The following is a 72,089-nucleotide window of genomic DNA, read 5'->3' on the forward strand; positions in this document are numbered from 1 at the left end:
CTGAGGTTACATGAGGGAATTCTGCTAGCTATCCTGAACAGTGAAAAAGAATGGGAAGGACAGAAGGAATTACCTTGCATGTAGATGAGTTGCATCAGATCCCCTTTGAAAGAAAGAAAAATTTTTGACATTGTCTTCGTGAGAGTGGCTGCTCCCAGTTAGATCCCAGTTTCTAAACCATGTGAGCAACCTGCATGCAAAACTCTTGTTTTCAGTTACTTCTTTTGTTATTTTCTGGAACATATTATATATTCTCTAGACAAAAGGTCCAAGCATTGATGGCAGAATTTTTTCAGTTAAAAAATATGTTCTCAGGGCAGAATTGTTGTAATTAGATTAAGTGCTGGCAATATTTCCACAAAACAAGTTTGACAAAACACTTAAAGTAAACCAAGTGAAAATGGAGCACATCAGCAATTCAGAGAAACCAGAGAAGTTCTAAGCGGTGCACTGCTCTTTGCTGCCTGTCCACTTACTGGAGCGTTAGGGTTCTTTTTGTTTATTTTGTTTTACCTTGGCCTTTATTTAAGAGAAAGGAACTTGTGATCTTATGAGGAACGAGTATGGGAAGAGTCAGGTGCATGAGTCAACTGTTTCATAAGTGCTGATGAAAAGGCTAAGATTTGCGTCATCCTGAGCAAAACGTTTCACAAGGGGGTCAAGATTGCTGAAATGCCTCATCTTGTCAAGGACCCAGCCTGATGTAGTTAAAAGAAAATAAATACTTGTTACATGAAAATGACCATGAAATTAATTAAAAAAAAAAATCTTCAGAGATTGATAAACTTGTAGCTGGGAAGCCAAAAGCTATATTTACAAAGACCAACCCCCTCCAAAAAAAAAAAAAAAGATAGAAAACAGTTAAAGTTTACTCTGAAATTATATTCTCACATTGTCTTATATTGAAGAAAAAAAAAAAAAAAAAGAAACATATTAATGTGACCAAACAGCTAACAGAAAGATTTGTGCAGATTGGCACACATTTTGGCAATATATGTTTGTGACTGAACAAACACAAACACTATCATTTTTGTCAGTGATGGATTTCAAAATCTTTGTGGAGAATCTTGTATTACCCCTGTACACACCTCTGCCAACAGATCAATGATACCTTTTAAGATTTCCCATCTGGAAGTGTTTCTGCAAATATGTGTAGAATTAAGGGGGGGAGAAGGGGGGGACAATGAAAAAAAAATGAAAAAATAATAATAAATAAATAAAAAAGAACAATACTATAAATGCTATGATAATACTTTTGCTTAACATTATTTTGAAGAGGGCATCAACAGTGACAGTGGCTGCTAAGTGTTAAGGAAAAAAGATCATCTGAAATTATTTATAGAAATACATGTTTAGCCACTCCAGATAAATCTATACTGAGAAGGCTGAATCACAAATTCAGCGCCAAACTTTTTTCATATCCTCATTATTTGGATGTGAGTCTTCCCTGAATTGACAGCAAAGTAGTAAAAGATTGTACCCTTAGTCCATACCCTTGCACAAACTAAAGCATATACCAGCCTGCAGTGTACCAGAGTCAGACTTCACCCCTTTATCATGAACTCTTATTGATTTCTGCCACGCTGTCATGGGGCTGACACAAGGCAGACATATCAGCTGAGAAGTTTTGTCCAGAAGGCTCGAGGCTGGAAGCCTACACTTTCTTTTCAACTGTGGTTTCTTAGATGCTAAGTGAATAACAGTCTGTATCCTGATACGTGAATTCATAAAGCACATTAGGGATTTGTCTGTGTTTCAGGGTGCTTCCTTAAGGGAAGGGTACATGTACCCTGTTACAGAACTGCTCTGTACTTACTCGTCTCCACTGGCCAGTACAGAAGATACATGTGGAAGATGTATCAGCCATTCAGTGTTGACCTTTCTTGGACCTTGTTTGTGTGAAATTAAAGAAGTGAGGTGGACAACCAATGAAAATCATAGAATCATAGAATATCCCAAGTTGGAAGGGACCCATAAGGATCATCGAGTCCAACTCCTGGCACCACACAGATCTACCCAAAAATTCAGACTATATGACTAAGAGCACAGTCCAAATGCTTCTTAAACTCCAACAGGCTTGATGCCGTGACTACATCCCTGGGGAGCCTTTTCCATTGTGTGACAACCCTCTCAGCGAAGACCCTCTTCCTGATATCCAGCCTGAATCGCCCCTGCCGCAGCTTGACACCATTCACATGGGTCCTATCACTGGTCACTAAAGAGAATAGATCGGTGCCTGTCCCTCCACTCCCCCTGGTGAGGAAGCTGTAGATCACTATGAGGTCTTCCCTCAGCCTCCTCTTCTCCAGGCTGAACAGGCCTAGTGACCTCAGCCACTCCTCATACGTCTTCCCCTCTAGGCCAGTCACCATCTTAGTAGTCCTTCTCTGGACACCGTCCGGTAGTTTCATGTTCTTTTGTACTGTGGTGCCCAGAACTGCACACAGTACTCGAGGTGTGGCCGCACCAGCACAGAGTAGAGCGGGACAATCAATCACTTCCCTCAACCGACTAGCAATGCCATGCTTGATGCACCTCAGGATATGGTTGTCCCTCCTGGCTGCCAGGGCACACTGCTGGCTCATATTCAGACACTGCTGGCTCATATTCAAAACCATAAGTTTCTGTTAAAATCCTCCTGTGTCTATATTCTTCTATTTGGGATTAATGCCAGTCAGGTTCTTTGAGTTTATTGGTGTTAGCTTGCGAAAAAAAAAATAATAAAAAATAAAAATCTTTCTGTAGATACAACAATAAGGAAACTTCCAGACATATGGGAGTTTGAGTTATGACTGTTTTGTATTAACAATCTTTTTGGATTTAATGTGGTATTCCTCACTGGATTTGTCCTGTGCTGTGGAAGAAGTAAGATTTGGTGATCATACCAGGTCATTCTAACATTGGAAATTTGTATGCTGTTAAACTCTAACACCAGGCCATCTGCCATAATTCAGATTTTTAAAAGTTATGTAGGCAATGCAGTGTAATTGTGCTGACAGACTAGAGTCAATAAAAATCATCACATATATCAGAGATGCATATTTTAAGATGAAATTATTTGCATTCTGAAGGTGCCATTTTGTATCCTGTGATTGGAAAGGAACTTCTCTGAGTAGCTCAGACTGTTAGTAGCTTAGATTTTTAGAATTTAAGTGTATAATATTAATTGGGTTTAGCATGTTTTGGTTGAGTGAGAGCAGGTTCAGTATGGAATATTCTTATTATATCAATGTGTTGACACATCAGCAATCATTTCTCATTTAATTAATGAGAAAAAAAAAACACAATGTGAAATGTTTAGTTCACCTTTTTCCGAAAAATACCTGAGTTCAACAAGTCTCTTCAGTATGTGCCAAACTTCAGTTTAAATTTCACAGTGTTGCCTTCTAGGCAACCCTTTCCAAAGTGATATTGAGTGAAAGTTTCCTGGTTAAGGGAAATTCCCTTCATAGATATATCACTTGAATCTTTGTCTTTATGGTCCTATCTAGAGTATCAGTAAACTAGGACTCGGTAGGGAGGAAGCACATTAGGTCAGGAAGGAAAGGGATTACTGATGGTGTAGAGCACTGGCAGAATGCCTAAAGATGCCCCAGAAAACCTTTAGGTCTATATTGTGTGTTTTTTCTTGGTCTCCAAGGCAGCTAAACTCAGGTTGGCCCCGATCCAGAGCCATGCATACAGCACCAGTCCTGAGCTTTGTCTCTTGGAAAGATTCATTAGCAAAAGTATCTCTATGCTGTCAGCAACTACCTAGACTTTAGTTTGCATGAAGCTCACAAGATGTCTGTTCATATCTGTTCAGAGCATGGTGGGTATGCCTCAATGTACTTCTAATAAGCCAGGTAAATATTTTCCAAGTAGTCACAGGAGCAGTAAGCACTGCAATGCAAATTTGTGCTTAACATCGCATGTCGTTGGAATATCTTTCTGAGTTACCTTCTTAATATATTTACAGTGTAAGGAAATGTTAGAATCTTTATTTTTGTACATGGAAGAGGTACCAAGGTATCCTTACTCTTAGAAGGAGCACCTTACATTAGCTCAGTTCTACAAATTCTTGTGCATGTGTTTAACTTCTTTTATCTGAGTGGTCCATTTCCAGTACCATGGAACCACTCATACCTGAAGACTTTATTGAAGTTCAGAACAAGAGTTCAAAGTTCTCCTTTGAAAGCAGAATAAATTCTGAATCTCGTTGCAAATATTGATCTGTGACCTGTCAATCAGATGTACAAACTGATAAGACCACTGGAGAAGCATGGCTTTGACCAAGTAGGTAGACAGAGAAGGAAGTGTTTGGTACTGATTGTAACTCACCCAGGAGGCTTACCTCAAGGCAAAGCCTAAGGGCAAATGAAATATTCAAGAAGCCAGTATCAACAGCTTTCTGGAGATCTTTATTGATGTTAGATCACAGTTTGTGAGTGTGGAGCTGAAAAAGGCCACATCATTTGCACAAAATCTTCAATTTCTTGAAGTAAAATGTGGTTAGTATAGCTTAGACTAACCTATAAAATATAAATGAGAGTACATATACACTGAATGTCATTTAAAAAAAAAATCCAGCCATGTTGATTTTTCTCTTCTTACATTGTAGAACTTTAGAAATATTAATATTTTAATGCAATTTGTGAATGAATAAACCATACTGTGTCATTCATATGATCATAACTTTTCTTAATTAATTAAGAAAGTCTCTGGTATTTTTCCTAAGGAGGAACAGGAACTGTAGAAATGAATTTTGGGTTGGAGATAGTATCTGCTCTGTGGAGTTCATAGCTCTTGAGCCTTCTTACCTTCCAAAATTACTTATTTCCTTTTGCAACCCTTCTATTTAACCCTATTATTTAAAAATATTAGTGTAATTGAATATCCAGGACATCCTTTCCAGTCTGTGCCACATGCAAGAAATAGAAGTGCCTCAAAAGTTATTCTAGTGCAACGTATCTATATTTATAACGACAAGTTTTGATTTTTACGTTTGTTGGCTTGTTTTTGTCGTTTCTGAGCATGTTTGTAGGACTTTTTCATTGGGAGACCTCTTGGCAACCTATGGCTAGGAAAAATCAAGATCCATTTTCTCACCATCTTCATTCCTATGGCCAAAAGATGTCAGTAGTGAATTTACTAGTTTATCACCTGCTGTGTTGCCAAGACTCACTTTTCAGGGGAGTATATTTGTTTACAGAGCACACACAAAAGCATTTCATTGGAATAGATTGCTCACAATTAACATTCAAGCTAACACATTTTGAAGAAATGTCAGGAAAAGCTTCTGCAGTCTCTGCTAAGATACAGTTTTCTTGGATGTTTGTGTTCCATTCAGGTATTTAACTTATTATTATTATTATTATTTTTTTTTTGTCCACCCAACCAGTAATTTGGCTTCCCTTTCCCCATTTTCTTGGCGTGGCTTATTGGTTTTTGGACAATGGAGCAAAAACCACTTGTACTGCTTGAACATTCAACAGCCATGTCATGATCACGTTTTCACACACCTCTCCTTTGTTAATTATATCAACTAAATACATAGACCTCTTTTACACCTTATGTCTTTGGAATAAAAAGGGGTCTGACCATTGTGCATCCTTTCCACAACACATGCAAAGGAAGCTCAGGAACATCTAACGCCTTGAAAAATAAGGATGTTTTAATCCAAATAGTTCTGCTAAGAACTGCCTGGTTGTTATTACTGGAGGAAAGTTTTCTCTGGAGAATGTCATCTTGAGAGATTACATCTGTAAGAGTCATCACTAATAGGGCATCCATTTGACTTAGCATTATTTTCATTGATGCTTCATTCACTTCCTCTCTCTGTTCTTCCTTTATTATTAAATATTCATTTCACTTTGTCAGTCCCTAGCTTAATTTCTCAATTGGATGTTTTCTTCTGCTTTCTCATCTAGTCCTAATGCACACAGTTTAAAAAGAGTTGTGCATTACATACATATGATACAATTTCTTTTCTCCAGTTTCTGCTTCTCTCCCTTAGCCTGCCATCAGGTAACCTCCTTCAAGGGAATTTTTGTAAACTTTTTCTGTAGTTATAGTTATCTGTACTATAACAGGTGAACAGAATAAGATGCTTTTCATTTTGAAGTCCCAGTGCTTTTCTACCTAGACATTCTGCTGTGACATCTCTTCTCAACAGAAGGAGGGGTGAATTAGAGGACTGAGATCTAAATTATGTATTAGGGGGTGTGTGTGCAGAATATTTTGTAATATATATATACACACATATAATATGCATTATTTATACATTACATGCATACTGTACATAATAAAAATCATTAGAGTACAGTGTAGTGGAATAGATGAGACAAAACTAGAACAGAACAGAATTATTATGAATATAATGGTGCCTATTTTATGGCACTTAACATTATATGGTACCTAACACTTAACGATACCTATTAGATCAGATTTTTGTTCTGTTTCTTTTCAGTTCAGGCTAGAATTTGTGGGCCATGTAAGGGGGTGAAGTGTCCACCAAGGACAAAATAGAACAGAAGGCTGACCAGAATGCTCTGAAGTAATATTTGAAGCAGCTATTGACTTCACACCAGTCCTGTGAAAAATTATGTCCTGTTTACTCATAACTGAAATTAAGGACTTGAGGATTCTTCCTATGACTTCATCCCCTTTGCTTTGTGTACATCTGTTGGGACGGGAGTGAAAAGAGTAGTGAAAAAGTCCATTCTTTGCATAGAAAGGACAAACAGTAGTTTTAGTTTGATATTGCTAGTCAAGGTGAACAATACTCTTTCTATCATCTTAACTCCAATTTTTAACCAAGTAGCCAAGATAAATCTACTCATTGAATTGTCTATGATGTGAAGGATTAGTTTAGTTATGGAAATGTAACATTGTGTGTTATAGCTGTGTTCACTGGGGCCCTGCACAGTGATTTGGGCCAGCTGTAGTGAAAGCTTTTATCAATAAACATTTTATAATGGTTATGTTACCACTTACTATTTGGTTTGGAACCCAGAAACATTAATACCCCAAAACAAAACCAAAACAAAGAAAAACATTTAAGTTCCTTTTAAAATTCATAGTGGTGAGGTAAATGACAATCATCTGACATAAAGGGTTCTCTCCAATATATTCAGATTCTGCTGCTTTAACTCCTATTAAGTAATACCTTATTCAGTAACAGTTCTACAGATATGGAGGGGACAGCTCACAGAACAGGATATTATGTTCCCTGAGCAAAGCTGACAATACATCCTTGAGATACCAAATGTGACAGAATTCACTGAGGTACCTGTTAAGGGAGACACAAGTTTATAGCTTGCTGCACACATACTATTGTGTAGCAGGAGATTAACACTCCATATAAAATCACTACCAGCCATTCAGGTTAAAATAAATATAAGGTTGTGGAGATGAGTGCAGACTTGTTTCTTCAATGCGAAAATATTACCTCACTGCTTATAATTAGCAAGGTAGGGGAATATTTGGTTAATCTGGCACACATCTCTGTTTTTTATTTTATTTTATTTTATTTTTTTTTAAACAAATACCATTTGAGCTTTAAAATATATGTTTAATTTGTTTGCTTTATGTTGTGTATTATCTTAAGATCATGTAAAAAAGGCAACATGAAGTTGAAAATGTTCAAATCTCAAATGGAGAAATCATTAGAAATGAATGGGCTTTGTGAAGCAAAACCATTACCATGACATCCTGCAGGATACAAAAAACAGACTAATAGTAATTACAGTTCTGCAGGAAAAATCAATAAGTGTTTCTCATGACTTTCTGATCAAGACTGTAGCATGATATTAGCAACCCGTGAAACAATGGGGTACTCATTTAATCTTACTTAGAAGTATATAACAGTTATCAACTCAATCGTATTCTCTGTGCTTGCACAACTCTTTGGTCTCCTGCTGTGAATGTATCTGTGATGGAATCTGGGAGGAAGAATGTTGTTGTCATGCTAACTTGGACTATATGTTGAAGAGGAAAGGGAATGAAGTGGTGATGCACTTAAGCATTCAGAAGTAAAAAGAAAATATTAAATTTAAAGTTCCAGATGTATTTGTTACACTGCAGGATTTAATCCTTCTCTCCTGTTGTTGTATAAATGAATAACTCCCCTGACTTCATCAGAACAACACAACATGAATCTGTTACAGAATGAGTCAAGTATAAAGGGTAGACTAGATCTTGTTTTGCATTCTTGTTATTAATTAAAAAAATAAATAAGATTTTAATCACTGTTTTGTGGCTGAATTGTGGCTGTTCAGAACTGCTTTTCAGCTCCCAAAATGTTAATGCCCTAGGGACTTCACAGTTGCATATCAGATTGCAATTTTGTGCTTAACAATTCTCTTTGGGATTTATATGTCTTCACTTTACCCATAGAACTACTTTGTTATGGGAAACTGAGTTGCTTTCCAAAATGGACAGATAAAGAAGCACATTATAAAATTCAAATCCCTTTTAGGAATATTGTCCTGTGACTTATTTATAGTTCTATCATTTCATATCTGGCATGGCAATATAGAATATCATTTACTTATATTTCAGCCATCCCATTTACTAAATAAGTATATATTGCAAGCATTCATTAAACTACAAATATATGGTAACAATTCTAATTCTTCAAAGCACTGATTCACCTCAGCAGTCATGAGAAAGCTCATCTTGAATCATATGCTTAAACTGATATCTTCTGGATAAGACACTTAAAGTGGGAATTAACTTTAAGGAACTGCATATTTGTTTAGTTCAGTCAGGCCCTTTTTCTTCCTTGAGTCTTCCTCACACAAACACACTATGCCCAAATAAACTGCTTGGAAAATTTCAGGCAAGTGTTTCTTTGTGTCAAAACGAGGAAAACTTCAGTTCACAGGTCAGTTTGAGGAAAATTGTGATATGAAAAAGAAAATCCAATTGCTAACTGCTATAAATACTAGAAATTACAGTCAGGGAGTAAAACTCATTAGGGATTATTTAAGTTTCAATGCAATGAAAACACTGCAAGCTGCCATAAATTAAATGAGTTCGTTGCTTGTCGAGCCACCCTTACTTCAGATAAGTTCTGAAGCAACCAACAATTTTCGACACTGGTAAAAACTGTAAAAATGAGAAATCATGTATCAAAAGTTCAACTATTTCAACTATTAAAATAAAATAATATTGATGTTTTTAACATATCCACTGAAAACAACACCTTAAAGAAAAGATGCGCCAATTTAGACAAAGTTAAATGTGTTTAATTTCACTCATGTGCTTAACTGTTTCATGATATATCAAATGTTTTCTAAGACATGGCCTAAGTAAGGAACACCAGGTTTACCTATACTACTCTCATATGATTAGCTCTGAGTACAGCTTATTTCAGTCATTAAGATCTAACAAAAAGAGTATTTATATATGAGCTTAAGAAAAAGTATATCTGACAACCTTACTGGTGGAAAACCTGAAATTAAATACAGCTTTATCTTTTCAACCTACTGCATGACCCCATTACAAGAATAAATTAGAATAAACTATTGGCCAAAGTTTGCTTGCTGATGGCACTGTTAGTAATTTGCTTAGCTACAAATGCCTTCAAAATCACAGATTCTTCAAATAAGATACTCAGCATCACTAAATAAAATAGGCTTATTGCTTAGTGTCCCATTAAATTTTATATGTACCATAAAACAGATCTACTATGGATAGGAATGTTAATTTAATTATGCAATTGCCATTCAACTTTATATCTGGAAATAGATATCTACCAACTTTCACAAGTATTATTTTCATATCTGCTAAGTATCTGCACCTCCTACTGGCTTCATCAGAAATTGTGGGTGCCCACCACATCTGCAGGATTAAATTGTAAGAACCTGAGTAGATTGGAAACATCCACCTCACAGTTCAAAAATTGTAATATGGCATTATGCTAAAACATATTGATCTCCAGACCCAGAAATTTGTGAAGGTACCACATCATTATGGTCATAACTATCTGCATCCTCACACGTAGCCTGGCTTTGTACTACAATATACACACCAAACAAGCCATTGTGTTAATTACAATGCAATTCTAAGGTTGTAGATTTACTGGCCAGAAGGGACCATACTAATTTAATAATCTGACAACTTGTGTAATACAGACAATACATTTACCCAGAATATTCTGCATCAGACTCAAATTTCTTGTATGAGTTCAAGAGTAGCTTCTGGGAGGATGTTTAATAAAACTGATGTAAATAACTGCTAATTGTACCATTGTGTGTCATGACACTTCTAAACACATTCTGACTTGCATTCATGTCCACACCAATATTGTTGGACCCATGGACCAGTCATTACACTGTCTCTGCTAACCTATTACATATTGCTTTATTTACTTACAAACATCATTTAATTATTCCATGTATGATGCACAACCCAGTGCTAATGGCATTCTAGGATACACTGGTCTGATTACCTCCTCTATGTATTCAAGTTTCTCTTTGCAATTCAGTGAGGATTCATTTGCAAAAAAAACCAATATTCCTACCTTTCAGCTTTCCAGAGATTTGCTTTACACGTTTCAGGTGGATACACAGTCATCGTTAAATAGCAATTTAATACCCCCCCTTCTCGTAAATCTATTCTGCCTATTTTATAAACCAATCAATTCACCATGCAAAAATTGGTAGATACTAAATTTTCCATGTAATCAAATTTACATAATAAATGTTCTTGCTTTAAGCTTGTGTGCCTACTTCGCACACAAATAGAATAACATAGATTACTGGATCAGCTTTACCTGTGAAAAACAAATAAACTAAATGTTCTATATATATAAACCAATGCTTACACTGTAACAAATACTGTTAATAAAGTAATCTCTTGCCTAATTTACACTACTCACCACTTTCTGGCCTCACAATGAGGAAAAAAAAAAGGGGTGGGGTGGGGGGGGATTGGGATTAAAATTCTTTCATCAAAGCCAAAATCATTCTGAAGAGGAATCACTCAAAATTCAGTGATTGTATTCCTAAGGACCAAGTAATATAGGTTCACTGAATACTGAAAATCTGACAGTTCAGTTATTACTCAAAATTCAAAAATGTGTTTATGCAGTGGGAGGGTGAGCAATTTACAAAGGCAACAGGACTTGTCTCCCTAAATCCTGTATATGTTTTCTCTCTACATATCATTAAAATTCTCTTTGAGTTGAAGCTACTGTGCTGCACTGCACTAAGGTTTTCAGCCACAGTTACAAACTTTTTCATCATACCATTCTACTTCCTATATCAATGTGTAAACTTCTGGATTTGGGAGTATTTTCCAGCTCCTGAGTCTTGCTATGGGTGACTCTTATCTCCCTTCTGGGTCCAAAATTCTGGGATACAGCATTTTCCTTTATCTTGCCAAAATTCTGGGATACAACATTTCCCTTTATCTTGCCAAACTTCTGTTCTCAATAGGAATGAAACTCATACGTGTGAGTTGGGAAAAACCACCAACAAATATGATAAACTCTGTTTGTCTCCCAATGCATATGTAGTCATTCATTGAGTAGAAGAGTTATTAGCCATGTAAGTCCAGTTGGTTCAAGTAGTTCATAGGACAGTACAGGTTGGAAGAGACCTTACGAGGTCTCTAGCTCAACTTGTTGCTCAGAGCAGGATAAGCTGCAAGGACAGCTGGATTACTCAGGACTTCATTCAATCAAGTCTTGAAAATCAGAGAATGGAGTCTGGCTTCTTGGGAATGTCCTCATCATGAAAAAGTTTCTACTTGTATCTGTTCATCCTTTTGTTGTTTCAGTTAATGCCTGGTGTCTCTTGCTCTCCAGCCATTCTCACTATGCATATTGGCAGCTCTCCTCGATTTGATGACATCTGCAAACTTGACAGGAGTAGACTCCATCCAATTTATCACTAATCAGGTGATTTTGTAGGTGTTGTGTGAAAGAATGAGACAGAAGTGTAACAAGTCCATCTTTTCCATTCTTTCTGTTCAGTAGTCACAAGTATAAAATGCTATCCAATGCCATAGGCAATAATGATATTCACAGCTGGCAGTACAATGTTTCAAGGACTGAATGCACAGGTGCCTGCAAGGTAGGCTATTGGAGTTTATCTTCTTTTTAAATACCATGATTGTTTTGTAGGAACTTCATTGAAATTTGAACCTAGTCAACCCTGAAACATAGTACCTAGGCACAACAGGATTTTAACACTTTTCCTTAGCTGGGGTCAACACATAATCGTATACAACTGTGATGAGAAAACCATTCTTATTGAAAAGTTTGAGTTGCTGTACAGCAATAAGAGTACCAATCCCTTAAAACATATTCGAATATACAGCTTTCTAGTCTTTGCTCATAATACATGGTCAAGTATAACAGCTGAAAACCTCACCCTCAGAGGTTAAAAGATTTTTCTGTAAGTGGGATTAATATTTTGCCTGATGAATAAGAAGGTTCATTTCAGCGATGTAGACAAAATCCACTTAGAGCATTACATTACTAAAGAAGTTTTTAATCTAGGGTTGGCATACCCCTTGCTCATCTTCTTTGCCTTTCAGAGACTTACGATACATGGGAAGCAGTTTGATGTTATTTTGAGAAAAGTATTCATCATGGCTTCTTTGTATCTGGTACCCAAATAATCAAGATTATTTGTTAGTTTATGCATCATTAACTTTGCATATACATTCAACTGATTGAGCCATATCACTCGTACTCTCTTCCTTAAGCCAAGCGTCACGCCTGTCCTGGATTTTGTTCAGAGTTAAATGAAGAGTCCCATGCTTACTTTCCAAAACAGGAAGATAATGCCAACGGTGGTACCATTGTTCTGCCTTGATTTGGGTATCTTATTAATGGCATTAAAGAATAAATTGCTTCTTGTGTGGGTGTGACCAGATAGAGAAATGTAAATCTCACTCTTTGTTTTAATTCCGAAGTAATTTATGTATACATCCAAAATTCTTGATTACTCTTGGTAATTATTATTATTCCCACTAGGACAGGCTGTGGCAAATAAGTATTCTAGAGATATCTAGTCATAAACATCTACTAGCTGATCAACATACACTTAATAACATCACCCTTGCACACAGAATTATTGACCGAACCCACAAGGATGAAAATGTTATCATCAGATTTAAAAGCATGCAGAGAATATGACACATCTTTTGTAAACTTATTGTAAATATCTGGCATGTGACAGAAGTTTTAGTGTTTTCAGGTCTAGTGGTACCTCAGGAGAAACATGTATGTGGAAATGGTTCATACAAGAAAACTTAGGACCTTGAGAGATCTGATAGCTGAAAGAATACTTATCCCCTACTAGATCAACTTCTGCAGTCCCCAAAGAAGAAGGTAGGGAAAAAAGAATAAAGTTCACAATCTGTCATTTACAAAACATTTCAGTACTTCAGACATATTGCTTACACTTGAGTATTACTATAAGCAACTCATATTACAGGAGCATCTGGAGGTTAACCAAGTAGGAGTTGCATTGTGCTAGACCCCATAAAGCAGAGTTCAGCACTGTCTGTTGTACTAAAAGACAGGATGCAACTGGTACATGCAACCTGCAGGCACAACAAATGAGAAAGTAAACAGGGGTTTTCAGTACAGAAGTTTATGGTGAAAAATTATGAATGGATCACTAGCTTAAACTAAGAGGAAATGAAAAGCAACAACAGTTAATGGCATTTTGTTTGTTTGTTCGTTTCATAATTCATACTTGGTAAGGAAAATATATTTAGACAATTATTCTTTATCATATCAAGTTAAAAATCAAGAGGTAAAGGTATTTGCAGAATGTTATAACTCTCCATCTCTAAAATGAGAATGACAGTAACATTGCTATACCTATACGCTGGAATAAATATTCACATTGCACTTTACAAAATACAGTTAGAATTTCTTTGCAATATTTTTCAAAAACTTCAAGTCAATTAAGCTATAAGAAATCTATCAGTCTAAATTATAATTCAGATAGAATGTCCACTGATTGACATCAATGCAAAGATTAAATTGGCTTCAGTAATAGCAGAACCATGTAGAGCAAACTTGATGTCAAATATTCTGTAGGTTGGAATATCATACACTGCGTGTTTTAGAAAATTGTTGTTGCATTTTTTTTTTCTTGTTGATGTTGCAGGATCAACAATCAGGTTTTTTTTTTTTTTTCCCTTCATACTAACCTTCCTATTACAACAGATAGTCTGAATGTTTTTTTGAGCATACCTGAATTATCAGTACTGAGATAAATAAAAACTTTTTAATTTAATTTTAAACCTAAAATTGCTATTCCTTTTTGGACCGGATCACAGACAACAACCACTCTTACCAATTCTGTATTTTCAATGCTGTCCTGACTTAATGTAAAACATGTTGAGATTTTGAAAGATGGAAGACAGAAGTACTGATATGTGCATATATTTGTACTGTTAAAATTTGACAATATTTTGGATAGAACATAGCTTGGATCTCTTTTACCAAATTTTCCCACTTTTATGCCTAATTAGGGGGTTTATGGCAATGGACCAAAATACTGAAGTTATACATTTTGGGACTTACACATTTTTTTTTACAAGAAGTTTCCAAATTCCTTTTGTAGAAAGGAAAGAGTCCTTAAATTGAAATCTGTCTATCCATACTGCTGTACTGTAGATGTTATTTCTGCAGTGTAGAAGAAGGTCATTACTAAAATTAGAAAGTGAACCCAGTATCCCACTATTTTATCTTCACTTAGAGAAACAGGTTTTACTGGATAGGAATTTCAGAGAGATAAAAGACCTTAATAGCTGGAGCTCTATCTTTTCCTATGTAAAGCATGATTACAGTGTACCAACATTAAGGATATTAGCTTAGAAAGTATTTTGAATATGTTGATTATAAAAAGGAACTATTAAAATACGTCCTATTTCTATTTTAACTAGATTGTTATTTCACAACTTGCTCTGAACAGGAACAGCATATTAGCAACCCTACATCCAGAGAAAAGCATATCAGTAATTGAATCTTAATACATCTTAGTTCTCTTTTTCAGAAACGGACCAATTGGTTATTTGAGCTATCAGAAGAACTGAATTGTGTTGGCTCATATATACCAGCAATAGTACCAAGGATTGCTTAGTCCCCTTCACTATTATCTGTGACAAAATAAATACATAAATACATAGATAGAAAGATATCAATGTAGATGGGTTAAAGGATGTTTTGAATGACACATCTCATGTAGATTTACATGCCTGTGATACAGATGATTAAATGTGAGCAAGTCATTAACTCTCTCATTCTAAGCAGAAAGGGACTGGTAATTTGCAGATATTCGTAGACATCTGCTGTATGATTAATCTTTATTTGGTGATGTCTGAGGGTACTATGACTTTTTCATCCTATTTGGGTGTAAAATATAATGGAAAGTTTTGCAAATAAATAAAATCTAGACTTATTCACTGAACATCAACTCAAAAGGTGACTAGGAGTTCCCTGTAACATACCGAGGAATAATAAATACTATTGCAGCAACGGAAAAATTCTCACACTATGTCAGGAAACCCAGAGCTTCAGAATACAGAGAAGCCTTTAAATTTATGTAATATAATTTTTAGTTTTATGTTGTCTGTGTACTTTTTGCTTCTGTGGCCATCATCTGCCTCGCTAAAACACATGTCCCATTAAAATTGAAAAGCTGAAAGGAGACAACCTAAGAATAATCATTACAAGGTTTTTGTTATTTATTTCTCCAAATATTATCCTGTGAAAGTAAAATTCATTTTAGTGTAGGAACTCTATGTTAATATAAAGATTAACAATAACTTCATTGAGTCTTGATCCTGCTGCATCAGACACGACCTTCATCTATCACAGCACTTAAATATGTGCTTAATTTTAAGTAAGCAAATAATATCCTTGAGTTTAGAGACACTGTTTAAACTCTTAAACAAGTTCGCATATCCTTTGTAGATTTGGACTTACACATTCAGAACACAGAATCTAAAGGATAAAACTGAGCAAAACCTTGTTAGTTTTCAATAAACTTAACCTTTGCTCTATCAGCTGCTGGTCTAGGTAATGGAATGATCGATAACTATTTAAAGTTTTAGCCAGGTTAATAATTACATAGAAACAAGTTGCAGATTAAGTGAAATGCCTGCCTGAGGTATATGTCTGCACTTTTCACACAGATAGAGATAAACCTTCAACTGTGACATTTAAATTAGTGAACTTAAGTTGAGAATAAACAGTTCTGTAAGTGGAAAGCTCTTCTAACACCCCTCCTCAAATACAACAGCAGTAAAGCTTATCTTATAAGCTTATTATACAGGCACTTTATTTTTTTCCACTTTACACCACTAGTAACAGGTTCTCCTTATGTAAATGGCCACTTAAAATTTCTTCTAAATTCCATTCAATAGCTTTCTATTTTCATTGTGGTGTCAGAATTTCTTCTATTTTCTTTCTCATGTCCATCCTTAAGAATGAAACTTACTGACTATTAACTTATTATATATTTTTAATTTCTGTGTTCTGTCCCACTTAGACCTCTTTATTATACAATAATGTGATTTCCTAGTTATTGCTGTCTTACCTTGTTTATGATTCTTTTACATTTTTTTTTTTTTGGAAGAGAGAAAATAACACGTCAACTAGAATCTATGGCATCATATTGAGAATATCTGTATGACATATTACTGTCCTCTATAGAATTCACAGCAAGACAGACAAAGAAATCTTAGGAAAAAAATATTATGAACAAAATTATGTTAGTTAATGTCACAACATGAATCTTCTCTAAGGAGAATATTTCATTCAGAACAATCTTCAGTTTATTCTATAGTGCCAGCCTTCTCCAGGATGTTGCAGTTGGGTATGCATTACTTTTATTTTCTGTTTATATGTTATGACAGTAGAGGTAACAAGTAAAACAGAAAAACAGAAACAAAGGCAAAACTTCGATCTCAGGCCTTTTAAGACAGCATGCACATTTACTGTTCGGCCTGCCCTGCATTCTTCGGGTAAATACTAAAATGGATGAGACACTAATTTATGGAATCAAGTGTTTAAAAGTTCTTCATCTTTTGGACACTATCAAAATGTAAATAGCAAGTAGTCATCCTTGAGTGAAAATCTGTTCAGGGATGAAATCCTTTCATATGCATGGCTATATTCTCTGAAAACTCTTGGAGAAAAAGGTGGTCAGACCAACTTTAAAAGAGTTGGGATGAGCGATAGCAGATTCAGGAAGAGAAGTGAAAAATAAAAATTGACACTTTCAGGGACACTACAATTATTTTATTCATGGAACATCTGGAAGTGTGTGCAGCATCAAGATCAAGATATTTATTTGAGAGATCAGTTTTGGCTCTCCACGTGTCACACTAACAAAAACGTTGTAGGATAACAGCAAAGGAAGAAGGTCAGTTGCAAAGTTTGAGATAGAATTATTTGCTTCCTCCTCTAGGATTACCTACGCTTGGCTGTGATTTTAATGGCTTAGTCTATATAGGTGAGAGCAAAGTAAATCCTTTTAAAACAATGTAGTGGTGAAACTTCAAGAAGTATACACACAGTATTTGTCTTCATCTGTTTTCTCTTATGGCTTTTACTGCAACTCAGGAAAACAGGTCTCATTATTTTTTACTTTCAACTGTAAATAAACCTAGAAAATCTATAGGCCTTGGGTAGGCAAGTCAGCTTTGCTGAAAAATCTCTTATTAGATCAATAGAGTTTTCCTGGTGATTTCAAGAGGAACAGACCTCTAATGGATTTTAACTTTTTTTTTGTTTGTTTTGTTTTTGTTTTTCTGATATAGTTTGCAGAATGCAAATGCTTTCCCTTAATTCTGAAATAATTTTTGAGTTTGTGGCATTTGACATTTTCTAATTTTAGCAAGAAAGCCCGTCTGCCTTTCCTGTATAAAATAAAAAATTAGAAGTCATTCTTCTCTGATGTTATTAACAGTTTCTATACCAAAACAGTGTAAGAACACTATCCTTTTTAAAAAAGCAGCATTTTTGTATGCACCCTGAAAATAAGAGTTTCAGATTCAAATATCCAGATTGTTTGATCTGAAGAAGACACGGAACCAAAAGTTCATGTCTGAAATTTACTGTAATTGTGTCAAAAAGAAAATGATATGAACTTTCTCTAAACTTTTCTTATGGGAACAGAAATTTCATTGAACAAATACTGATTAGAAGATCTTCCCAGTGAATTCAATTATTTAAAAAGAGTGGAGCAACTTCAATAATAGAAATTCCACGAACCAGAATATCCTGTAATTTAGTAATTTGGCCACTCTCTTACAAAATGATGTTCATTTCTCTCAGGCAAATGTTCGAGCACAGATAGGATTTGAACTTTGCTCACCTATTTACAAAATAAGATTTCTACATGTCCATTGAAAAATACTGATGAGAGTTCAAGTAAGATCATAGTTCAGGAATCTTCCATTTGAGTCTTATACCTGGTGCTATTATTGTAGCTAGAAGCATAAACTAGTCAAGTGGCCTCACTTTTTCAAGTCTCAGTTTCTTAGTTCACAAATCTGCGATAATCATGAGACACCACTGCAGAGGCGATATCACTGCATTTCATTCTACCACTCTAGTTCATTGATTTTTTAATATTTTTTTTAACCAATCGTATTTCTGCTGAGTGTATCAAACCCAGTACGCTATTTGTGGGCTTTCTACACTTTAACTGTTGTCATGTAAACTAGGCTAATCTGTCATCCCTCTGTGTAATGATCATTTATTTCCCTTACAAAATATCAGATCCTTGAAATTAAGAAAAACAAAAGACCGAGGCAGATAAAGCCCTCCTCCTGCCAACCCTTCCAGTTTAATCTTTTACTTAAACTTTGCATTCTATTTATTTATTTAGTATTGTCCAGGAGGAACCCCCAGGCACAAAAGCATGAGTGATGTACATTCAAGAAGCACAGATTCCTCATGTTTTGTTCCACTGGTTCATTTGCCGTCGTGTCACATACTCTCATCCAGATGGTTATAGGCATCCTGCCATGGTTTTCTTCTTCTTCAAGGCCTTGATAACTGAAAGAGTAAAAAATGCTTTAAGAGCCACGGGATTAGGATGCCTGCACTTCCCCCAAAAGACCAAAACCATTGGTTTGCTATCTGAACTCCTCTTCATGACACTTATAGCAAACACCGGATTAAAATTCTATACGCTGATAGTGACTCAGAAATATAATAAAAATACATCTTAAATTACTTTGTCTTAATTAGATATGTGATATTCACTGTCATTAACATATATATTTTATATAGCATTGTCCTGGTTACAGAGCTGTTACAGAGTTAATTTTCATAATAACTGGTAAGGTGCTGTGTTTTAGATTTAGGAAGAAAATAATGTTGATAACACACTGATGTTAAAACTCAACCTATGAGTTTTACTTTTTTTTTTTTTTTCCACTTCCATTTCTCTTCCCCATCCAACTGTGGGGGGAGTGAGTGAATGGCTGTGTGGTGCTTAAGTGCCTGCCGGGTTAAACCACAACAACCACATGTACAGAACTACAGTTCTTCCTTATCCAAATCTTTCTTGGCCATGGTGTATGAAGTGGCATAGTCCAGGGCTATTCCCAATATGCGGCTTTATGATTCTATGATTCTATGAATGTGGCCTCCCCATTATGGATCCTAAGTGTGTATGGTAGTATGAAAGACCATTTTGTGCCTAGTTGCCTTGGTGCAAGAGAACCATTGTCTTATTTTAATAGAGTAGCATAGACATAACCTCATCGTCTCATTAATTTCGGTAGGAATCTATGTAAATGTTTCATCAATAGATAATTTTTGCAGAACCAGAGCCTAAACTTTTCAAATATTTTCAGAAACTGTTCTTAACAAATTGTATAATTAATTCTTGTTACTACTCTTTAAATGCAGTATTTAATGAGCAGTATATAATTAGGTACATTTGTATATGAAGCAAGTTATTTTAAATAATTTATTCTGTGGAGGAAAGAAGACTGCACTAAATAATATATCTAGTGCAAAAAATGTTTACTCAGCCCTCGTGATAACCATTTCTCGTGCTTCAATACTTTATCCACACGCCAATACTGCTATGAACTGGAAGTGGTCCCATCACAGGTAATTAGATGGCCACTGACTCAGCTGAGTTTCTTTATCAGACTTCATTGGCATTTTGCAGCAATTTGTCTATCTCACAGCTGTAAAGGCAATGGTTTATACTCAGCATGTGCTGAGTTTAAGAACAAGTTATCAGTAAATTAGTCAAACTTAGTGTGAAGGTCAACAGCTTACTGTTACTTTTTCAATAGCTTTTATTTGTTCATCTCCTGCAATAGTTCTACCAAGTGTGCTACAGCTTCAGTGCCTACAACTGTGCAGTGCAATACCAAACTGATATTTGTCATAAAGGTCTTATAACAGTTTGTGTGTCTGGCCTAACTTGTCCAGGAAAAAATAAAAAAAAAAAGAGAGAGAGAATTAAAAATAAATTAATTAATCATGCAGTGAGCATCAGTTCTGTATTAGCCAAATAAAAAAATAAATAAATAAATAAATCACTTATAATACCATTACTAGCACAACATAAGCATTCTTCAAGAGATTACTGTTTAATTTAACCGCTGGTTCCTTCAGGTTTTCATAGAACCTGGTCATATGAATGATGTTTTAAAATTGCTTCAGTGGCTCAGTATGAATGTTGGTCTGAAACCTGAAGATTATCAGAAGGAAGGGAAAAATTTATTTCATAGGACCTCTCAATGAACTAGAATCTCAGGTGGTTTCTATGGTTATTTACCCTTTGTGTGAGCACACCAAAAATACTTTATAGCACATTTTGTTTTCATCTACTGTAAATCGATGTATTTTTACCTTTTTTTTTTTTTTTTTTAACCAAACATATCCATATGGTTTATGCTCCATTTCTGTTTCTGGAGATGAAATGACACATTTGTCTGTACTCAGATGCAAATATTATCTAAATTACTAATTAATACTGAAGCTTCTAGTGTGGTATTGGGAACATCCCTGACCAATTCATGTTATTTTACCAATCAGCATGACAGAAACTACATGTATTCCCAAGACATGCTTATGATTTTGGTAGGTGTCTCCATCATCTAGTCATCTTGTAGGTTTTCTGTTTTTAAGCTACTTTTTGTTACTTATTAATATCTCTTTGTAGAGCCTTTATGGACTGTCTCTTCACCTCACAGCCCACAGTCTACTCAGTGACTTCTCTGTCCCAATAAAACAAGTGCAAGGGATGGTGGCTGCACAATTTCCCACTTGAAAAGTCACCACTCTTGTGTCTATGAGAACTTTCCGACCAGATGCCCACCCTCAGGTCTTCAGCACTTCATGTTTTGTTTATTAAAATATGGACTCTTAAAACTTCTAAGTGTCTGTGATCATGCTAGGAAATAGTTGCTTCACAGAACTGTTGTTTTTGTCTGCACAGTTCAACAGATTTACAAAGCTGATGTAAATCTGCTGGTGCTTTGATGATAAAGCTGGTGTTTTGATGACTCTTGCCAACATGAGTGAAGTTTAAACCTCTCCTAACTTCTTTCTCTTATAGCAGAGTCAATAAAATGCGAATGTCTTGGGTTCTGAACTCTGATGGTTAAGGTGCAAATTTCCATTGCCCTTTTCTGAGGACGTTACTAATACAGAAACCTGAGAACAACATAAAATGCTGAGAGTAGATACATCACAACTCTAAATTCTGCAATATTTGTATGTCAGGGTGTTTAGATTTACAGCTGAGTCTCTAGAAATAAAGCAGAATAGAGTTTTGTTTAGAGAATGTCTTTTTAAGAATACGTGTGTAAAACCAAAGAAATCCAGTGAAATGGTTTTCATTTACAACAATCCAAAATATTGTCACTTCACAAGAAATACAATAGAAAACTGATTTAACTAATAATTATATCCTGCCAGGGACAGAATACTTTTAGGAACTAAACTTTTTAGTTTACTGCATACTTTTCTAGGTATAATTATTGTTTTATTAATGCTGCTCAAAATGATTGGCTAAACATTTTGTGCTTTTGGCATTTATCTTTAATTTGTTATGCTAAAAGTAATTTTGTATCTTCTGCTATGTATGCATTATACTTTACAGTTTCTGATGCTTTTAACATTGCTATTGTAGTTTATTACAAAGAATAAAGAATATAAAACACTTCCCAGAGTTGTATATAGTAATTAAAGTTTGTTCGGGAAGGTACAGACTTTCTGAGCATATCCACTGTGCAAGTGCACTGAGAAAATAGTGCAAGTGTCTCATTCTATCAGAAAACTATTTTTACAGAATTATTCTATTTTGTCCCCAATATCAGTATTAGAAAAGACAATGATGCAGCTCTTAGGAAAAAGTCTGATGCAAAATATTCCACTTCCCCGTAGAATTAATGTCATAACAAGCAATTTCCCATCACATTTTTGGCCAAGTTTCAAAATCAGTATGCCTTCCAGATAGTCTGCAAAACAGTGTAAACATAACATTTTGATCTGTTAAGAGTACTCACTATTGTCTAGACAGACAGTCCCAGGGCCTAGTCTTCCTTCACATAGCTAAGGAAAAAAGAAGAAAAGTGAAAGAGCTGAAAATATAGGCTTGGCTGTTCTGAAAACAGAACTAATTTTTCAAATTACTTTGATAAGTCTTGGATTTCAAGTTGTAGAGGCTACAAGTCCAGTGTTTCAGAGACAGAAGATATTAATTCTATACTTTTGAATAGTAACATTGGATTTATTCAATGGTCTTTGGTCTATAAGTAACAGAAATACTTAGTAATATCAATACTATTAGCTAGCTACAACATTAAATAGATCAGTTTCTTATCCATTGACCGTCTTTCAGAAGAAACTATCAAAACTCACCTGATTCATGCCCCTACCTGCCCTCTGCTTGGTCTTCCTTCCCTCTTGTCTTTCCACGTTCCTGTCTTCTCTCCTTCCTTCCCTCCTTCTTTCCTTCTTTCCTTTCTTTCTTTCCTCTCTCCTTTTTTCCCTCCTTTCTCATGTAGCTTTGCTTTGCTTCACTTAATTTTCATTTTCAGTCAGATTAGAATGAGCAAAGAAAAATCTGCAGTTGTGTTTCATTATTATTGTTATTATCGTCATTATTATTATTAATGTACGTGGATAATTTTGTTCAAGGAATAGTAAGTATATCACAACTCTACTCCAGAGTCTGTATCATCTCATTCTATTCAACTGAACATACTGATGTCCCAGTTATGATGAAGACTGCAGTCAGGCCAGATAACACCTATACTGGAGTTATTCTGCTATTAAAATGTTTAAAAGAGAATAAATAGTGGCATAATTTTAAAGCATTTCATGCCAGAGTAATAACAAAGATAAGTATTTCCACTCTCCAGTTGGTTTGGAATTTTATTTCTATAATCCAATCGTAATTTCATCTCTGATTCAAAATGGAACGGGCCAGATTTTTTGGTGGTGCAAACTGAGTTAGCTACTGTAAATATATGTTTTATTCAATTAAGATGTAAGACATCTTAAGAAATCAAACAATTAGTCAAAAGGAATAAAAATAAAGCAGTATTTTAGTGACATTTCTCCATTCGTTCATGTTTCATCTCTGCCAGTGTAGATTACTATGCAACAACATAGTTAACATATTGCATTTATAACCATATACTGAGTCTATTTCACAATCTGTTGCATACATTTAACAATATTTGGAAGCCATCCAAACTCTTATAAAAATTGATATATCTCTCATTAGCATTTTGAAGATGTCAGCCATTTTTATGCAGGGTAATAGAAAATAATCTGCCAAGGGTGTATGGCTGTGTGTCAGAACAAATATAATTAACATTGTGCCAGAAGAGCGTCCCCATGAGGGACTGAAGAAGTAGACCTTGTAGTCAATTACTGAAATTGGAAATGCTCTGTACGTCAGATTTGGGTGCATCGACAACTTGCACATAGAACTACCAGGAGCACAGTTTGTGAATGCTTGTGAAGAGATATATATTCACATCATTATCTGTGCCTTATTCGTGTTTGTTAAATGCCACATTTCCAAAAGAAATTAACATGCTCTAGTACTTCTACATAATAAACATATATTTAGCTAATAGTCATAGAAAGCAGGAAGAAACATTGCTGTTGTAGATGTTTAGCATTTTTGTTTATTAAAGGCCTAGGAGAGAGATAATGCACCTGAAAACAAACAAAAACAAAACAGGAAGGGAAGAGGAGAATGGTGTTATAAAAAAAAAAAAAAAAAAAAGTATTCCGGTATTTCACACAGTTATTTCAACCATTTCACACAGGGAAAGATAGCGCCAACACATTTCTTATATTTTTACTGTTATTCTTTTCTATCAACTACGTAGATTCTGCCTGATGACTAATGGCATTGAATATGAATTGATGAGATTCAAAATTGGTTCAAAATTTGTGCAGCAGAAAGTGTTTCAGTAAAGTCAGCTGTATTTGTTTGGAAATGACTAGTTTCAGACTTCTTTTCCTGAACACTTTTTCTACTAAAACTATCCACAATAGGAGTAGACAGGAGCCTGTCTGCTTACGACAATAAAAAGATCATAGAATCATAGAATCACTAGGGTTGGAAAAGATCTTCAAGATCATCTGGTCCAACCGTCACCCTACTACCAATGTCACTCACTAAACCATGTCCCTAAGCACCACGTCCAACCTTTCCTTGAACACCCCCAGGGACAGTGCTGCCACCACTTCCCTGAATAACCTGTTCCAATGCCTGACTACTCTAGCAGGATACAAGCTATGTGATGGCATTACAACAGTGTCAAGTGTGAATGAGTAAGTTCTGTTGGGAAGGAAGATTAGCAGTTCAAATTCGTTGACGGGATAACTAAAATTTCTCCAGTTTTAGTTACCTCAGAGTGGCCAGAGATAGTGGCTTAGATAGTATGTTTCTCCAAAATCACTTCATATAAGATAAGGATATAATCACTTCATATAAGATAAGGATAAGCTTACATGGGTTGTCTTCAGTACACAGTCAAGAGGATTTGCTTACATTATATAAAGCTTTAACCACTATGAAATTTCGACTTAACTGTTTTAAAGGAGCAACATACATTGTCTGCTGATTAGTATACTGTCCATCCATCACCTCAACCCTTGATTTGTGGCAGGACATATGGGTAGAGCTTCCAAACCAATCACTTGTCTGTCTGATAATCTGATATTTGGACATCACTCTTGTGAGTGATACATATGATTTTTTTATTTTTTTATTTTTATTTTTTATTTTTTTAGGTTGCAGAAACCTGCTACATCAAGGAGAGGTTTTGACTCCAGATTATGCTGGAGGGTCCAAGAAAAATTAGTTACTTGGTACAGATCTAAACAATGAGCTTGTTAGATAAGGATGAGCTACTTTTATGGTTACAGAAGCAAAAACAATTCTTGTCATTCCTTTCTTGCTGCCCCCCTCTTCCTCCTCCTGTCTCCGTTGATAATCTCTCTTTTGTCTGAACTCAGTGCCAAGTTTCAGTCGCACCCAGACACAGTGAATGCAAAGAGATTGTGCCTTCTGGGTTTGCTGGTTTTTTGAAAAAGAAACATTGATCTGTGTGCTATGTGTGCAGCGCAGATTTTCATTCTAATTGCCCAGGCAACCTCATGTACACACTGAACAAGACAGGTGACAGCAGAGAGATCTGCATAACTTCACATAAGATGGATAACGTACTTTGGACCTTTGGGCTTTTGAGCAATTGTCCAAGAATAGTCTGACCTATGTAGGATGAAGAGATTGGACTTCTTGTGCTATCTGATTCATTCATAATACAGTAGAAAGTACCCAATAATTGCTGTGTAAATATCATACACTGGGAGAGAAATGTTAAAAATATACAGAGAGCATAATGTATTTTTTGTAGCAGATTAAAAGTGCATGTAAATTGGATTGTGTCAGAAAAACAAGTCAAGGAAAGACAAAACTAATATGATTTTTTTTTTTTTAAATTCTATAAGTGTTTTAATACTTTTGACAGCATTGTAAGGCAAAATGTTTCGTGTACCTTAAAAATAGTTCATCAAAGAAAGCAGTTTTTTAAACGTTGCCATCTTCCTTTATACATGTTTCACCTATCACAAGAAAAACCACCTGCTAGCAAAAGACTATTCAATTTTCAGGCTGGTTTCTCTCTGGGGGCATTTAGGTCCCAGTCTCCAAACATGTTGTGGTTCTCTTTGACCCTGTGTACTTGAATTCCTCTCTGGTGAAAAAGCAAGGTGAAAAGACTGAAGTCTGAGTAAAGAGCTTTCAGGCAGCCTATGAAACAGTTTTGAAAATGGTCTCAGATAAAACAGTTTAGACCATCTTCTGTTATGACTGAATAGGAGTATATCTACAGGTACCTACTTGTAATACAAAACACACATGACCAAAAAAACACTCTCCAGAATATTCAGAGATATGAACCGCTGGTACAAAGGTAACAATGAACAGTGTCTATAACTTCTGGTAATAAGAAATTTCAATCATTACAGAAATTAACATATAAATTAGGTTTACATCTGGGAACCTAAACTCCCTATCACACTCTTTTCCTTTTAATTCTTGTTTTTGTTATTGGTGCTGCCCTTTTCATCACTATCCAGGTTTATTTTATTTATTATTATTATTAATTTTTTATTTTTAAATCTGATGTTTTCAATGACAGTGAAATGCAATTTGAACAGTGTAACTGTTATGGATATGCATAGAGACAGTAAGACTAGTTTTTAAAATAACTAACTTGTTCATAAGTGATGAGTAGAATTTGGAAGAAGCTTAGGGATAGAACTGGAAAAAATTCTATCCAAATTCTGTTTTCAAAGAAACAAAAAGCTTTTTTTTTTTTTTAATGTATATATTTTTCAGAGGTTCTTGCAAAAGTGTTTATTTATTTACTATGATTCAGGGTTTAAGAAAAGTTAAGGCTTAAGAATCACTTTGAATTAAGAGATTTTAATTTATAAAATATCCATTTTTATATTAAATTTACTCATATTTAAGTTAAAAGAGACATTTTACTATGCCTTTATCTTCATATCAAAAGACGGGAAGTCTTTGAAGTCCTTACTCATCTTATTTCAGTTCCTATTCCATTTAAGACATTACTCTTGTAAATCACTCAGACTGGCTCTCTGTGCTTTAGTTCTCCAGCTGTAGGAGCAGTCCCACCCTTGAAGGATTATTTTGAGGATAACTGCATTAAAGACAGTGGGGCTTGAGATGCAAATAGTTACAACTGAGAGAAAGAATTCAAATGTTTTTCAGTAGAAATAGTTGACTATGCTATCAGCATGCAAACCAGGGTTTACATATACAAAATACTATATGCATACACATATATGTATATATGTTCATACACATATATTTTGAGATGGAAAGTAGATATTTAAATTAGGCAGACAAAATGTCTAGCATATAAATGTGTACTAATCTTCTAAACGGCATTGGTTTATATTTTCCATCTAATTTTGATTTCACTTTTCCAAAACAAAGTATTTAAAACCTTAGCAAAACTGATAAAAGGCATTTTAGACAGATACAGTGTAAAGATCCTTGCAGGGTTATCAGCTTGTGAGAGCTCTGCCACCTGTAGCTTCCCAGCATTCCTTAGCTCTTTCCCACTGTTTAATTTTCCACTCTCCACTGGGCTGTTTTACATCCAGCTGTTAAGAGTTTGACCAGGTCCCATAACCCAGGCCATGTCAAGGTTTCAACAGGAACATGATAATGGAAACGGTGTGCTGGCAAGGCAAGTTTTTGCAAAGTTTTAAAAGAGATTTAAAGCTGTGGTTTTACTGTGGTACAAGCTACATCGGGGTGAGGCACAATAGGGAAACTTGTACTTGAGTCTATGAAAGGGATGCCAGGCAGTAATTTCCATTGTAGCCAAGATCTTAGAAAGCATATTGTTGAAAGAGATTCCAGAAGCAGTTAGACATATCTTCAACTGTTTTAAAAGAGTAAACAGCAACAACAACAAAATTAAAACATTTTCTACTCATTCCATGCCCAAATGTTTCCTATATGGGCTGGGAGCTGGAAATGTTTACATATTTTAAGCTCAAAATGGAAAGGTTGTATCGATTGAAAATCCATCAACTCATTCTGTGTGAATTTGCTGATGTTGGAGATTCTTTCTGTTGAACTTTTTGTGGGGGAAGATTTACTACAAAAGAGTCCCAAGACTGTAATCTGTTCTGTATAGTGGGTTTTCCCTTCTGTAACCACACAGACAATCAGCTGTTGTTTTTGAATATTTCTTCAGATCAGCCTTCAGTAGTTGTGATCCGGTTTGCAAAAATTTTTTCTCCCTTGTAATCAAAATTTAGGCAGTTCATTTTATTTTATTTTATTTTATTTTATTTTATTTTATTTTATTTTATTTTATTTTATTTTATTTTATTTTATTTATTTTATTTTATTTTATTTTATTTTATTTTATTTTATTTTATTTTATTTTATTTTATTTTATTTTATTTTATTTTATTTTTTTCCCAGTGGTGATAAAAACTAGAAAGCCAAACAAAGGTAGAAACAACCCCAAAACAGGTAAAGCACCCTCTAGGAAAGAGAACACTAAATTAGTTTCAGTGTTGAGATGGAAGTGGTAACAGTGTCTTTTATAAAGTTCCCATTACAAGATGCTGCATTCTGCCACCTATAATTTTGTCATATTTTAAATAATTGAGCTGACATTTCAAAAGCTGTTTGCTTTTCTTAGGCAGAATTACATTATTTTTATGTATATTTTAATTTAAGTCAGAATGATTTGGATATTTCTGAGAATGAAGCTTGAGAAAAATATATTGCTTTGTTCATATTAAACAAGAAATCTTCCCTTTCAAGGAAAGTAAAAGTTATCTGAAGGAAAAAGAAAAGAGCCTTTATATCAGGGATGTGCCTTTTGCCATCCTCAGGAAAAGCATTGATTTGTCTGTTTTAAGTCTGTCTAGAATTAACAGTTCAAAAGAGAAGAATCCAAAAAGCCATTAAATGCAACAGTTGCTTTTATCTACGCTCGGACTTGTTTGCTTACTACTTGCTAATTCAGTGTTTTTGCCAGTTTTTATAATCTTAGAGACTTTGGGGCTGGCAAATCTGCTGCCCAGAGCCTTCAGCACTATTTTATCTTAGAGAATGACCACGGACTAAGTCCATCACTTGGGGTATGGCTCTAACACACTCACACATAAACAAACACATGCTAATTCATGAATGCTTACCATGTATTGACACAACACCATGAAGGATCTCCAAGGCCAGTAATAAAACTTTATGAGTTTTTTGATGCTTTTTAAAATGTAATTATTGTCAGGATAAATGTACATTATATTGTACTGGCATCCTGATCTGGAGTTTTACATACCTTACATGTCTTATGGCAGAGGAATATTGTGTACTCCATAAATACGTCCACTTTTGCTCCCTTTTCTTTTACCTCTGCAATTTAGTAAGACTCTTCATCTTGTACCAGACTTTTAACCTTGTAAGTATATACTTTGGTGGATGGTACCTTGCCTACTACACGTTCTGTAGAGACCACTTTGCCTAATTCTCTAGAAAACCTGTATATGATCATACCTATGTGAACACACTATCAGGAATAAATACTGAGCCTACAACCACAGTCAGTGAACATACCCATCCTGCTGTCTGAATAACCTTCTCCTGGCATTCTCTCTATCTCTTCCCTAGTCAGTATAAGGAGTAATGCGAGGCAAGAGAAAGAAGGAGGGTTAGGATTCTAATAAAGGAGAAATATGGGAAACAATAACGTTGGAGAGGAGGAGTAACAGGATTGAGAGTTGGAAAATGTAATATTGGGCTAATCAAGCATGAGACTGTGTGCCTGAGGGAAACAAAGCTGTGTGAACTTTGCTGTGGAGAAGGAGACTGGAGTCTGTTGTGTGGGCGATTGGGTCCATGAGCTAGTGAAGAGACAAAGTATAGACTAGTCTGACAGGAATAGTAACATGAATCCAGGAAGAATATGCTTTGCTTGAAAAAAATGACCACGGATATTAGATAGCTTTCTGAGGCAATGAGTAAAATTGGAACATAGTACAACAGACTTGGAGCAGGAAAATTTGAAAAGCCTAAGTAGAAATAATGGACTAATTATTGCAGGAAATGACTGTAAATACAGTCTATGAAAAGGAGATGGCAGGAACAGGAGAACAGAAGAGATTTTTGTTGTTATGTTTTATTAGTTTCAAAAGGCACAGAGAGATAGCAAACCAGCTATGTTGGAACTAAGACAAAGTAGGGAGGAGAATGGGAGGGAAAAGAGCCCGGGATGGTGAAATGGTAATAGGATGACTAAATAGGACAATGCAAAACAACTCAACATTGAGGTGAATAGACATACCTGTTAGAATCCAGGATAGATCACTAGATTTTTTAAATACTAAATTTCTTCTATCAACAATTTTCTTTTTCTGTCAGCTGATAGAAATGTTTAATGTGGGAAACATTTGCATTTATTTCATATGCACAGAGAATAAAAACCTGTGATTCCTATCACTTAGTTATTCTTTCAGCTCAAGACCCTGACCCCTTCTCAGGATGCATGGGGAGGTACTGTGATGCCCTGAGATGGATTGTCTCTTCTTTCAGATTGAAGCTGAAAGAAAGTCACATATGCATGCACAGAAGATGTACACAAATACATATAAGCAAATAAGGAAAAATAAGTGAAAGAACAAATAATTCAGAAGTTACAAAATTCCAGGGCAATGTTATTAGGGTAATATTGATTCATCATTATTATTAGGTGTGTGCATTATGGTACAGCCTTCAATGATGTGATCATTTCCACAAGAATCCCGGCTCATTCAGCATATGAGAGGCATATTCAAAGGGTGAATCAGGTCTGAATTAAAAGAGGTTGTTTGAGACTAAAATGGAACATCAAAAGGAAAAGGGAGGATTTCCTTGTTGAGATCTTTGAATATGATTCTGAGTAATTTCATTCCTTCCCTCTCTCTTCATAAGGTATCTATGTGATGTTAAACAAGTCATGCAAACAAGATGTTTCTGAGGCCATCACTAATTGCACGTCCTCATGTCGTAAATGCCCAGCATGAGAAAAAGATCTATTAGAAATGTACTGCTTTCAGAACTGTAACTGAACTTACTGGAACCTGAACTTGAAAAACGTGAAGAGTTCTATCAGCTTCTCAGGAAAATTAAGGAAATGTCCCAAGTGGGCATCCTAAAGCACCATGGATACTCTGACATTAAAACGTTTAATCTCTTCCCTCCTCCCTTCTCTCCCATTTGAAAATTGAAGGTTGCAAAGCCCTTGATTAATAGAGGTGCTGCAGAGATTAATTTGGGAACTTTTGTGAAACAATCAAGATAATCTATAACATTGAATACCATAAGAAGTACTAATCATAAAAATAATATTCGCCTACATGTAGAATAGTGATTCTTGGAAGTAGATAAAACCTGGGACATCAGGCTTTTTCACTGATAGCTACATTTAACTAACCTAAAATACAATTTTAAACAAGTTCTCAAATAAATAACCATCTTCTGTCCTTTCCAGTGAGCAATAAAGGGCCTTTAAAAACAAGAGCACATAGTCATGTAATTAAAGTTAATGTCCTAATGTAAATATAGAAGAAGGTTGAATTCAAATTGCATAGTGAATGTTAAAGGTGTCGTTTTCTAAACTCTAAGCAATAGATGTTTTAGTATTAATAAAGTTCTAGCAGCATTGCATGTGCATTTAGGCATAGAAGAGGTATTTATAAACTACATGAGTGTGTATCTTATATATCCATAATACCTGTTTTTCCATTGGTCTTGTCATAACTCTTCTTCATTGCTTTTCTTTCTATCATTTTGCCAGTGAATTAGGGGAATTCAGAATTTAGCTGTGCTCTGAAAAATGAACCAGGTTCTCTCTTAATCTGAAATAAAGTATTTGAACCAGCAAGTCTCAGTATCTGTGAAATAAGGTAGAACAAGCTTATGAATCCACAACTGAAATAGAGTTTTCTAATGCGTGTTCAGTGTGTGGGATTCAGTAGTGTACACTTTTGAATTGTTTGTTTTTCCAGCCTCTACTCTTAAAGAGGGTACATTATATGTGGTGGCAACCACAAAGGCATGGCTGCTGCCAAGAAAACATATTACTAAAGTTTGGTAACGTAGCCTAATTGTTTTCCCTCCCGTCAAGTTACCCAGAAATACTTGCTCTTCTACAGTTCTGCAGTAACAGTTAGTTAGATGAAATGACCTGCCTTCAGGAGAATTACAGACACTCTCTGAGTTTCCATTACAGGAAAAGGCTTCCTTCTTTGGGAAATTATGTATCCTCCTTGGGCTTTGTATTTTTACAAATGGAGATTTCTATCAGGAACAAACATTTTATGGTGAAAAATGTTCTTGCCTTGTCGACATGTACATAACATTCTGTGTGGGATAGTTGCAGGACATGAAATGACTTGAGAGTTAGTAAAGCAATAAACTGCAATGGAGAATAAACAAAAACAACTGGAGTGTGTAGGACTTGCATCTTCCTGATCCTTACCCCTGATGTACAGGGGAAGAATGAATGGACAAAGGCTACCAAGTGTTCCTGTACAAAGTAATTAGTTTCCTTCCATATCAGGAGACGATGATTCTAAAAATGGGAAACAATTGATCTTTAGAGGAACTGCTCCATATTCTCCCTTTAGAGTTGCACACAGTGTTTTTTGTGCTCCCTCAGGACTTGGTGCTGGAGCTTCAGTTCATTTAAGCATAGGACTTCATTTCATTTAAGCTTAGGGCTGTGCTTAAAAGACACAATTTTGGGCCTTAAAAAATGTGAAGACATAGAACACTCAGAGGTAAGCAAAACAAATTTGCTTATCAGTCTCTGATGGAAAGCTGGCGATTGTTTTCTTACTTATCTCTAAGTAATGACTATTAAGCTAAATTTGATAGACGGGAAAATTCTGTTGTCTGAGAAAAAATAAAATAAAATTAGAAAGCCTGAGAATGAAATACAGTTTGTTATAATGAGTCTAATGAGTTGTAAATGACTGTTCTTCAGTTAGTAGTGTAATTTGGAAGGCCCGGTTTTGCTGATTCTATATATGGAAACTGATATATTGATTAACTCTGTTAAACTAATTGAAGAAAGCTAACAAAATAGAATCAAGGTTAAGGAATACTACAAGGGCGAGATAATAAAAATAATTTAAATATTTTATGTCGATTTAAAAGAAGTTCAACTAAATCTTTTTGGTAGATAGTTTTTTTGTTTGTTTGTTTGTTTTTAATCAGGATAAGTTGTACTTTAGCATAATTATTCTCACAATACGATAAAAATAAAACTGGTTAACAATCTGCTGTTGTCCTTCCCTAAAAGGTAAAATGAAGCATGAATTAAAATGAGTTTGGGATTACAAGGATTTTTTTATTTTATTTTATTTTTTTTTATTTATTTTATTTTATTTTATTTTATTTTATTTTATTATTTTATTTTATTTTATTTTATTTTATTTTATTTATTTTTTTTTTTTTTTGAGAAGGAATATGGAGCTTTACATGTCCTGTGAGTTGCACAGAAAAATGCTTATGGGGCTAGGACATAAGACCTATATCCACACTCAAGTGGAGGGGAGCTCCAGAAATTGTTCACAGGTAAGAGATGATACCACCTGTGCACAGCTTTTGTTGCTCTATTTTAAGGTGGTGCAGTGCCACCCCTCTTGGTTCTTTCAGACTTCCCCAAAACACCAGCACTCACCTCTGACGCATCATGTGGGTAAGCATGTGAGATGCATTTTGTCTGTCTTTGAGTTATATTCAGACTCCTGAGCTATTGCTTGGTATATAAAGTATATGAATGAGGTGGCAGAAGAGAACTACAATATGATGAAATCATAGGGAACTTGCACTTATAAAATGTGTGTTTCATGGCTCATGTTGAAGACATCGTACGTCCTCTTGATCCAATAATTTTCCTTACAAAGAACCTTGTAAAAACTCCTGAACCAGATAATATTTTCCATGAAGAAATGCATTATCTACAATAACTTCTTTTGTGAATTTTCAACTTTTTTTAGTGATTTTTTGAAATTTGGGTATGGCCATTTTTAATATATTATTAAAAAAAATAAAAAAAAATACACTGAATTACCTTGATTTTCCTAATTATGTCACAGAATCACAGAATCACAGAATTGTAGGGGTTGGAAGGGACCTCAAAAGATCATTGGGTCCAACCCCCCTGCCAAAGCAGGTTCCTTAGAGCAGGCTGCCCACGTAGGTGTCCAGACGGGCCTTGAATATTTCCAGAAAAGGAGACTCCACAACCTCCCTGGGCAGCCTGTTCCAGTGCTCCGTCACCTTCACTGTGAAGAAGTTCTTTCGCATGTTGGTGCGGAACTTCCTGTGCTCCATTTTGTGGCCATTGCTTCTTGTCCTGTCCCCACAAACCACTGAAAAGAGGTTGGCCAAATCCCTCTGTCTCCCACACTTCAGGTATTTATAAACATCGATAAGATCAAATTTGACGATCAAATGTCTGTAGTCTAGAGCTGTTAGAACAAAGTTTCTAAACCACTGCAATCCAAAGATCTCACCATTATATTTAATGCAGCAAACAAACAAAATCCAGAGCAATATAAATATCATTATCTGAATTGACTAGGAATCTGGCACAATTTGCAGCTGGGCTATTTATTTTGCTATTGACAAAGAGCAGCCATTGGAAAATCTTGATTGGAATTTTGTTGCAACATTATTATCACTATGAAAGTTGTATTTTGTTTGAGATGTAGCCAGATTTTATTTATTTATTTATTTATTTATGTCACCAGAACATTTATTTTAGCCTTTTACTTTTCTCTATTTGGAACACAAAGACTTTGGGATTATGGAAGCTTCATTTTATCATCAATTTGGTCCCACTGGTAAATTTATTTGCTGTAATTAATTTTCCTAAAAATTAAAAAAAAAGTCTCTGTAGTGTGGTTCCTGAAAGTGAGCTAAGGCCCTTTAATTAGGGAATAAATAAATAAATAAATGCTTATAGAGTACTGTTGAGGAGGAGAATCCAGAATGGCATTTGTCTTTTTCATTGGCCTGATAGTCAGAGTTCCAATTTGTCACTCAGTTTGTCAAGACCTATGGAAAATTCTAGACATATTTTTTTGAAGTTTGAGGTTATCATATATATATGTATATCACATGTACATATATCATATATCATATGTATATGTATATCATATATCATATGTATATGTACACACACACATTTATATATATATTCTGCCATAAAACACAGAATAAAGTAGAAACACTCTGGAATTATGTTGCAACTTCAGAATTGCATCATCTCTCTGAAATGAAAGAGGAATCCTGGAGCCTGTGTAAAATAAAATGTATAAAATTAGCTCCGAATTTTAGCAATTACTGAATGAATCCAAGTTTTCCTGGTAATCTATTCATTCAATCATTTAATATTTTTATAATAGAAATAATGTAACACAAGTCCCAAACCATGTGAAGTCACCAGTGAGTAGCACAGGAACATTCTGGGACTGTATAATAAAACATAGAAAGTACTGTTGAAAAAAACATACTTACATTATGCTTAGTGCTTCTGATAGCAGCCATTTCTCATTAGTAGATTACATTGGGCTGGATTCTCGATCCTTTTCATTATTTCTGTCAGAAAAAAAAGACTTTATATTGACACATCCTAAATTCAAAATGATTTTTCTCTACTGTACTTAGGGGGCCTAGATTCTCTGTTATCTTGCATGGTGTTATTGTTTATATAATTTCAAAGTGTATATGAAAAGTAGAATGCTTTTGTACGTTATACCCATTTACCACATACACAAAGTAGAAAATTAAGTCTGCACATATATATGAAGACAACTTATTTCTGTTAATAATACAAAGATCACAGTTATCTTTTTGTAATACAAGATTGTTTTTTTCCACCATTATAAAGAATACTGTTCTTTGACTTTATTTTATTTAGGAAATCTATTAAACCCAATGACATTACAATTAGAAACATAATTACTTCATACCGTGAAAATAGCTTTATTTTGCAGTGTTTATTCCAGCTCTCATAATAATTTATTTATTTACTAATTCTGCATGAAAAAGAACATAGTTGTCTTAATCTCCAGAGTACTATTCTGCACATTTCACAAGCCAAACTGGCCACATATTGAGCTACATCTGCTTTATGGCCTTTTAAAGGACATATATACATACAAACATTTTTGTGCAAATGATGTACTTCTAAGGACATAAAGTATAAAAAGATTTAGAAAAGAGTCTGAAGGCCCACTCATACCTACAAATCCAGTAATTATTAAAACAAGCAAACATAACAACAAACCTCTTGCAAAAAATATCTTGAGAAAATGGTTGAACACATTAATAGGGACTGTTCTAGTGTAATTTTCATTCCAGGGTTCAGGTATTAACAGAATATTGAAATAATTTGTGCTTCACAGACCCTGAGGACTACGATCTTGCACTTGTATTTTAACTATAGCAGTGTAATACTTTTCTGTGCACCAAATACAGCAAGTCCAAGCTGATATTTTTTCAAGCTGTGTTCTGCAAGTTGTAATTCCCTTACATAGTATAGTACAGTTATTTAAACTGTGTTATTTAAACATTTTACAAGAGTTCTTTACCTTTTATTCCCTTTTATATGTTATGAAAGCCACTCTGACATATTCTAAAAAACTGACATTTGGGTAATAATGTCTTGTGTATTTGCTGTATGTGAACATAATATTCTGTTCTTTATTTAATAACTGCAAGCGTCACATGAGATCAATTTCACCATTAATTACTCTTAGAAATTTCCTCTCAAGCATGACCCAACCATTCCAAGTGCTTTTTTATTTTGTTCTGTTTCTGTATAAGACATCTTATTTCTGTTTTTCCTTTTAATCCATGCCACAGAGAGGTACTTTCCCATCATTACATAGCAGGCAATGAGTCCATAGCAACAACAGAGACAGGCATTCTGTTCCACAAGGAATGACCTGAAGGAATGAAATGCTAATGCAAAGATCATGAAAATGCAGATCAATGGGAGAGAGAGACCAGGAAACCAGTCCTGCCCTGTAACTGTGATGACTGCCACCAGAGAAAGAGAGAGGACAGCTAATCAGCAGGTCTGTCATTTTAAGAAGATTCACTCCAGAGTTTGTCAGCTGAGCAAATGAGAGCACAAAGGAGATCTGGAGTAGGCAGGGCAGATGGATGGCAGTACCACTGGTAGATGCTCCTGCTATTTTCACATCATGTATTGTACTTAGTCCTTCACCTTTCACTAGGGATGTGGCTGTTTTCTGTCCTTGCAAACCCTCATCTATGATATTTGATCATTGGGGTTCTTGCTATTAAGCCTGAGAAAGCATGGAAATCTCTATGAAAAACATACACCATTACTCCTAGATGAACTTTTCTCAAGGACTTGAATAGTTATTATGTAACTTCACAGCAGAGACTGATTAAGAGTCATCCTATAGTATGTCTGTCATAGACCAGAGGGGTGCTATTGCAAGGGTGATTTTTTATATTTCTTGATAACTGAATTCTTAATTTTGTATTAGTTGTGAAGTCCAGTTTTCAGAAACCACTTCCAATATTAAAAAGTTGAAGTAGCAATTACTCAAGTTGCACGTGCTACAGCTGTAAATATATATATATAAAAATCCTTAAATTTATTCTTAGATTATCAATTCTTCTTAACCTTAAAACAGAATTAATCAGTTCCCCTTAATCCCTATAAATTATTTTACTTTTAAATTGTTACTTCAATTTTTCAAGTCTTCATTTCACAGAGGAATAAGAATTAGCTCTGCAGACATAACAAATTAGTCATATTGATCCATCCAAGTGTACTAAATTATTAATAATTAGCCCCTCCCAGCTTTAAGCTCATAAAAAAAAACACTTTATGAAATCTCTGATACAACTATCTGGGTAATATGCACATTTTTTTTTCTTCCCCAAAACCATTGCATGGTTTAATCTTCTTCACTGTTTTATGTTACTTGGGATATACGTAGAGGAAAATATAAAAATAGATTTTGTCAGTTTTGCTTTCGTATTTTGGGAGGTGACCAGCATTCTTAAATGCACTAAAGTTTCAGCAAAGGGAAGAAGATAAAAAAGAAGAGAGAAAGTCAATATTCTTTAATGACATTCCAGATGTCTTAGTTTTCTGAGCCTTGTTTGCAGACAGCCATGTCAGCACTCCAAGTGAAATAAACTTTATTGGCCTGAAGTGCCAATAGCGAATGACTGTATTCCAATTGCTGATATGCATAATCTGGTGCCAGAGACTGCTTGGACAGAATGAATATTGTTGCTATAAATTACTCTTCAGAGTAGAGAAAAAAATAAAAAAATTAAATACTTCTGCTCCATTCTCTGACAAGTGTCTGTGCTGAGGTTTATGCCTGTTGGTTTTGAATTTTGAATGAGTTGTGTTTTTTCTGTAAGGATACTGGAGCATTATTTAACAATGGTCTTTTGACATTATGTGGTGTGTTTCTCCCACATGAGTGCTATCTCTATACATTTCTTTTCCTATCATCAACACTCTACCCTTGGGGGGATCACAAGAAGGATTAAAGTGTTTATTCCTACAGTGAGAGTCATATTGTATTATCTTAATTCATAGCGAGTTGTCTTTTTCCTCTGTAAATGCCTCATTAGTTTAAAACATTACTCCAAAAGGACAAAACATTAATATCTTTGGGGCAACAGTAACGTAGTTTGGGGCAACGTAGTGGGCAACAGTATATGTAGTCAATGAACATATGACAAAAGTACACCTGTAAAGCTTTTGGTGGTTTCATTTTTGTATAGTCTAAAACCATTAAAGTCTAGAACAGACCCAGTGGCTTTAGCACTTATTCGTGAAGTAAGGTGTTATTAGGAGATAAAAGGTAGTCTGAATTAGTTGCTGCTTTCTTTAGTAGAATCTGGACTTTAACCCAGAATTTATGCATGCTGTATATTCATAAGCATCACATGAGACTAACTCATGAATATGAAGTAAATTTTTTTTTTTACTTTCATTCTTTTGTAAAAAATATTTGCTATTATATTTCCAGATTTTTTTTACCATTGTACTTTACTCATTCACTAAATTGCTTGTATAAGGAGGAAAAGGAAGAAGCATATGTTCATGTGTTAACAGTTAGAGCAAGTTAGAACATAGTCAAACATTGGAATGGGCTGCCCAGGGAAGTGGTGGAATCCCCACCCCTGGAGGTATTAAAGAGGCACGTGGATATGGCACTAAGGGACATGGTTTAGTGATGGGACTCGTTAGGCCATACTGGTGGGTGGACTTCATGATCTTGAAGGTCTTTTGCAACCTAAGTCATTCTATGATTCTATATGACTGTGGTACATTTGGGGCTACAGTCATGTTTCAGTCACCCTCACGTTCATCAGGATTTTAGAAGTATTTAAAAAATGTTTCTAAAAAAGGCGCTTTATTTCTCTATTTCTTGCACTGTATTACTTGTTTTGCACACAAAATGATCTTCCCTGTTAAAAACGTTTCTAACTACCAATATATTTCTAAGCAAAACCTTAAAATAAGAGATTTACTGGTAGTAAATCAGCATTTTTCCACAGAAACTGGGTACCAGAACCTTGTTATTGTATTAACAACAGTAAAACCAGCAATATGGTTATATTTTGTTTTGCAATTGGAAATATAACACAACAAAACAAATTTCTTAACATTTTATTTGTAGTTTCCAAAAAGCCTAGTGTTTTGCTCTGGACTTCTGTTTTTTTTTATTCTTTTTTTATTGCATTATTTACAGACACAAACTTATGCAAAGTTTTTACAGTATCAGTTGATAGCTTCTGAACTCAGACATGGAAAGGTCAACACATTTTGGGTTTAGCCCAAATGTAAAAGATCTTTGAAGTTTACACATGCTTAAATTTTGTTCCTAATTTTTGACCAAGAGTACACTGATAAAAAAACCCTTGGTAGCATCACAAAAGAACCAAGCTATCTACACCTAACTTAATTTTCTCTCTTTTTTTGATTAGTATTTTTGGGCCCTATCCTGTATGGTTAAACTGGTATAGTCTTTCCAGTAAGAAATTTAAAAAGTAGGGCCAGCATCTGCATCATTTAGAAAGTACATCTCCTTTTTGAGTCACATAACCTACACTTTTTTTTTTTTTTGTCTCTTGAAGCACAAAATAGAAGGCTCAGATTTTCTTTCTGAAGTACTGTCTTGAACCTTGAGGGAAGAGTCAGAGCTATAAAACAACAAACTGTATCCATCATACCATGATTAATATACCAAAAAAAGTTATTGTTTAATCTAATTTTGGCATTACAAATTAAGAAGCAAATTATTTATTATTATTATTATTATTATTATTTTATTATTATTATTATCTGTTATTATTACAGTTCTCTGGAGAACCTGTACAGTGCTCTGTTACTTGCACAGTACAGAAGTGCTTCCTGATGTTCAGCTGGTACCTCTTGTGCTCCAGTTTGTGTACAATGCCTCTTGTCCTGGCACTGGGCACCACTGAAAAGATCTTGGCTCCATCTTCTTTGCACTCTTCCTGCAGGTATTTATACACATTGATGAGATTCCCCCCTGAGTCTTCTTTTCTCCAGGCTGAACAAGCCCAGCTCTCTCAGCCTTTCCTCATAGGAGAGTCTCTTCATCATCTTCATGGCCCATCATTGGAGTCTTTCCAATATGTCCATGTCTGCCATGTACTGGGGGGGTATCCAGAACTGGCCACAGTATATGAAGACCATAAAAGTGTATCAGTTACCAGTGCGTGTGTGTGTGTGTGTGTATGTGTGTGTAGGAATTTTATGCTTCATAAATGTAAATTATCTATATAGGTCCCTTGGAGTCTGTGAAGGTCTTTCCACTTTATACAGGAGAATTTATATGAACTCTACCCAATTTACTTCCACATCAGATTCTGATGAATGCCCCTTTAGGCTATAAATAACATAAAGGACAATAATATAATTACAATTGCAAATCTGTCTACAGAAAAATACACTGAGTTACTATGTTTCATTTCCAAGCTGACCTGTGGCCAAAAATAAATAAATAAATAAATAAATAAATAAATAAGGATGCAGGACACACTTTTAAAAAGGACGTTTCAATTACAACTATACAATAGTGCTGAAGGGAGAGTGCTAAGGTAAGCCTATATCTTGATACTTTTCTCTTTGTACTTTCAGGTACAATTCTTTGTCTACGTTTTAATATATATGTGTGTGTGTGTATATATATATGTATATATATACGTAGAGCTTGGGAAATGAGCTTGGGATGAGAGTGGACTCATCTCCTAGGTAAGTTGCAGACTTAGCCAGAAAAGTCGAAGGGCTCTGTACATGCCCAGCAGACCAGCTCATGTGCAACAAGGAGATTTCTGAGAGTGCGACATGGAGTTCTTCATGTATTTTCTTTCCTTTGTTTTTCCACTAATGTATCTTGAAATAAGAAAAAAAGCTATTTTTTTTTTATTTTTATTTTTTTTCATATTGGCAATTGCCAAACAGTAATTGAACAGAACACCTGCAATCTTGTTCTGCGCCCCACATACCAACAGTGAACGAAATGTCATATTACCTACCACTTTAAAACATTTATCCCCTTCCCTTCCCTTCCCTTCCCTTCCCTTCCCTTCCCTTCCCTTCCCTTCCCTTCCCTTCCCTTCCCTTCCCTTCCCTTCCCTTCCCTTCCCTTCCCTTCCCTTCCCTTCCCTTCCCTTCCCTTCCCTTCCCTTCCCTTCCCTTCCCTTCCCTTCCCTTCCCTTCCCTTCCCTTCCCTTCCCTTCCCTTCCCTTCCCTTCCCTTCCCTTCCCTTCCCTTCCCTTCCCTTCCCTTCCCTTCCCTTCCCTTCCCTTCCCTTCCCTTCCCTTCCCTTCCCTTCCCTTCCCTTCCCTTCCCTTCCCTTCCCTTCCCTTCCCTTCCCTTCCCTTCCCTTCCCTTCCCTTCCCTTCCCTTCCCTTCCCTTCCCTTCCCTTCCCTTCCCTTCCCTTCCCTTCCCTTCCCTTCCTTTTCTTCTTTCCTTTCCTAGAGCCAGATAGTCTATACAGCTGAAAATCAGCTCAGTTCTCTGATGGGGTCCAACTCTCTCAATTAGCGCCAATTCCAGATCATGCAAATTTACAGGTATAAAATTAGGATACAAAATCTACTGAAAGAGAGGTTGTTTTTCTCCCTTATTTATACATCTTATTCACTTCCAGAATGTAGATATATACAGGTATTGCATAATCATATCAGGAAAGTACAGAGGTGAACATTCAGGGAAGAGAGGGGTCCTGGGCAGGTGGCTGAGTTTTGAGAATGATCACAGTACTGCTTCTCTGCCCATCATTAAATTCAAAACATTTTCTAACGGTGTCCTTGTTTATAGATTACATCTGTACAGCCCTTGATGTTACAGCAGAAGTTCACAGAAAACAATTAGTTATGCTGAAGTTAATGAAAATATACAAAAGCTAAATGTTATTTTTCTGTATCAGGGCCTAACTGAAGTTAATGTTCCTCCTGAAGGAAAAAAAAAATAATCGTCTTTTCAGTGTGAAGAAAGAGTCAAGCCCAATTTACTGAACACATCACTTTATGAAATACATATATTCTTCTCCTCCACATTCTGCCTTCTGTGTCCTATCATGTCTCTACTCTTTTGTCTCAGATATAAGCAGATATTATGCTAGTTGCCTCATCTTCAGTCCTAGGGGAAAGAAAAAAAAAAAAAGTGTGCTTCCTTCTCATATTAACTCTCTTCTCTGGAAACACCAGCTCCTTCTTCATTATCCTATGAGTAGTAAGTCTTTTACTCAAACAGGTAAAACTTCTGAGTGTCTGCTTTCTAACGTCCTGAGCAGTACAGAATAGATGGAAATTTCTGTTCTTCATTAATCTTAACCCACACATAGCTGAAATGTCAAGAAGGGAGAATGTAAGTGGGCTTACTGTATTAGCAAATCACTGTCATTTGTCCACTCCTCCATTTATAATTTAAGCATTCAATAAAGGCAGCTACAGATTAAGGAATGGTTTTATTTTTCACTGGAAGACAGTATTTAATTGCTCCCCAGAGCCCTGGCCAGAGTGGTACTTCCTTCTTAGTTTTGCAGTATCTGCTAGATGCTTTCCAATGTTCGATCCAACATGAGTATAAGAATGAACACAGACATAGTACCTTTCTAGTCAAAATGCCATGCTGTAGCATGGTGCATTTAGGAGCTGGACTTCAGGTGTTGAACCATTTACTGTCCTTTAAGAATAGGAGGAAGTCCATACAGGAACCATTCAGACCAGTAGTTTGTCTCCAGAAAAAGGACAAAAGCAGATATTGGCAGATGATTACAAGAACAAATGCTTATGACACTTTTTACTTCACCAGTTACTACTAGGCAAGGATTTTCTAAGCCAGATGTAGTTCCTATGTGTTTATTAACCTTCTGCATTTTTCTCTTGTGAGGGAAAAAAAAAAACAAACATTCATAGTAGTGCTCTTATTTGGTTGATATACACTTCAAGGCATAATAACACAGAAAAAAAAAAAGAAAAGACAAGAGGAACTAGTTATTTTTGTTGCTGTAGCAAGGTGGATGGCTCACTGTAGGAGTTACGAAGATGAATTATAGAAAAGACATTTTAAAACCTGCAGAAAGTATCTCCACTGCATGCTGTAACAGGCAGAGCAAGCCTGCCCAATATTGGCTTCATACTGCTGTGGGAGAGGTGTTAATGACCAATTGGAATTGAAGCTGATTACAGGTCTCATTAAACAAATGGGTGGAGTAAGCATTCAGCTACCTTGAGCAGTAAAAACAGCTGCATGTGCAGGAGCCAAAAAATACTGACACCTGACAAGACCACATTGTCTAAAGAAAAACATGAAACCGAAAAATGGATGTTCCCATTATGCAAAGTGATGGTGTAAGCAGCCGGAAGGAAGCTGGTGCGGCCGCTCCTGCTGGATCCCATACAGAGGAACACACACAGGATAGTTGTTGCTTGAGCCAGGACAGAGAAGCCCAAAGCTTCATGGGAACTGTTGTCCAAATGCAAATTAATACCATGACTAATCATATAAATGAAGCATATATGGTCTTTCAAAAATGTATTAATATAAAAAGCATTTTATTATTTATAGTAAAGGAAATCACTTTTGAATTTCTCATATTTCATGTACTAGCCAACGAAATAGTGACTAGTATCTGTAATGTGGTAAATTGACTTTTTTTTTTTTTTCTTAATCTGCTTTCACTTCTGCAGGACGTTTAAGCTATACAGCATTCATTTATCCCCCTACTGTTATTCTTCAGAAGTATTTCAGTTACTCTGTCTTTAAAATGGAGACTACAGAGAATTTCTATGGAAAGAACTAGAACTATTAATGAGCATTCCTTTTTAAATGTAAGGTGTTATTCCTACATTTTCACAAGCAGGAATGCTAGGAAAAATATCAAATACCATCTTTAACTAATCAAGGAACTAAAATAAATAAATAAATCAGCAACAAAATCCATAGGGCTTATTGGAACAAGAGTAGAAAGGATAATAAATAATAATAATAATAATAATAATAAATTTCTTTGTAACAAGCACATAAGTATACTTATTTAGTCTGGGAATGGACTTTTAACTATTCTTATGTCAGTGATCATGTACTAATGGAAGAGAAGGGAATTCTACACTTCACATGTTTCAACAGATAAAGTTACTAAAGTTTTGGACAAAAAAAAATGTTTATGGACACTATTGTATTGTCCAGGGTATAGTAATATATATATTTACCAGTACAGGTGTGCTAGTAAGTGCATGTACTCACTCAGAAACAGTGTTATGTGCATGTATCTAATCAAACACAAATGCATTTAAATTATATCCAATTCTTTTATAACATTAAATCTTCAGGGCGCTTTAAATCAGAGATTTATTAGTTCCAATTATAATCCTGTGAGGCGTACAGGAAGTCTTCATCAGTACTCTTGTTTCACAGAGAAAAGAAACTGAAGCAAGGCAGCTTGCCTAAAGCAAGTGGCAAAGCCAGCATGGTGGTCTCTCTGTGTGCTTCCAGTTTAGCATCCTATGCTGCCCTTCTGGGAAACTTTAATTCCTAAGCAGCGTATACTGTGCCTTGTCATGCTTTCACATCAAAGGGGCCTGGAGTGGAACCTGCTTCACAGCTGGTGATTTTTCTTCTGAGCATTTCACACCTTGGCAGGGTAAAATAAAAATAAAGCTGTCCATCAGAAGCAGGTAGGAAGCCTTGACTACTATGCAGCAGGACTGGTCACTGCTATACAGAGTGTTATACATTATGTGTTATACATAACATGATTACCGTGCCAGCTTAGAAGCTTTTGCTGTTGACTCTACCCTAATAACTAAGTCTGCATTTTTAGAGACCATCCACAGCGTTTGTAACCCTCCAGCCAGAACTCCAGAAACAATGCAGGCTAGATTCTTCCTTAGTGCCTCCTGAGAAAAGTTTCAGAAGATAAAGCCCTTAAACTTATTCAAGAGGACATTAGTCACAGTATTTGTAGAGACCAGGCCTTGTCGTCTGCAACCACTGTTCCTGCATTGTGCCAAAAGTTTAATTCATTGTTGCAAGCAGGACGCTGAGTATCCTCACAAGGATCAGTTTTAGAGTCCACAAGACTGTACTTCTACAACCATTGTAATTCTAGAAGTTCCAGGTCATCCTGTGAGTACTGGCTGTAACAAAATTTGGTTTGCTATGACACTTGGAGTTGTTGATGACTGACTTTAGCATTTGAGACAGACAACCTTGATTAGGAAGGAATTAATTATTTGTGAAGAATTTACTCTATATTAAAGCATCACACATCACCCTTTCCCTCAAGCATGATTGTTTATGGGAAGTCCTGATACATTTGCTCTCTCCTACCCCTTTATCTTCATAATACTTAAATAACTAAGTTGTCCTTCAGACCATAACCTATCAAACTGTATCACTACCCTTGTCTTCCTCCTAGTTAGGGAGAGAGACACACACTGACTATGAATGCATATACCTTGTTTCCTCAGGCAAAGAGGTGAAAATACTGAAAAAATACTTTATTGTTTTTTCTAATCTGATTAGAGAAGGGGGCTATTACCTCTGAGCCTCTCAAAGAAAATTTCTTTCTGTTTTTATGAGAGAGACAGATTAAGGTAGAAGGCTCAAGTCGGTAAGAAAGGCTGTATACTTTCCTTTAGAGAAATGTCACTGAACGGTCAGTACATATTTTGTGGAAACAGAAAGTTCAGCTCATATACAAACAGACTTGATTATCTGCTCCAGGCAAACGTATGCATAACCTGTGAATCAAATCCAACAAGTTGAAATAAATTAGAGTACACGTTGTCCATTGATAACAAACAATTGCATACATGAATGAGTTTTTACTGCAATAATCTCTTGTGGGAACTTCTTTCATTGACTGCATGCACGTCAGAGCTGTGAGATTTCTATTAAAATGTAGTGACCTGCTATGCAAACACCAGCCTTTGAAGAGAGTTTTTGTTTGCCAGTTGCTCTTTCATGTAGCCCTTTAAGACATATTAGACTTCTGCATACATAGGAACTCTTTTAAGTTTTTATCCTGTTTCTCAGTGTATTGACTCAGGAGAATATACCTGCAGTGATACTTGGGAGAGACATGCAGGCCATCGCAACTGGGAGATAAGTTTGTCAGAGCAGGATTCTGCTTACAATCTTAATGGGATTTATAACGAACAGCAATGCTGTGGCTCTCTCTGCCTTTCCGATAGCGTTGAACACATATTCACTTTTTTTTTAACCATTATATAGACAGTCAAGATAAATTGGCCCTCCTGCACATGATGACTTTCTAAAATTTACATAGCACAAAAGTAAAGGCATGAGTGTAGATATGCTAAAAAAAAATAAAAAATAAATGTCCATTATCATGAGGTGTTGGTGTTTTTTTAGGAAGCTGAACTCCACCACAACTGCTCTCTCACTCCCCCTCCTCAGAAGAGGAGGGGAAGAAGAAAAGGAAAGAAACAACTCACAGTTTGAGACAAGGATAATTTAATTAAAGGAAAAAGAAATATTAATGGAAAATTATTATTAATTAAATAATTTAACTAAAGGGAAAATTTGTCTGAATTTAAGAAGAGATTGGACTGTGCACTTAGTCACATGGTCTGAACTTTTGGGTAGACCTGTGCGGTATCAAGAGTTGGACTTGATGATCCTTAAGGGTCCCTTCCAACTCAGGATATTCTATGAAAAGGCGAAAAGGAAAACAAACAAACAAAGGCCGTGTAAAAATGCAGAAGAAAGAAATTACTCTCTACTTCCCACCAACAAGTGGTGCTTGACCATGTCCTTGAAGCAGGGCCTCAACACACATAGACGTTATTTAGGAGGACAAACGTTTTCACAACGAGAGCCCATTCCTCCTCTCTTCTTCCTTTTTCCACCTTTTATTGCTGAGTGTGGCATCATATGGTATGGAATATCCCTTTGGTTGGTTTAGGTCAGCTGCCCTGGTAATGTTCCTTCCTTACCTCTTGCCCACCCCCAGCCTGCTGGCTCTGAAGGGTTTGGAGGGAGTCCTGATACTGTGTCAGTATTGCTCAGCAATAGACACAACTGTGGTGTGATACCAGGGCTGTTCTAGCTACAGGTGCAGAGCACAGCACTGTATGGGCTACTGCAGGGAAAAGTTAATTCCATCCCAGCCAGACCCAGGACATGTGGGTAGCAGATTTATTTATTATATGTGCTTTTCATATACTACTGGGTGATGGGGGATCCAGGGTAGCATGATGCAATTTGACAGAACTGTGTTTGTATTAGTGAATATCCAGCCACATCTGCAGCATTTCTGAGTTAACAGATATTCAGAGTCTCTGACTATGTAAAAGACCTTCACGTAATTTGACATAACTCTAGAGGAAAACAGACAAACAAGGTCAGAGAAAATTGTTAACACCGTTTTTCCAGAAGTTAAAAACAGAAGTGTCACTCTGTGATCTTTCAATTATATCGTAATTTTTCTTAAGAACATCTTACGTTTTTCCACCTTGCCATTTGATTTCAAAAGGTCATTGGTAATGTATTTATTTGAGGTTGAGGAGAAGATTTTTTTTTTTTAATGACTATTAAGAGAGATTAGAAACATTTCTTTAAATTCTTCTTTAGCTTGTTGAAGAAGACCTGAAGAATCAGATCACTGTAGATCTTTTTTAAAATAAGATTTGAAGCAGCCTTCCTACTGTCTGTCATTCTTGACAGCTGTATCTCTTTGCTTCATCAGCTTTATCTGGTATTCAGGGTCACCTGTCCATTCTTTAGTTAAACTCTGTAGCGCAAAATCTGGTTTTATAAATAAGCACATTACTTGAATTACTCGAAACTGACTAGAACAATTTTGCTACATGACTTCCATCAAATTTAATGAAATGTATAAATCTACACCCCTCAGCTGTCTTTGCAGATCTCAGTTGTTGTCTACAATTGGATTCCTGCATGTTTGTAATGGCAGAATTTTATCACTATAAGTCGAATTTTAACAAAGGAATATCTTTTTCACATACCTAAGTTGAGAACTAAATTTAGGCAAGCACAGACTATGAAATTATTTCAATTTCTTCCTTCTTGAAATAAAAGATTAGTTTTTCCTTCTAAGGAATCTAGAGGTATCTATCAAGAAGGCAGTTATTAATAATAACTGTTAATAGAGCAGTCCCTGCATTGTGGTTGCATAGCATAAGGCAGGTTTCAGTGCCAATCTCATTTGTTGGCAGTAAAGACAAGGTTGCATGTCACACAATCCAGAGGGATTGGTTTCCCACAGAGCTGTCTAGCTTCTTTGCAGTGGGTGAGGACAGGAAAGTGATACGTTTTTCCAGATCCTAATACTGGCTAGAAAAGTGTCCTAGGTATAGTTGTGGTCCTTAGTTTCCAGTCCATCAATAGACAATTAATATATGTGAAAAGTGTTTTTTAAGCTGCAGAATTTAAGGACATACAAAGAGTAAGACTAAACTATTATTATTATATATATACAATAACTCTGTGTGTAAATGGCACTGAAGGGAGGTGGCTTCTCAAAGACAAAAGAGTCTCATGTAACTCATATAGGGTGGGATTTTAAATCTGCTTTGTGAAGGGGATGAATGGAACCTGCTTTCCTATGTACTATACTTTTTCTTCTGCTACATTGAAGAGAATTTGCCACCTGCAGCATCCCTAGAACATTTGTCACAGATTAATCTGTTTGTTCCATGTCTAACTTCCATATTAAGTTTTGTAGGTAGGATTGACAGGCTTTTGTAAACAGCTCAAATCTTTGCAAGTCATAGACACAGAATTAGAAATTAGTGCCAGTTTTGTAACAGTTTAATAATACATTTATAATCTAATAAATGTAATAAAAATCCCATAATAGATATAATTTTATATAATATTCTGTTTAGAAGAAATATTCTGTTTTAAAATATATATATATTTTTAAACTAATTAGTCTTTTTTTTATAAACATTTTCCCCATTCTTAATAGGAACCTTATGCCATTCTTCATTTGTATATTAAAAAAAATTAAATAAAATACTGTCCTAAGAAACATGAGTTTGACAGGATTATACTAAATAATAATAATAATAATAATAATAATAATAATAATAATAATAGTAATAATAATAATAATAATAACAACTTCAGTTACTTCTGGATTTGGTTTCATTTGTTCGTACAGGAATGGAAGAGTTAAACTAAGATTTGTTTAGGTTCTAAATGGGATGTACACTAACTTAAAATCCTTTAAAATAATAGGAATTAGAAAGGATGCCATTCTAAAACCTACTTTTGAATTGGGCTTTAGCTACTGTCTTTCATATTCTCTGTCACACACATATAAATCTTTTATTATTGGTAATATTTTTCCTTACTGTTTCTTATGGTTTACTTCTGTCTTCCCTGATTTATTTATTTTATATTTTATTTTATTTTATTTTATTTTATTTTATTTTATTTTATTTTATTTTATTTTATTTTATTTTATTTTATTTTAATTTTATTTTATTTATTTTATTTTATTTTATTTTATTTATTTTATTTTATTATTTATTTTATTTATTTATTTATTTATTTTTATTTTTATTTTTTCCCCATGGAGTTTCCCCAGGTTTTCCCCAAGCAGTCTCAGCAGTTAAAACAACTGGTTGAGATGTCCATAACTCTTTATGGATATAAATCTGTGCAAACATGGAATGGGCAGACATCTCAGTGCTGTACAAAGAACCCTGTGCATTCCACAGTCTAAACACGGCCTTGTCTTCTATGGATATATGATAAAGTTCTATGGTTATACTGAATATAAAATAAATAAATAAGGAAAACAAAATAAAATAAAATAAAATAAAATAAAAAATAAGATAAATGAAATAAAATAAAAAAGCTCCAATCTCTAATAAGAGATAAAAATCTCTAATAAGAGCAGAATCTTTGGAGTTATTTATTGTGACATACAGTGAAAAGGAGAGAATACTCTCTGATGTATGTATGTTCAGTCTACTACAAGTGAGTCTGTAGGTTGTCCCTGAAAAGACACACACATCTTGGTTGAGGCAAATCTTAGTGTAGTTAATGAAAGGGAAAGCCTTTCAAAACCAGTACAAAGGGCAGTCTCACCTTTCTAGCTTCATAGCTGGATGTGTGACCTATGCAGACCCGGGATCATCAGTGTAGCTGCAGAAATCATAGATATGGTATTATGACTTGATAAAAGACTTAAAATTAGCCATCAGATGTCCAGGTAAGATGGGTCATCTTACAAATTTGCAAGATTGTTCTGTAAAGTTTATAATATCTTTATTTTTTAAAAAAGCGATACATTCATCAAACAAATGGTTGCATTCACTGTTATACTCTGTATAGCAGGATAAGTTTTAACCAACTGTGTTGCTATAAACTTCTGAAGATATGATTGTTATATTGTACTTATACCGCTACTTAATAAAGTACTACTTAATAAAGTAAATATTTGCTTTTTATTTATGATCATTTTTAGTTAATTTTATTGTAAGGTTAACAGCAAACAGAAGTATAAATACACAGGAAAACAAATCCATCATTATTTTTAAAAACATCAGTGTTTTAAATTTTTAGTCAACAGTAAAAATAATCCACTTTAAAATAAAAAGATTATTTTCCTGGTGAATTAATGCTCCAAATAAATGTCTTTATAAGTGTCTCATTGCTTATTCAGGTCCCCGGAGTCAGGTGAACAGATGTCTGTCCAAACATGATATTTTAGCAAGTAACAGATGTCTGTCCAAACACGATATTTTAGAAAGTAGACTGTGTAGTCTACAAAGGAAAAGATTTTCCTTGTTACCAGCAAAACTTTTAAAACTATGATTCATATTTTCTAAATAAATAAATAAATAAATGAATAAATAAATCAGTTTATAAATGTCCATCCTCACTTCATAATAGAAATGGTAGTGTTGGCCTTAATTTTCTGAAATGATTCATGATATTAGAAACTAGGCCTGAGTGATCATTTTAGAAAGTAGATGCACAACATTTTCTGGAATTTAGGAGTGAGCTCAGTGTATTCAAAGTGGAACCAATAAAGTCTGCCACTTGTGTATCAGTAATCACACTGGATGTTGAGCCTTTGACTTCAAAGTAGATACAATTCTAATTTATCAATGCTTTATGAGAGACTGAACTGGTAAATTGTATACTAGATGTCTGCACGTGTGCATAGGTGTTTTTGAGACTGTTGTGGTTTAACCCGGCTGGCAGCTAAACACCACACAGCCATTCGCTCACCCTCCCCCCTCCCTCTCTGGGATGGGGGAGAGAAACGGGAAAGTGAAGCCTGTGAGTTGAGATAAAGACAGTTTATTAAGACAGGAATATAATAATAACAATAATAATAATAGTGATAATGATAATAGTATTAATAATAATAATGTGTAAGAAACAAGTGATGCACAATGCAATTGCTTACCACCCGCTGACCGATGCCCAGCCTATCCCCGAGCAGCCGGCCCCCCACCCCAGCCAGCCACCCCTATATATTGTTTAGCATGACGTCAGATGGTATGGAATACCCCTTTGGCCAGTTTGGGTCAGCTGTCCTGGGTCTGTCCCCTCCCAGGTCCTGCTGCACCCCTAGCCTGCTCGCTGGCAGGACAGAGCGAGAAGCTGAAAAGTCCTTGGCCTGGTGTAAACACTGCTCTGCAACAATTAAAACATCAGCATGTTATCAGCGCTCTTCTCATCCTAATCCAAAACATAGCACCCTACCAGCTACTATGAGGAAAAATTAACTCTGTCCTAACTGGAACCAGGACAGAGACACATTGAATTGTACAGTTGTTGGCTTATGAAACTCAATGAAAAAGTGTTGGCTTTGCAAAATTGTGTTTTATTATAGCTAGACGGATATATTAGTAACTTTATTGCTGCTGTTTACATTCAAACTCCAGGCTGATGTTTCTATGTTATTGCTCAGAGTTACCATACATGATGGTGCCCTGCAAGAGCTCTCAGAACAAAATAATTTAGGAAAGAAACTTCCTGTGCCAGAAGCATACTAATGTGTTCTTAAAAAGACAGAGAAAGAAAAACAGCATGAATATGAATCTTAAACCTAGAAAGGGAAATATCCCCTGGGTTCTGATCAAATTATGGCTGAAATCAACCTGTGTTTTTTATTTGGTACAAAATCAGAAACCGTACGAAACAAGCTCGGCAGTTGTAAGAGTCCAACATCTAGTTTGCAAAATCTGAAAATCCTTCTCTCCTCTTCCTTTCGATCTTGCCCCTTATATTTTCCAAAATACCTTAACAGCAGGGGCTCCAGCACATAAACTGCCCTGTCAATAGTCTCTCATGAGTTCACAAAGAATAAGCAGGACTGCAGATGGAAAGGGCCACATTCAGTGGAGCTGCTGACATGAAGAGGCAAAAGTGCAATATAGTGAGCATACAAGGAAGATGCTGTGACTTATGAGATTGCTAAAGTCCATCCAGGGCCTTTAAAATGCCCTTAAAAAGCCTTGAGGTTAACATCTTTCTCTCTCCAATTAATATTTACCTCTTTGTTCCAATTTTTTGGTTAAAACAAAACCAACACCAACACCACCCCCAATAAATAAATAAATAAATAGATAGATAGATGATAGATAAAATTGCTTCTTGTTGCATCACAGTAGTAAAAGCAGTTTTAGTCTTATCATATTACAAGTTTATTGTTGTTGTTGTTATTGTTGTTTTATTTTTTAACCAATATCCTGTCTTCTGCAATTAATGATAGTAAGCATAATAAATGTTCTCTGAGATCAATAATGGTGTGTAAGGTCTGTGTAATAAATAAATAAATAAATAGTTGAGAATATGAATATCAACCTGATCTAACCTTACATTTTGTTTTCAGAAGTAACAGAGGTGACAGCATATGTACCATGTTCTGCTTGAAGCCTTGTTGCTAAAGTCTTTCCCCTGAGAAGGCAAGGTGGACTATTTGAGGAGAAACATTCTGAAAAGGATCAACAGGACTAAGAATACTCAGTTAAAAAACATATAGGAGAAGCAAAAGAGAGGACGTCACCTCAAGTTAAGAATACTTTTACGTATCCCTTGTAGATATCTTCCGGTAGATTTTAAGATTGTCTCTTTTTGCCCTCAAGCATATGGTAGATGCAGTGATATTTTTGTATTTCATTTTACCATGTCTATATGGGTAAGACAATGAGATGTACGTGTGTGTAACCTGGTTTTGGTCTGAAAGACTAGTATAAATGAAAGCTTTACAGATAAGTGTTTTCAACACACCCAAGTTGACAGGAGACATTTCATAAGTGAGTTTGTGGGAGAGAAAGAAAGAAAGAAAGAAAGAAAGAAAGAAAGAAAGAAAGAAAGAAAGAAAGAAAGAAAGAAAGAAAGAAAGAAAGAAAGAAAGAAAGAAAGAAAAAGAAAGGAAGGAAGGAAGGAAGGAAGGAAGGAAGGAAGGAAGGAAGGAAGGAAGGAAGGAAGGAAGGAAGGAAGACAACAACAACAAACACACCACAAAAACTACCACCACCACCAACAACAACAAAATGAAAAGAAGCAAATTAAAAATAAATGAGAAAATATCATAATGACACACATTCTCTTTCTATTATGAAATTGCTCCTTTCTTCAAAGCAGAGGTGTGATGGGTATAGGCATTGTTTCAGAAAATACACTGGAAGTGAATAACACTGAGTAGAACCACAGTGCCCAGCAGATATATGAACCGTGCTGCAGAAACAGGCAGGCACTTGACAACCTTTGCTTGTCTACATAATGGTTAGAGGCAATCATTTTGATGTGACTTTGCAAAACAGGCATATAAGCCATGAGTATCAACACAGATAGTGAATAACACTTTAAACTGGCTTCTACATTCTCCCAGGATAGCTGCATTCTTTGGGGTTAGTGATAACAACTGTGTAGTATTTACTTTGAGAACACATGCCAGTAAGATCAGATGATTCTTCTAATTGACTTCAAATAGAATAATTTGAGTGAGTGCTTTTTGTAAACACCACAGCAGTATTTTTTAACTCTACACTAATCGCATATCTCTAACCTCATATGAGGTTTTAAGATGGGCTGAGTTGTTTCATTATTTGCCAAAAATGACAAAGATCAGTGCAATTCAGTGATGCTGCCAATGTGGCACCACCCTGTTCTTTTGTTTTATCATTAGCCCAAAGAGAAATGTGAATGTTCTGTTTGGTTTGTGTTTGAATATCATATAGTCCAAAAGGCCATGCTTACAGTAAAATAATTTTTGTTATGGTCTCCAAATATTGCAGACATTTAGTTCTATTAAGGCAAAACTACACCGCATGCCTGAATTTTGAGCCAAGTTATATTTTTGTGACCACTTACACATAGAAGATATATTTTCGTGACCACTTACACATAGCTGCAGTTTGATTTTCCCATGGTTCAGCAGAGCCAGAAAAAAATACATATATAAAAAAATATAAAAATAATATTCTTCTCTATGGAAGTTTGCATTGTGAATTTTTGCCTTAATTTGCCTCTCCTACAAAAATACAGACATGTAAATTTTATAATACCAAGTATTCATGCCCTAAGGAGATAATGAAAGCATTTCAGAGATCAAGGTAAGACTGAACGTGGGAAAGGATTAGATACGGGACTTTTTACTATGCTCCTTTGATTCCAGTTCTAGTATCAACTTAGTCATGATCGTGAATGTTACAAGGAAAAGCAAATAATCTTTCCATTTCTATTTCTTAATTTTTACTTGGCAATAAGAAAACATAGATAAGTACTAGGAATGCACAGTATAAACACTGTTAACAGCTTGTCTTTCATAGAGATCATCAATTCAGAAATGTACATAGCAAAAAAAAATGTGTGAAAAGAAGTCTATGAGTTTGTAACTAGTCTCACTTAACAGTTATTAAGTGAGCTACAACTTCAGTTATCTGTAGCCTAATGGTACTCATCAAGTTATGGAATTCTATCCTGCCTTCAAATAAATCAAAGAAATCAAATACATTATTATCAGCCTCTTCCAGTGACTTTACTATGATCAGAGAGAATTCAGTAGAAATACAAAGTTCAGTGATATAGTCCAACTAATGTAACTGAAACATAGACACATGCATGATAAGTTTTTAGATTTTGAAATAACAACTGCTTCTAAGTATATTCATTGTATTCTGTTTCCAGACAGTGTAATAATGAAACCATAAAAGACTCATGGACTGACTTTACAACCACTACTGGAAGAACATATACTTACTTGAATTTTAAGTGAAGAATACAAATCCTTTTTTTGACACCAAGGTCCAGCGCAATGTCTCTCTCCCTATATATATTATTTTTTATTTTTTTATTGACTTCATGACTTCATAAGGTTTTCCAGTTTTCAGATATAAGTTCCCTCTACTAGAATCACAAAATGCTTCTTTCAAATTGGCTCTTTGATATGGAAGAAAATAACTGTCTTCATAACATAGCCATTTGGGAGATGGGCTCATTGTACAGGGTATAGAGACAGGCAAATTTTAGCCTCCTGAAACTAATTTCTGTAGGTCTTTTCTGCAGTCTTTCCTTGTAGTATCCCTGCAGTCTTTTCATGCAGTAGCTGGAGAGAAGATGGGTTCTTTGAGAAGCAGTTCCCAAATTCCTGCTCTGAATAACTTCATGGAAGAGCCTCATACCTTCTATGGACTATAGAAGAAACCTATGGAGATTACTTTCACTGAGCTCATGTTTGCTTTTATGTGTCTCACTGAATTTCCTTCTCTTTTAGCTGTTTGTTCTCGTAACTTACTATCTTAGCATCTCTTTTTTTTAACCTATGTGTCCTGGAGCTGTTAGAGAGTTTTTAAAGAGAGTCAATATATTCCCCCTTGTGTGGCAAGTCTGCAGAGAGAAAAATTGATAAGTTCCTGGCAGCAAAGGAGCTGAAGTTGTACTGCTTGTGTTTTCCACTCGTTTCAGCAGCTGACATTGTATGTCATGGAAGAAATTTAGAACAAGTTTCTTGCCAGTTAGTCTGGAAAGCACCTTTGTTCATGATGGCCTTTTTTCCAGGATCACTGAAAGCATATTTACTAGTGACGAAATTCAATATGAAAAAAATCTGCACTAGTATTACCAGTCAAAACTGGTTAGAGCATGGGAGGTGTCTGCTGACTTTCTGCCTGCAATAAGAAGGTATATTGCATACACTTAAAAAAATAAAATCATACACTTACTTTGCTTCTTTTTTATTTATTTATTTATTTTTTCTGATGAAAATACGCCTGTTACATATTTTTCACGCAACACAAATGAATTAAAATACCATTCCTCACCATCATGACAAATACAAACTTTAAATACGTGAATTGCCTTCAGATAGGAAACAGAAGGCATGGCAAGCAATGTCTGTTGTCTGTTAATATTGCAAGAGTATTCTTAATTAATTCCCTGCTCTTAATTACTGCAGCACTTAAGTGTCAGGATAATCCTATCTGGAGGGAAAGCAATAACAATAGTGTTACAGGTTGAGGATCCTGCAGAAGAAAACTGAATGAACTTCCTCTAGTGGAAGTCCTTCTCTATTATTCTGTTAGGAATGGGGTCTGGCCAGGGACAGAACGACAAATATGATGGCTTCCTGGGCAGAGGATACAGATGATGTTAATTAGAACACTGGAAAAATTACAGAAGCCCATGTAGGTTCCTAGCAGGAATGTCACAGGGTAGCCACCATGCACATGTACAATACGTTTAAGACTAATACTGATTCTGATATTGCAACTACTTGCTCAGAGTCAGAAGAAGGCAAAGGATTCCATAATTGATCGTTACTCTTAAGTGTGACCTGATGTAGACATGTCTGTGCAAAAGTTTCACTTTCCTACCTGGGTTCCCAGAAGTTCCCTTCTCTCCTTCTGCAATGTGTATCTAAACTGTGCTTTGAGGGGTTCAAACCATGCTGACTCCAAACAGTAAGACTGGGAAAGAGGCTCACTAGGACTCACAGGTTATCTTCTAAAATACAGTATCCACCCCTGGTGCCTTATTAACTGCATTAGAAGAAAACACACAATTGACAGCTAAATATATTTTCAGTAACGCACATCTAGGCTCTCCAACAGATACTTGTAGACATTTCTCAAATCGTGCCTGGGTTGAAAAGAGTGGGTGGGTTTGAATGTATAACATGTACACAGCCAGTTTTGAAGTTTCTTTAAAGATTGTTCTACATATATTGAAGATATATCTTGAAGTGTTATGGAACTGGTAGCCTGGGCTCTGTCCTTTACAGAAAATCTTATTTTCTTAGTAGAATTCCTGTTGCCTTTCTTTGTGTAAATCCCAGAAAACAGTGAAGCAAATAAATGAATAAATAATGAATTCTTAACAGCGCCTCAGGGAGGTCTATGTTTCTTAGCTATCAATGCAGAAGATGAAACGTTTATGTGTAAACATGCTTTTCTCTTTGTGGATCTGGTTATAAAGGATTTTAAAATAGAATTAAAACTAATAATATAAAAAAAATAGTTACTATAAAGATCAGATATTATAGAAGGGCTAAAGATGATATACAATACTTTAATCTTTAATCTAAACATTCACCTTCTTTCTTTTCATCATATATTTGAATGTAGCCAAATGAACTCTGCTGGAGTGTTTTCCTCCATATTTGAGACATAAAATACACTAAAATATTTTTACTCTTAATATCTCTCTAAGTACTCTATAGATATTTATAGGCTGTGAACGGCTCCTGAAAAAGTTAATCCTTGCATACTCAAGAATTTTATATATGGTAAACTGTTTCAGTAAATAATTATGACTGTAACTCATCAATGGACCCAGCACAGGATTAATAAGTATTTGTACTGAATTGTACTTGAATAGTTCAATGCCATCTTATCTTCCTCGTTAGTGTTATTTTAGAAAACTAGCTGACATCTCCATTCTGATAATGTGGCCATCATATTAGATAGTACCTACAAAAGCAGAAGAAAAGGCCAATACTTATTCTGTTTCATTCTGGCATGCAAAGTTTTCTAGTTTAAATGAATATGTTATGAAATCTAACATTATTTTGAAACAAATTTTTTCTTCTAAATGGCTGTTTTACTCTCTATCCACACAGGATGTTCAGATTCCTTGAGATACACATTCTTTAACTAATCACCAGAATTGTAAATCAATAATTAGATTAGGAGCCTCTTACAAAAAGCAAGGGATTTGCTCTCCCTGACTAACAGCAGTCATGTAGTTCATAATTAGGATTATTCCTTTCAGGAGACTGAAGATTACAGTGATATGTACACTATGGCATATTTTATCCTTAGATATCTCTTCCAGTTCTTTATTCTAACTTGGGCAGTGCTCTATTACTTATGTGTCTGCTCCCCTGATCACAAGACAAAACCAAAGTGAGCATGATGTTTGCTTTTTGAATTTATAGAATTTGGCATTTTGAACGAAGCTCCCAGCAGACTGGCCTCCCCTGCTGAAATATGTCAGTAGCCATCTCTCCTTGTTATCCAAATGGCCTTTTTGATGAATGGCAGCAGCAGTCTTTCCTTGTTAGAGCTAGTTAGCTGAATGCTCATCATTATTGTTTTAGCATAATTATCTTTAGGGTTAGGTGGAGGCCAGGCTGTTCCCCATTAATGCTACAATGCTGGAGTTAATTTTTGTTCACAACTGTTACCACTAAGGCATGAAAACAGATTGAGAATACTGAAAAAAAACAATGCATCACTTAGTCATGCAGAATATACAAGAATATTTTTTTATTTCTTCCTTTTTTAGAAAGTACCATTTCAAAAATTCTTTGAAGTGCATAAACCTATATTTATGTCAAATGAAATGTTATTAATCTTTTGAACAGGAATGAATTTTCAGAAATGTTTGTATTTCTCTGTCTTGATTAAACTAAACATAATCTCCTTATGTCATTGCATGTCCGAGAACGGGGAGAGAAAAGGAGAGAGGTGGGTAGAATTCTTTGCTGAAGAAATGTGAAGTGATTGTGATGAATGAAGTTATAACAATAGAAATGTTGCGATAGTTTGAGGCTTTACCTCAAACAAAGGGCAGGGGTGAGGGTGGGGGGAAAATCTCTGTTCTAATCTCTTGATGAGATAACTCGTACATGTCCCCTTACTGGAAAACCTCAGTCCACCACCTCTGATTGCATGGCTGTTATGTAAGCCATTATTCAGATTACAAAACTGAGGTCTGATTGCAATTCATTCTCAGGGACAGAAGCTTCACTGGGTCTATTCAAATTTTCAAAGAAAGCACCTGTTTGTGGTGTTCCAGCATGTAATTACATTTCCCTTGTAAGTCTGCTAGATCAGCTGTAGAAGGGAGAGGTCTCCAGGTGCTGGAGCCTGGTGGGGAGCAGAGAGAAAGAGGTAGAGGAGGGGATGTTGGAAAGGTTGGCTCTAGTCCTGTATGTGAGATTTGGATAAAGTTTTTTTGTTTGTTTCTTTGCACTAGAAATTGGCATTTCTTTTATAATCTGTTGATTTGAACATATATACTGTAATATTTCTCTGCTGTTCTAATGCAGAGGTGTAGTTTTCTGTGCACTAGCAAGAGGAAACTCTCGGCAAGGTGTTCTCTGATAGAAGCTCATACTTTTGGTTTCTACTTGCCCTCATACTCCTGTCAGGGTTAAGATATTTAACAAACAATACTCATCTCCTTTCTCTACTATTTCCCTTTCTCATGACCTGGATAGCTTAAAGTTTTGTGATGACTAATTCCAAGTGAATTCTGTTATGAACTTATTTGTTTCAGTGAATGAGGCAGACTTCCTAAGTGAACACGGCCTGTAAGCAGTGTTGTAAAATGTAGTCCTGTTTTTATGGAAGTGAAATGGAGAATGAATTTAACACAGAGCTTCTTTCAGCAGAGCAAGTAACTACTGTGAGGAGTAGGGATCAGGGAGAGCTAAGGTATTCATACAGTGCTGTCAGCTGAAGGTATTGTTGGAGAGATAAGACAGGGTGAGAAAATAGTTCTAGCAATATATGTTGCTCCAGGACAACCTCCACCCACTTTATTTATTTTATTTATCTGTTACATTATTTAAATAAATATATTTAGTTTCTTTAGGAGGTTATGCATTATTCAAATCACAGTTCTGAGGCAATTTATTCAGATGCAAAAAGTACTTCAAATTGATTTTGAAACTATCAGTAGCAGAGAAAAAACAAAGGTGGGTTGGAGCACAAACAGGTTTATAAAATATTTACACAAATAATTGTACATTTCATGTCTTGATAGACTTATATTTTGTGATCCCCAAAGTACTAGTGAACATTAGCTATTCTTGACATTGAATTTAATTAAGCATGTCTACAGTTCATAAACATGGTGAGTAACAAAGTCCTCACTGGAAATCTTTTTCTCATCGCTATTTAAAAACAAAATAAAAACATTACATTAAGTAGACAAAGAAAAAAAATGAATATGCTCTGTAGTCATTTTGAACTCAGGAGTTAGAAAGTAAGAGTGTTCAAATTTGAAATGTAATCCAGTGAGGGTATTATGTACCTTACATTACTCATATGTTGTGTAGTAGCTTCATTGTCACTGAGCAATAATTTTTGTGATTTAGTTCTGTCATATTGCATGAATTTTCCCTAGACGTTTATATTAGGACCAGCTTTTGTGTGCCACATAGCTGAGCCTGGCTCTAATCTGCAACTGATTTACTACTGTTGCCTGCAGGGCCATCATTTGTGTACTTAGCAGAACTAGTGGACATACCAGCTTTGACATAACGTACAGGAAATATTTCTTAAAAAAAATCAAGCTCACCAAACCCCAAGGCTGTCAGTCAAATAAAGTCACATTGACTGAGTAAAAGCTGAACAAAGTTCTTGAGGTCCGGCCTGTTATTTAATATCACATTACCAGTTTCTCTTATTTAATAAAAACTTAAAGGATGGTCTTGAGCTCAGAAAGCAATAGTGCACATGCCCATATTTAAGCACGTGTGAAGTCCACTTGATCTGAATACCTCCTGCAGCAGAAGGCGAGGGGAAGTTTGGGAAAACTTCCTCTTCTTTGGTCATATCTTCTTGTAAGATATGACACTGGACAGAGGAAAAACATAAAGTAGCTGTTTAGGCAAATTTTGTGAAGGCAAAAACAATTTTCATGGTTATTAAGAAGGCTGCGGAACAAAAATGCCCACCAGTGTTCTTACGTCTCTTATCTCCTACTCTGCTTTTAATGAAATAAAATTCCCACAAAGAATATAAATAAGGGAGAAAATAAACAATGATACACTTATCTTGAGTTTTTTTTGTTATTGCTCTCGCTATGGTGTCAGAAACTCTCCCATCTAAGAGTGTTTTTTTTTTGTTTTTTTTTTTTTAAATAATTGATTTTCTGGGGTGCTTCATAACTACAAAAAAAAAAAAAAAAAAAAAAAGCTTGCACCAAGACTTAGAAAGAATCTGTTTTCCTTTAGAAATAAAGGAAAGTGACATTCGGATTTGTAAAAGATTACAATTTAACACTCCAAGAGTTTATTTATCCATTTTTTTTCCTCTGGTTTCTGAATATTAGAGTACGTGGGAGAAAAGTTGGTTTTGCCATGATGTCATAAAGGTCCTTTTATAGTCATTTTAAGAGTATTATTGTGGCTATTTAGATTTGTTAAAATTACTAAATGTCAAATAACCATATTTTGCTTGTTTATAAATAAAGTTTTATGGCTTTTTTTTTTTTAAATAATATTCATATTAAATTTATTTGTGGCCATGATTTCACTCCTGAAGCAGTTCTTTCTGGCAGCTTGCAAAGTGTATGTAGTCAGTTACAGTTATATTCTTTGCCTTTAAAAGATGAAGAAACTGACATTAAATTTATGCTGTGCAACATTTGATTGTGTGTCTTTAGATAAAATGATCATGGACCATTTTTGATGCAATATCTCAGACACTAAATAAGTGGTTTGGTCATCTTTTCTTTCTAGAACAGAATTTGATACGTGGCTTTCTTCCAAAACCAAGAGCATTATAATGTGGGAACTCAACCTGCTAAACTTGTGAGGGAATGGATAATTGTTGTTGTAGGTGTTCAAATACCAAGTCATTTATATTTTATCCTGTTTGTTTCCAGCAACCATTACCTTTGCAAATTTGGCAAATCTCTCCACTTAGCTCACATCTCCATTGTTTACAAACTAATTGTGGAATTCAACAGTTGTGAACGTTACCCTACACACAGAGACCTACAATGTTGTTTTCTTAAGAATGTCTTCTTTAAGTACAGTGGGATTATTTTTATTTGCCTGGGATATAGTTTCCTGAAGAAATCCCAATTTTCTGACTTCATATGACATCCCTATGGAGCAGTAAAGCAACTGTAACAGACAGGCCAAGCAGCTAAACTGCTGTCAGTGGCAGTGTATGAAGAATTAGTGGCTGAAAAAAAATGTTCTCTCCTAAGGTAACAAGTACTTGAAGAGCAGAAGGGGTCTTGTGGCTGTGAAGAATAGCTTTTTATTTATTTATTTATTTATGGAGTTCCAGGTTTGTGTGAATCGAGTTTAATTTGTACACTGGATCCCAGTGACAGAGAGATTTAACGGTTAAATAAAACACTTATCAGAACACTTTTGATCAGTTTTAAATTGCACAAAAAAGGCATTTCAGGACACTTGGGGATATTTCCATCAAGCTGTAGGTGATATTTTCAGTGAAACTATTTTTCTAGAGAATCTCATATTTAAGCTGTGTTTTTGTAAGTGATTAACATATAAGTCGTAATCATTGCATGTTTGCAGCTGGCATCAAGAAAACAAAATTCAGACAATATTTTTAGTGTTTCATTACTTTTTTACAGGATTTTTTTGGTTTCTTAAAATGTTCTACCTGCCTGAAATCCTCCTCCAATGTAGCGCAAATGGGACTTCAGAAATGATAGTGAAGCATGACCCCAACATCCTATGCAGACCCCCTGTACAACCAAATGGCAAACCAGTTTTACAACACAGGCAATTTCACAGAAGACAGAGAGGTCCATGCTTATGACTTATTTGTATGATGATGGACCAGATTTCAATGTAATTGGCTTATTCAAATCACATTAGCAGGAAATACAGACAAAAATGCAAAGAATGAAGTTGCTTGCAGCCTTATCTAAAATCTCTTACACGTAGTCTGTTCTTTCTGAAAGCCTGTAAATCCTGGGAATCAGAACAAAAGCTAGAGGAAGTGCCATTAAAATAGGGCTCCAGAACTGTAGAAATTGTAAATAACTTAAGACCCTCTTAGAACTTCCAGTTTGTAAAGGGCACATGTATATCAACAGTACTTTAATATAGCCTATTTTTGACTAAATGATAGATGAATACCCCTGGGTAAGGTTTCCTTCTATATTATGTGGATTTATAGTATTTTTACAGTATTTTTACTTTTTCAGGATGATGTCACAAATATATATATCTTATGCATGAGAACTAATTTCCATATATCTGTATTTTGAAAGTGTTGCATAATTTAAAAAAATAATAATAATAAAATCCAGTACTCTGCAGTTTTGGTGGAGCAAGACTAAAACAATCACATTTAAAAAAGAACCTACACAACTCCTACACAACTATTTCTACTCAAGTCTTGTCATCTTGTACATGCAATATCATTTCATAGCTTTTGAAGCCTATTACTAACTTAATTTTACTTTTGCATGATATTATATCTAAAAGAACTCAATACTAGCCAAATTTCAACAGCTGTGTGCATCTCCAAGAAACTTTGTAAATAGCATAAGTTTCCAAAAAAAGTTAATGTGTATCTATGTTAAACCATTTTAGCCAATTTTAACCATTTCAGATTTTCTTATTGCAAGCAGTTAATGAAATGAACTACTGAAAGGAGGGAGGGGTTTTGAAAGAAACAAAGAGCAAGTTTTACTGTTTGCTCTCTCAAAAGCTAAAAATAAGATACAACAGTAAAGAGAGGAGGAGGAGGGGAAAAAAAAAAAACTAAGTCTTGCAGGAAAAAAATGGTGTTTTTTTTGTTATTATATTTTTATTTATTTATTTTTGACTCACAACAAATATGCTCATATAAGCCAAATAATATTTCTGGCAAACTTTAATTCTGTTGGTTTCCATTTCCATAGGCTGTCCAGCATTATGAGGTCTTTACTGTGACCTTCTCTCTCCTGCATTAGCTAGGTGACTTGCTGGAGAAGAAGAACATCAAACTTCTGGTGTACATAGAAGCTACAGAACAAGATTTCCTCATGGTAGTATACTGGTCCCTCAAATCTTTACCTTTTTCTTTCTCTTTCTGATCTGACCACAAGTTCTGTACACTACCCCATTTCTCTGCTGAAGTTTTCTTCTTTCACTTCTTGTTCCCATCATTCAATTTTCTACACTATGGAATTAACTCACACTATCTCCACGTCAATCTCCAAATCCCCACCCTCTGCCTAAATGTTCTTCCCTTCCCTTTCTTTTGGTCACTTTTTATTTTTCTTCATTTGGGTTGAATGGTTTTGTGGTTGTCCTCTAGATGGGGAGGACAGAACACTGAAGGAAGAGAAGAAATGGGATCTCAGAAGAGATGTCACAAATTTCCTACATCCCAAAAAGGTTAGTTGCCAAGAATGTTTTCCACATTCATTTGAATCCCCAATGCTCATGTAGGCAGTCTTTTTTTGAGAGTTTTATTAGCAAAAATCCATTGAGTTTGCATAAGCTTAGACATTTAAGGGAAGTAAAGTTTGGTACTTTCAAGCATAATCTTCCACAGATGTCAAAAGTGTAAAGCAACTGTCTCCCACATTTTAAGTCACTAATTCCTTCTGTACAAATAAACTAGTGGTAGATAAAGTAAGAGCAACTGACATCATCTACCTGGACATGTGCAAAGAATTTGACACTGTCCCTTATGATATCCTTGCCTCTAAATAGGAGACATGAATTTGACAGATATACCACTTGATGGGTAAGAAATTGACTGGATGGTCACACTCAAAGAGTTGTGGTCAATGGCTCAATGTCCAGGTGGAGATCAGTAACGAGTGGTGTTCCTCAGGGGTCAGTATTGGGACTGGTGCTGTTTAACATCTTTGTCAGTGACATGGAGAGTGGGATCAAGTACATCCTCAGCAAGTTTGCCAACAACACCAAGCTGTGTGGTGCAGTTGACATGCTGGAGGGAAGGGATGCCATCCAGATGGACTGTGACAGGCTTGAGAGGTGGGCCTGTGCAAATCTCATGAGGTTCAACACAGACAAGTGCAAGGTTCTGCACCTGGATCAGGGCATTCCCAAGCACAAATACAGCCTGGGTGGACTGGATTGAGAGCAACCCTGATGAGAAGGACCTGGGGATACTCTCTGATAAGAAGCTCAACATGAGCTGGCAAAGTGCACTTGCAGCCCAGAAAGCCAACTGTATCCTGGGCTGCATCAAAAGAATCATGACCAGCAGGGCAAAGGAGGTGATTCTTCCCCTATGCTCTGCTCTCATGAGACCCCACCTGGAGCAATGTGTTCAGTTCTGGGGCACCCAGCACAAGAAAGACATGGATGTATTCAAATGAGTCCAGAGGAGGGCCACAGAGATAATAGATGTCTGGAGCACCTCTCCTATGAAGACAGGCTGAGACAGTTGGCTATGCTCAGGCTGGAGAAGAGAAGACTGGGGAGACTTTATAGCAGCCTTCCAGTAGTTGAAGGGGGCCTACAGGAAAGCTGGGGAGGGACTCTTTATCAGGGAGTGTTTTGATGGGACAAGGGATAACAGCTTTATATTAAAAGAAGGTAGATTTAGACTAGTTATATCTATATCTATATATCCTTATATGGATGAAATTCTTTATTGTGAGGGTGGTGAGGCACTGGAACAGGTTGCCCAGAGAAGCTATGGATGTCCCATCCCTGGAAGTGTTCAAGGCCAGGTTGGATGAGACTTGGAGCAACCTGGTCTAGTGGAAGGTGTCCCTGGAAGGTTAGATGATCTTTAAGGTCCCTTCCAACCTAAACCATTTTATGACTCTATGATAAGTGTTCACAGCTTCTTAGCAAGAAATTAATAAGGTAACAACAACAGCTAAAGTCAGCTTTCTTTTACCTGAATCCCACAGTTGCCTTTCCTCAGCTGAGCATCAAATATAGCAGCACTTTCTAGGAGAAACTGGCAGCACTTTCTTTCTTAAATGCTGCTGTAAAAAAACAAAAAAAAAAAACAAAAAACAAAACAAAACAAAACAAAACAAAAACAGCTTGAATACTTTTGGTACAATTTACCTTCACTGAAATGTTCAGCATAAACAGCAAAAGTTTGACAAGGTTATAAACAACTGAAAACGGGTCTTCCTAATAGGAAGACTCAAGCTTATCATTTATACAAGCTGGCAGTTCAACACATTATATTGTTCTACTGCATGAATGGCAAGCTAAATTTTAGCAGCTATTGTTCGAATAAGTAGATGAAGGAGAAGGGGAAAGAAGTCGCTCTTTCATTTACCTGCTCAAGATAAATGACTTGCAGTCAGAATCTCAGTGCTTATGTCTGATGTCCAGGGACCACAGTGAGACAGGAACACAAATTAAAATTGGTGTTCTATGTCTTTTCTGATCTGAGCCTTAGAAGAGGGTGATTGAACAGGTGGACTGATAATGCTTTAGTACTGACTCAGCTGCAAAATATCTCTGTCATTAAAGAAACAGATTTTGAAAATGAAAACCCTTCTGGTGAAGCACAAGAAAGAAACTGCCTTGTTTCTCTTGGATAAATCTTAAGTTATCTGTTTAAAAATACTGTGCATTCATCTCATATTCTCTGTTTGAATGAAGTTACATATTTGCATATTTGTAAGCATTTTTTATACTTCTCTATTTTCCTGTTCTTAAACTTTCTGCTTCAAAAATGCCTTTTTAAGATTTTGTTTTCGCCTTGTGGCCATTATTGGCATGCACATAAATTCTAATGGGGGAATGTCACTATGTACAGGGCACAGAGGGTTTGAGGCTGGTCTCAGCAAAAATCCATAGTGCCATGAGATTCAGAAGAGAAGTACGATCAATAATCTGTCAGCATAAAACCAATTACCATTTTCTCTGTCATGGTATAACTCAGAAAGCACAGCAGAGACAGCTGTGATTTGCACTTTTTTTTTTTTTGTTTTTGCATAATACATTTAGAAGTTTTACTGAAGCCTATATTTTAAAATTGTAAATAATTTTTGTTGCACCACAAGGGAGTGTAACAGCTTTTGAATGTTGTTCTCATTTAGTTCTCTTTCATACAAGTCAGTAGTTAAATTTTAGAGTATCCAGTGTCTATTCTTATAGTTGTGGATAAACTACTAAAGGAGGTGTATATATCTTTCAGATGCTGTGGAGTTTGAGACTTTTATTTATTTTTTTTTCAGCGAATTTATTAATGTAGCTTCAGTCGCTTTTAATGATATCATAAGCCTTTTTATTGGTCACCGACATTTGAACACTTATGGTTAGGGTTAATATTTAACACTTAGGTTTAATATTATAGGGTTAATTAGGGTTATTAGGGTTAATATATTTAGTTTAACACTTAGGGTTAATATTAAACATATTTTCTATAAAACGGTCTTTATTCACTACTAAAACAATATCAAGAATTTTGTATTCTACTCTATCAAGAACACATCTATGCACTATAAAGGTCTACCAACCCATCAGCTATGAAAGTTTGCCATTGAAATTTTTGCCATTGGTCAGGCTTAGGTGAGGTTATGATTATAAATATTATTAATTCTAGTAGAAAAGAAGAACCTGGAAAGTTCAGCCATCCTTAACCTTTAACTTGGCAACAAAATGCTATATCCTCATTTACTCTTCATTTGAAATCAATAGGTCTTTTGACATATCTTAAGATAGGAGAAATTCAGACATGCATATTCTCTAAGACCAGATATGGCCATTCTTCAGAGTGATACCTTTTCTTTCACTCTTGGACTTGAGGAGAACTGGGGAGCTGTGGAGAATTTGTCTTTATGAAATGTGAAGACCAAGGCAGTGTGGGGCATGGGGAAAGACATATATGGGAGGACTTAAACAGGTTATAAGTTGGAGTCTAAAAAAGATGAGAAGTTTGTGAATGTAGTTCAGAGGTTTTTTGCTATGTGAGGAAATTCCAACGGCTTGGAGTGGATTACTTAGCAGAGTGAGGAAATATTTTGGAAGGAGACATATGGTAAAGTAACTGATTTACCTTTGATCTTGAAAACTACATCTGTCCATTTTGTTATTGCTCCATCTATTGTTTGCAGCTCCCACTAGTTTTGTCAGGTCTACTATTAAACATTTTATCTCCTAAGGGCCTGGAACTTGTTTGCCTTTGTTTTTCCCAAAGGCCATCCTGAACACTGTTCATAAATAATACATTTGTGCAGTTGACACAGTATCATTTGACCCAACATAAGTTTTCCCTTTCTTAGAAGAGAATTACTAAAGACATGTGTGCATACGTGCTAAATTCCCTTCTCTAAGAAATATGAGAAGACCCCTTTCTTGTGGGGCAGATTTGTAGTCACCTCAGCTGTCTGTAAATAGTCAGAATTTTGGCCAGAGCACCAACATGTCACACCAACATTCCAGAGCTCAGCCCTTGCTCCTCTGCTTTGGAATTAGGCCTTTGCAACACTGGGAAGCAGCTGTTTTTTGAAAGTATGAATGAAACTTAGTCAATCAGAAGCAGAAACTATAGAAAGAATTTAAAAAAGAGTCTGAAAACAAAGTATGCAATATGACTTGTACACTTAAGCCTAGTCAGGATTGGTTCAGAATTTCATGAAATTAGGCAGTAACAGAAATAAACTAAATAAAAATAATAACAATCTTGTTGAAATATATGCAGATACTATTAAAAATATTGCATGTTATTGAAAGTAAGATATAGAACTGTATTGTCATTTTCTCTGCACATTCTGGTCTTCCAAATGCTTACAATTATGCATGTTACAGATGAATTACAGATTATGTATGATGGATTCATTTAAGCGAGAATCACTTGATCCTCTTCTTGAGTTCTTTACAATGATTTAGCTTTGGGTGACTCCAGATTCAGTCTGGTACCCCGAACTATGTTGAAAGTTGTACACAGCTCAAATCAGGTAATTTGTCTATCATACAAAGGAAATTTTAGGAAACCATGGATGTGACTTAAAGCTAGCATCCATAGATCAGGAATGTCCAGGTTTTTCAAGGTAATTCTTAGTGTAGGGTTACAGAGAGAGAAAAGCACTTAGAAAACCACATTGTTTTACTTCATTGTCTTAAGCATTTTTGATGCATCTTATTATTGGCCACCACATTTGTGTTGGTGGAGCAATATTCTTTCCCTTTTCATCCATTACAGAACCGTACAGACCATTTGAACAGGTCAAATACTTTATAGAAAGTAAAAGACTGGAACTAGCATTTGAAAGCATTAATTAAAGAACAGTTGTTTTTGTCAACTGCATTCTTGTCTTGTTTTTGCTGTCCCCTGTTTATGAGTGCTCACACACACACACAAAAAAAATATATATATATTTATATATATATATTTGATGCAGATGTTTAAGGAAGGTTGTTCTTTCTAAGGGTGCTCATCTTCTAGGGCTGTATGCATGAGTAGCAATAGTCACTTTTCCTCAACTTGTGCTTCTGTTCAGTTATTATTATTATTCAACAAATTAAATAGTTATTCAGAGAGAAGTGAATGGCATCCCTGCCTATGGCAGGCTGGTGGAACTAGATGATCTTTAAGATACCTTCCAACATAAGCCATTTTATGCTTCTATGTGAAAAATAAAATAAAATAAAATAAAATGCAAAGGAAGAAATAAAATTTACTGTACAGGACTGTTAGTTTCTGTTTCTTTCTATGTCCAAATAATCAAACTTTCTGTCCTATAAAGCAACCAGCTCTGAACATAAAAACAGAGCAAAACAGTACACTTTTCTGTGTTCTCTAAATTTTTTATGTAGATTGTAAGGCAAGATGAAGTGTAGTTTTTCACACACAGAGGAAAAAACCAAAACAATCAACTGCGTATGTTTGATTTGGATATCCTTAAAAGGTTGTTTCTTGGAGAAATTACTCAGAAAACTTATAAGAACAAAAGTAATCCTTGATTTGATTTGATTTGAGGCAGTACAGAGACACCGTTTTAGATGTAGATATTCAAGAACCATTCTGTTGTACTGAGAACAAGGTATCAAACTCATTATCTCTGGTGGATGAGAGGAGTCATACAAAAATGAACAAGGTTTACCCTCAAGAAAGAGAATTATGTTAAAATGAGATTGTTAATAACAAAGACATTAAAAGTAGCAGCTAAAAGAGCGAAACTTAAACTGCTTACAGGTAACATATTTAAGTTTAATGTACATGCATATCCATGACTGGAAGAAAAAAAAAAATAAAACAGACACAAAAATCAGTGGAGTTTAATAGCAAACTAACAGAGACTATTAAAAAGAGACACACTGTTTAAGAGTTAGGAATTATGTCAATATTAAAAAATAATAATAATAATAAAAATGGAAGAAGCAGAAACATTGACAAATTATATGAAAATCAGGAAATTTTGAGGAGCAAATTGCTGAACTAAAAATAACCAGACTCTTTTGCAAATACATCAGAAGCTTCCTTTAGAACAGAGGGCAAATGAAGTTCTTCAGCTTGGAAAAAAGACTACTGAGACTATAAAACGTATGAATGAATAGGAAAAAAGAATTCACTATTTTTCTCTCAAAATTTGGGGCTTCCAATAATATCACCAGTCTGTAAATTTTATATTTTCAATACATATGTATATATATATATTAATCTATTGCAGAATGAAATTATATTTCTTGCCACAGGGTGTTTATAAGGAAAAAATATATACGTATACTAAAGGATCTAGAAAACAATTTGAAAAGTTTATGGTAACAGACCCACTGGTGTCAGCTGAAGATTATGGTCTGCCACCAGTCACCATCTCAGGAAATCCTTAAGCCACTGTTTGCTGGATGACACATGAATATAAAGGGAATAGAATCTTTCTGTGTACTTGTTCTGTTTTGTACATGCTTTCCCTTAGCATCCAAAATAGACTTACCCTAGAGATACAGGATCCTATACTAAACAGCCCCCTGGTTTGAGACAGTGTAACTGTTCTTAAAGTCTTATGTTAAAACCATACAACATGGAGGAAAATAAATTTTTTTCTGAATTGTTGTGATAAATTTCACTTGTCTCGTTAAAGAGAAAATGACCAAAGCTAAAAAATGGAGCAGATATTTATATGGTCAAAGCTACAAAAGAGCATTGTAAGCTGTTTATTCCATGGAATATATGGAATGTAACCATATTATCATGAGCTATGATATTTAATCTAAATCATAAATGTTGTTTTCTAACTTTCCTAGCATTTTGCATGTGGTGAGACTTTGGTCTGCTACATGATAATTAACTCTTCTGAAAACTGAGACTAGAGAATTTGTTTTGCAAATTTCATTCCTAGGAAGGCT

At 35.3% G+C, this 72,089-nt stretch overlaps 2 long non-coding RNA genes across 4 annotated transcripts in view; one reads left to right on the forward strand and one right to left on the reverse strand.

Moving 5' to 3' along the window:
* Window positions 1-15,978: 15,978 nt before the first annotated feature.
* Window positions 15,979-52,282, reverse strand: LOC308199113. Its single transcript, XR_013954400.1, has 5 exons — window positions 52,044-52,282; window positions 50,714-50,770; window positions 35,595-35,675; window positions 22,504-22,549; window positions 15,979-19,021 (listed from the first exon to the last, which is right to left on the reverse strand). It is a non-coding gene; the product is annotated as an uncharacterized lncRNA (long non-coding RNA).
* Window positions 52,283-59,543: 7,261 nt separating this feature from the next.
* LOC308183339 overlaps window positions 59,544-72,089 on the forward strand; it is a 19,568-nt gene continuing 7,022 nt past the window's right edge. Inside the window, exons 1-3 of one of the 3 annotated variants that reach the window (XR_013942410.1) lie at window positions 59,544-60,017; window positions 64,712-64,837; window positions 65,110-65,189. This is a non-coding gene — a long non-coding RNA (uncharacterized lncRNA). The remainder of the gene's footprint in view (window positions 60,018-64,711; window positions 64,838-65,109; window positions 65,190-72,089) is intronic. The other 2 variants (XR_013942411.1, XR_013942412.1) reach the window with 2 other exon arrangements.

Source organism: Anser brachyrhynchus (genome assembly GCF_964034855.1).
Source record: "Anser brachyrhynchus genome assembly, chromosome: 1".
Classification (NCBI taxonomy): domain Eukaryota; kingdom Metazoa; phylum Chordata; class Aves; order Anseriformes; family Anatidae; genus Anser; species Anser brachyrhynchus.